The sequence below is a fragment of the Lithobates pipiens genome, unplaced genomic scaffold, assembly GCF_037356315.1.
Source record: "Lithobates pipiens isolate NorthernLeopardFrog02 unplaced genomic scaffold, aLitPip1_a1.2 Scaffold_8, whole genome shotgun sequence".
NCBI classification, from domain to species: Eukaryota; Metazoa; Chordata; class Amphibia; order Anura; family Ranidae; genus Lithobates; species Lithobates pipiens.
In genome coordinates, this window is record NW_027507903.1 from 606526833 (window position 1) to 606597254 (window position 70422).

General features: G+C 35.3%; 10 protein-coding genes across 10 annotated transcripts in view; all 10 read right to left on the bottom strand.

Annotated features, from left to right (window-relative positions):
- Positions 1-3872: 3872 nt before the first annotated feature.
- On the bottom strand, positions 3873-11535 carry LOC143962305 (homeobox protein siamois-like). The gene is made up of 3 exons (XM_077471607.1): positions 11199-11535; positions 10026-10246; positions 3873-4037 (listed from the first exon to the last, which is right to left on the bottom strand). Exons 1-3 carry the CDS (start codon positions 11533-11535, stop codon positions 3873-3875), a joined length of 723 nt encoding a protein of 240 aa, XP_077327733.1.
- A 466-nt stretch (positions 11536-12001) lies between these two features.
- On the bottom strand, positions 12002-17020 carry LOC143962306 (homeobox protein siamois-like). Its single transcript, XM_077471608.1, has 4 exons — positions 16684-17020; positions 15446-15666; positions 14471-14640; positions 12002-12005 (listed from the first exon to the last, which is right to left on the bottom strand). The coding sequence occupies exons 1-4, from the start codon at positions 17018-17020 to the stop codon at positions 12002-12004; spliced, it is 732 nt and encodes a 243-aa protein (XP_077327734.1).
- A 6262-nt stretch (positions 17021-23282) lies between these two features.
- On the bottom strand, positions 23283-25914 carry LOC143962307 (homeobox protein siamois-like). The gene is made up of 3 exons (XM_077471609.1): positions 25578-25914; positions 24283-24503; positions 23283-23477 (listed from the first exon to the last, which is right to left on the bottom strand). Exons 1-3 carry the CDS (start codon positions 25912-25914, stop codon positions 23283-23285), a joined length of 753 nt encoding a protein of 250 aa, XP_077327735.1.
- Positions 25915-29798: 3884 nt separating this feature from the next.
- LOC143962309 (homeobox protein siamois-like) lies at positions 29799-31346 on the bottom strand. Its single transcript, XM_077471611.1, has 2 exons — positions 31010-31346; positions 29799-29956 (listed from the first exon to the last, which is right to left on the bottom strand). The coding sequence occupies exons 1-2, from the start codon at positions 31344-31346 to the stop codon at positions 29799-29801; spliced, it is 495 nt and encodes a 164-aa protein (XP_077327737.1).
- Positions 31347-34244: 2898 nt separating this feature from the next.
- LOC143962310 (homeobox protein siamois-like) lies at positions 34245-36863 on the bottom strand. The gene is made up of 3 exons (XM_077471612.1): positions 36527-36863; positions 35245-35465; positions 34245-34439 (listed from the first exon to the last, which is right to left on the bottom strand). Exons 1-3 carry the CDS (start codon positions 36861-36863, stop codon positions 34245-34247), a joined length of 753 nt encoding a protein of 250 aa, XP_077327738.1.
- Positions 36864-39707: 2844 nt separating this feature from the next.
- LOC143962311 (homeobox protein siamois-like) lies at positions 39708-42323 on the bottom strand. Its single transcript, XM_077471613.1, has 3 exons — positions 41987-42323; positions 40708-40928; positions 39708-39902 (listed from the first exon to the last, which is right to left on the bottom strand). Exons 1-3 carry the CDS (start codon positions 42321-42323, stop codon positions 39708-39710), a joined length of 753 nt encoding a protein of 250 aa, XP_077327739.1.
- A 2899-nt stretch (positions 42324-45222) lies between these two features.
- LOC143962312 (homeobox protein siamois-like) lies at positions 45223-47861 on the bottom strand. The gene is made up of 3 exons (XM_077471614.1): positions 47525-47861; positions 46223-46443; positions 45223-45417 (listed from the first exon to the last, which is right to left on the bottom strand). The coding sequence occupies exons 1-3, from the start codon at positions 47859-47861 to the stop codon at positions 45223-45225; spliced, it is 753 nt and encodes a 250-aa protein (XP_077327740.1).
- A 3090-nt stretch (positions 47862-50951) lies between these two features.
- On the bottom strand, positions 50952-53503 carry LOC143962313 (homeobox protein siamois-like). Its single transcript, XM_077471615.1, has 3 exons — positions 53167-53503; positions 51952-52172; positions 50952-51146 (listed from the first exon to the last, which is right to left on the bottom strand). Exons 1-3 carry the CDS (start codon positions 53501-53503, stop codon positions 50952-50954), a joined length of 753 nt encoding a protein of 250 aa, XP_077327741.1.
- Positions 53504-62501: 8998 nt separating this feature from the next.
- Positions 62502-65108, bottom strand: LOC143962314 (homeobox protein siamois-like). Its single transcript, XM_077471616.1, has 3 exons — positions 64772-65108; positions 63481-63701; positions 62502-62675 (listed from the first exon to the last, which is right to left on the bottom strand). The coding sequence occupies exons 1-3, from the start codon at positions 65106-65108 to the stop codon at positions 62502-62504; spliced, it is 732 nt and encodes a 243-aa protein (XP_077327742.1).
- Positions 65109-65536: 428 nt separating this feature from the next.
- The window catches only part of LOC143962315 (homeobox protein siamois-like), a 5240-nt gene continuing 354 nt past the window's right edge, over positions 65537-70422 (bottom strand). Inside the window, exons 2-4 of the mRNA XM_077471617.1 lie at positions 69236-69456; positions 68261-68430; positions 65537-65540 (exon numbers count right to left, since the gene is read on the bottom strand). Of these exons, the coding sequence (XP_077327743.1) occupies positions 65537-65540; positions 68261-68430; positions 69236-69456 (395 nt within the window). The remainder of the gene's footprint in view (positions 65541-68260; positions 68431-69235; positions 69457-70422) is intronic.

Genomic DNA, 70422 nt, shown 5'->3' on the forward strand with positions numbered 1-70422 from the left:
GGCAGGCCCCTACTTTCAAACATCCAACTTACAAATGTCTCCTACTTGCAAACAGAAGGAGACAACAGGAAGTGAGATGAAAAAAGATGGACGGCAAAACAAATTATACAGGGGTGATAACCCTTCCCTATGTTTTCCAAAAAGCTTAAAAATAGATTTTTTGACTGGAGCTACACTTTAAAAATGTACCAGTTCAAAATTACAAACAGATTCTACTTAACACAACAAATCTACACAGTCCCTGTTTTGTTTGCACCGCCTGTATACTGCTGCTCTGAGTATATAGGGCCTAGGGGCCCCACGTCTTTCCTTTTTTTAATATGGGTACGGGGTTCCCCTTAATATCCGTACAAGACCCAAAGGGGCTGGTAATGGGCAGGGAGGGCTACCCATGCCATTTTTCTCAATGATTTTCATCCATATTGCCGGAACCAGATATTACATTAAAAAACGCAAGCAGCTTGAAATGACTTTTTTTTTTTGTAATTCTGTGCAGGGACTGTTCTAAACACGGGAAACACATGGCACTTCACAGGCATACTATAGACACCCCCGAGGCAAGATATTTAAATGAATATTTCTTTTTTTTTCACTTTAATCGTCATTAAAATCAGTGCTCCCGCCAAAACGGCCATTTTTAAAAACATTTTAGGCATTGATCCATGTCCCCTGGGGCAGGAACCAGGTCCCCAAACCCTTTTTAGGACAGTATCTTGCATATTAGCCATTAAAATTAGCACTTTTTATTTTGAACGTTCGAGTCCCATAGACTTCAATGGGGTGGTAAAGTTCGTACGAATTTTCGGTCCGTTCGAAAGTTCTGGTGCGAACCGAACTGGGGGGTGTTCGGCTCATGCCTAGTGGGGATGGTGTATTCAGGGTGATATGTTAGTTTTCCACCACACATAGCGTTTTACTTCTAGGCCAAAAAGATACATTTTGGTCACATCTGACCAGAGCACCTTCTTCTACATGTTTGTGTGTCTCCCACATGGCTTCTTGCAAACTGCAAACAGGACTTCTAATGGCTTTCATGCAACAATGACTTTCTTCTTGCCACAATTCCAAAAAAGCGAAATTTGTGGAGTGCAAGACTAAAAGTTGTCCTGGGGTCAGATTTTCCTATCTGAGCTCTGGATCTCTGCAGCTCCTCCAGTGTTACCATGGGCCTCTTGGCTGCTTCTCTGATTATTGCTCTCCTTGCCTGGCCTGTCAGTTTAGGTGGAAGGCCATGTCTTGGTAGGCTTGAAATTGTGCCATACTCTTTCCATTTTAAGATGATGGATTGAACAGTTCTCCGTGAGATGTTCAAAGTCTGGGTTCATTTTTTTGTAACCTAACCCTGCTTTAAACTTCTCCACAACGATATCCCTGACCTGTCCAGTGTGTTCCTTGGCCTTCACGATGCTGTTTGTTCACTAAGGGTCTCTAACAAACCTTTGAGGGCTTCACAAAACAGCTGTATTTATACTGAGATTAAATTACACACAGGTTCACTCTATTAACTAATTATGTGACTTCTGAAGGCAATTGGTTCTATTTGATTTTAGTTAGTGTATAAGAGTAAAGGGGCTGAATACAAATGCAGGTCACACTTTTTAGATAATTATTTGTAAATGAATTGAAAACCATTTATCGCGTTCCTTCCACTTCACAATAATGTGCCACTTTGTGTTGATCTATCACATAAAAAAGATTTAAAGGGATATGGATACTTTATCAAGGCACTATAAGTAACTATGCAAACATCTCTATAAAGATTTCTGACTCACACATCCCAAAAACATCAGTGAGCCGCCTCCATACATTTCATCATGGTTGTGACCAAAAAGCTAAATTTTGGTCTCATCACTCCAAATGGCTATGTGCCAGAAGGTTTGATGCTTGTCTCTGTGCTGTTTGGTTTATTTTAACTGGGATACTGGTGTATTTTAACTGGGATACTTTGTGAGATTTGCGTAGTAATGGCTTTCTTCTGGCAACTCGACCATGCAGCCCATCTTTCTTTAAGTGCCTCCTTATTGTGCATCTTGAAACAGCCACACCACAAGTTTTTAGAAAGTCCTGTATTTCGCCTGAAGTTATTTGCGGATTTTTCTTTGCACCCTGAACAATTTCCTGATTTTCAAATTTCCAAATCTTTGTTGGTCTACCTGACCATGGTTTGGTTTCAATAGAACCCCTCATTTTCCACTTCTTGATTAGAGTTTGAACACTGCTGATTGGCATTCTCAATTCCTTGGGTATCTTTTTATATCACTTTCCTGTTTTATACGGTTCAACTACCTTTTTCCGCAGATCCTTTGACAATTATTTTGCTTTCCCCATGACACAGAATCCAGAAACATCAGTGTAGCACTGAATGAAAGATGCAAGGGTCTGTCATGAGTTCAGAAATGCACTGACCTTTTGTACGTACACACACACTAATTACAAACAAACAGATTACAGGTCAGGATGGTTACGTTTAATAGCCAATCAAACCCCTTTGTGTCAACTTGTGTGTATGTTATCAGGCCAAAATCATCAGGGTATGTAAACTTTTGATCAGGGTCATTTGGGTAGTTTCTGTTGCCATTATGATTTTAAAAGAGTAAACATAGTTGATTGATAATAAATGGCTTCAGCCAAACACTATCTATGAGTGGAAGAATTGTTTCTGTGTTTTTAAAAGTCTCTGAAAAATGGCCAAGAAATCATGAATTCTGCCAGGGTATGTAAACTTATGAGCACAACTGTATTAATGAAATAGTAAATACAAAGAAATTATACATTGGTAAATTATATTTACTCAGTGAAACTTGCAGACTATCTGCAACTGTCATTTACACAGGAATTGCTGTCGTGTACCACAAAGCAATTTCTGCCTTTCATTGCGAGAGCCGGTAATTAGCAGTCATAGTAGTAGGTTAAGCAGCAGCAGGGAGAGAGGAGTAAGATGTATGAGATGCATCCAAAGAACTTTGTTTATATTTTGGGAAAAATCTCTTGCATTCAAAATCCTTGAGTAGTTGATCTCATTTAACTTCCTGTTGTGTCTCTAAGATAGGATGTGAAGGGAAATCTCCCAACAGGACAGAGACAAGAAAATAAAAATGATTGTTTCATCCCTTCCCTTCTGTATTCAAAATAAAATAAAAAAATGAAGTTTAATTTGATTTCTTACATTTGTTGGTATATATTATGATATTTTTGTTAGATTATATTATCACACGGACGTTTGCTAAGAAATATGTATTTATTAAGGGATTCATTAATTTTCACCTAGTAACACATTTCCTGTCCTAGGATGAAACATAAATAATACGATTATCTTTCCTTCCACCATTGGTGGAATAGGCCGGTTGTACCCAATGCGATTGATTAATTGACTTGGGTACAATCAGCTTGCCTGTACAGGGATTGTAATTTGGCTGGTCCCTGTTGAACCTTTAGTCTTGGAATCTGAAAATGTATTTTTAGAGTTAGTGAACTAGGAACTTGATTTTTTAGGGAGATACCTTTTTCTGAAAAAGACTTCAGAGTTGTATTCCCAAATCCATAATCAGTATAATAAAAGTTGCATTTTTGGGGGAGAAAGAGAATCTTGTTTTGACAAAAACCTTTGTGTTTTAGACCCAGAAAATTCAAAATGTAATTGTCAAACTAATTACTATTTTATAATATGTAAAATCAAACCACCTTTTTAGATAATTTAAAAAATCTGACAAAACTTTGTACTAAATAATAAGAAAATATTTTATTATAAATTTAAAGTAAATGTATATAACATATCATTACGTAAATAATCGTAGCTGTCTAACGATCAAATACTAGATCAAAATAACATAAAATAAGTCCTTGACGTGGATTTGAAGACACATTTACAGCATTCAAATGTTTCCTGGAATCTGGAAATGTCCATTAATTTGTAGATCTTTGTATCTATTCTGAAAAGTGTTGGAAAGATCTTCTGGAGTTGGGAAGTGTCTACCTTGTATGTACTGAGAGTTCTTATGTTTTGGGAGATGTCTTGCTCTTCGGTTCTGGAACCAAACCTGTAACATGTAAAAATGAATCACCATTACTCATTTTTATAGTATACTCTTTATACAGTTATCAACAGAAGAACCAAAAGGGACATGTAAAACTAGGGAATGTTTGGAATGTGTTAGCATCATTTTTCAGGACATGTTCAATTGGGGCTCATGCCAGTGATACACTTCCCATCCTAAGATGTCAATGCTTACTCACTGTACTCTTTCTATGGGGTAACAGCATTGTCACCCTAGGACAAGATCTGTGTTAGGACTACAGAAAACCTCTCCCTCCTCTCATCTGCATAGCTTAGTTGGGTGCTGCTCTCTAGTTCATGTTATAGTGATGTGGGCAGGACTGATAATGTCTGGAGCATCATTGTGGAGTTATCAGCTCACTACAGGAAGTTAAGTGATTAATGAATTTCTGGCAGTATCAAAAAACATGTAATTCAATGGTTTTTGAAAGGCAAATCATTGTGAAATGTGGAGGTAGTTATTAAATGTTTTTTTTAGTATGTCCACGCATACCCTAGCCAACAGACTCCTACTTTTTTGCAACTCTCCTTGATATGGCAGAGGAACCCTCTTTATGATGTTGTTTATGCTACTTGAAAGATTGAATAATAACCACAGGCATACAAAAATTCTTGCACAAAACCTTTTTAACAATTGTCAGGCCACAATTTCATATTTCACCAGAAGGTGGCAGTTGGGATGAAATCTGGTTAGTTAATTAATCTACACTAAAACACATTTAACAAAATATAATACAAAAAAAGTTACATGACGGTGCAGTAAAGTTTGAAATAACATAATATGTATATGCTCTTTCTTGATTCTGTGGGTGGTGGTGCATGGCCGTTCTTAGTTGGTGGATCGATTTGTCTGGTTAATTCCGATAAACAATAACAAATTAATATTAGTTAAGAAACAATTGAGATAAAAATATATTTTTTACCTGTATTCTAGGTTCTGAAATCCCAGTTATCTTGGCAATATGACATCTCTTTCTGAAATTTGGATAGGGGTTACGAGCAAACTCATTCATCAGGACAGCAGTCTGCTCATTTGTGTAGTTTGTCCTCTTTATGCACTGTTTATTTGTGTTGCTGTTTGGGAAATACTCAATCTGGACTCTTGGTTACTTGCATCCTGCATTCTCATCTTCCTCCAACTTTCCTAGAAACAAGCGCAATGACAGGATTTAAAATGTTGCAGTTAAAGACAATACAAAGATGATGTTTTGTGCACAATTCTATTAACTGAATTATAAAGAAAAAAAAAAGTGTGTGGCTTACAATTAAATATTTCAGATCATTTGAAATGAAAAAAAGAACTTTAAAAAGATTATCATTAAGGCTCCATGCACACTGGCTTAAAAACTATTGCTTCTGCAGGAGTTTTGTGTTCTGCCTGTAGAAGCAGCTCAATGTTATCCTATGTGTCCATGCACATTAGGATGATTACAAGGGTATTTTGAGATCAATGTTTAGAGGCAGGGAAAAAAACTTCTGATTTGCACTTCTGGTTATAGCTCACTGGCAAAAAAAAACGTAAAACTCTCCTAAACTCATCTAAAAAAATTCTCTTTTAAACTCCCAAGAGGACAGACTTTTTTTAAGCCCCGTGTGCATGGAGCCGAACAGGTGATTTAAGAGATGTGAAAACAACAATAAAAATATTAACAACTCAAGTTGATAAACAGCATAACTCAATAATGTTCTATTATAAATGTAAGTATAAAAAAGAGATAGCTAAATAGATAGATAGATAGATAGATAGATAGATAGATAGATAGATAGATAGATAGATAGATAGATAGATAGATAGATAGATCAGTTTTTTTAAACTCCAGGTGATTTGATCAGTTTCACAGCCTTAGTATTTACCACAGCCATTTCATCTGAGGAAAATCCTGGGGCGCCATGAGGACTGGAGTTGAGAAACACTCAGATATATAAATAGATAGATAGATAGATAGAGTAGATATATAGACTTACGTTTTAATGTATTCTGATTAATAATGTCTTTATGTACAAGTTCCTTAAGGATTATAGAGTTTTTGTCATGTGCTTCTTGTTGGATTCCGAAGAGTGTGTACATTTCCAGCATCTTTTGTTGTAGAGTGATGGAGCCTTGTAGATCTTTCTGGATTTGTGTAGCTAAGAAATCATCAGGAGATATGCATGGGGAGCTAGTGAAATTGTCCTGGAACCTCAGGGGAGTAGACATTGATGGATAGTCTTCTTCTAGAGAAAACACAGTGCAGAGAATTTGGTCCAGCTCAGTATCCATGTCTGCTCACCTTACTTAATTCTGTTGGAATGAGGGACTGAGGTCCTTAGACAACTTTTATCCCCAAAAAAATGGAATGGACCTGGACCAGTAATGAGGTAGAAATCAACACAGTGCTTTGAAGTTTCTATAAAAAGGAACTGTATCCTTTGATGTTCTTTGGGTGCCTCACCCTAAAGTTTCCTTGTTGCAGCTCAGAAACAGGAATAATTATGTAAATCTGTGTATTGGAAGTCAGGTTTGATGTTCCCCTACTGTATGAGTTGTCACCTCACCTTAATGTATGTTTAAAATCCCAATATGGATTAATATTATGTTAAAAATCAAAACATTATATATAATAGTCCATAATGTTTTGGTTTTTAGCAGAATTTATATTTTTGTTATCTTATATAAACAGAATGTCGTAAGAACAAGTTAAATATAGTGCTTGTAGCAATTGAATTATTTCAATTAAAATAATGTATTTTACAAATACAATGAAATGTTTATTTTTCTTAGCTAGTATATATGATAGATAGAAAATGAAATGAGAATTAAGTTAGTCAGTGAAAATGTATTTGAGTTAGTAGTGGTCTTCTTAAAATATTATCATAAAATGGTGTTAAATAGGTCTAATTTGCCTGGTGTTCACAGTACTCTCAGCAACTAAAATTATGCATGTGCTGTCATTTATGTTTATGTATAAAAATCTTTCAATAAAATATTATGGAAACAAAAAAAAATCTTGCTGCTTTAGAAACAGATAAATACCAATATGTAATTGTTGAACTAATTACTATTTTCTTATTTTGTTGGAGATAATATGCAATATATAAAAACATATTTTTGACACTTACATGCAACTGTTTCAAAAAGTAACAAAACTTTTAAGATAATTTATTATACAATAACGACGGCACATCACCCCATTTTAAATTTTAAGAAAATATTTTATTTTAAATTAAACTAAGGGCATACTACAATATGTTATTAGTTAAATCATCAGTTTGCATGTTCTCCCTGTGACTGTGTGGGTTTCCTCCAGGTTCTCTGGTTTCCTTCCAGACTCCAAAGACATGCTGGTAGGTTAATTGGCTCCTGTCTAAATAGGCCCTCATATGCATGTATAAATTTGAGATAGGGACCTTAGAATGTAAGCTCCTTGAGGGCAGGGACTAATGTGAATGTGCAACATATATGTAAAATGCTGCGTAAATGTACAGCGCTTTATAAGTTACTATAATTTAAAAAAAAGAAAAAAAATCATAGTTTTTTATCACATACTAAAATAAAATAACATCAGGTAAGTCCTTGACATGGAATTGAAGCTGCATTTACAAAAATGTATGCCCAGACTACATTTTTTTCTTTATTTCAGACAAAACTGAAAATAGTTTTTCTTTATTAGAGTTTTGGAAAGCTGGGACCCCTGTTATTTTTGCCGGTCCCTGCTTCATGTTTTCAATGAATTCCTGTCTTGTAAACATTGTTAGCAGAACAGGAAGTAAGAGTAAATCTCTCTCATTTATTCCCAGGTAGCAGACAAAAGCCAGGAAGGGCTTCTAATCCTTTGCCACTCTATCCAAAACCAGAAACAAAAGTTTTGTCTTGGCAAACACATTAAGGTCCCAATGTCACGTATTTTATGTTTCATGAAATTAAATATTGAACACAAAATGTTTCATGAAATCTGAATTACTTTAATCAATGGCCCTATACCTGACTATATGTATTGGGGAACAGAGTGGCATCTGCTTTTGATCTGCCCAGGAGGTATGAGTGTAAACAGTGCGCTTTGATCTGCCCATGAGGTATGATTGTAAACAGTGTGCTTTGACTTGCCCATGAGGTATGAGTGTAAACAGTGCACTTTGATCCTTTATAGACTCATGCCCACCTCTTCTCTATAGTCTAGGTATAAAAATATTGCATTTGATATGTCAATAGCTTGATATTCTTTTGTTGTGGTTACCTTCCTTTATATTTTGCATAGACCTGTTAGTTATGCAGAGACCTGTTAGTTATGCAGAGACCTTTTATTAACAACCTGATTTTGATCTAAGCAAAAGTACAAATAGGCCCTCATATGCATGTATGAATTTGAGATAGGGACCTTAGAATGTAAGCTCCTTGAGAGCAGGGACTAATGTGAATGTGCAACATATATGTAAAATGCTGCGTAAATTGACAGCGCTTCATAAGTTACTATAATTAAAAATAAAAAATCATAGTTTTTTATCACATACTAAAATAAAATAACATCAGGTAAGTCCTTGACATGGAATTAAAGCTGCATTTACAGCATCCAAATGTTTCCTGGGATCTGGAAATGTCCATTGATATGTAAATTCTAGCATTGCTGCTGAAAGATGTGAGGAAGATCTCTGGGAATCTCAAATGTCCTTTTCAATAAAATGTTATGAAAACAAAAAATCTTGCTGTTTTAGTCCCAGATACAATTTCCAATATGTAATTTTTGAACAAATTAACATTTTCTATTTATAAATGAGATCATATGCCATATAAAAACATATGTGTGACACTTGCATGCAACTGTTTCAAAAAGTAACAAAACTTTTAAGATCATTTATAAAATAATAAGGATTCAACAACAACCCATTTTAAAAGATTAGAAAATATTTTATTATAAATTAAACTAAGTGCAAACCACAATATATCAGTTAAATCATCACAGCTTTGTAACAATCACATATTAAAATAAAATAACATTAAATAAGTCCTTGACGTGGATTTGGCATCCACATGTTTCCTGGGATCTGGAACTGTCCATCGATTTGTAGATTCTGGTATGGATTCTGAACAATCTGGGGAAGATCTCTGGGAGTTGAGAACTGACAACCCTGGGCAATTTGGGATTTCATATCTTTTGAGAGATGTCTTGCTCTTCTGTTTTGGAACCAAACCTGCAACATGTAAAAATAAATTCTCATTAATCATCTATACACTGTAACATATAAAAAGTTTATGCTTATTGTATAAAAGGTTATCACAAGAGGAATCAAAAGTGACTTGAACAACTAGGGCTGTAATGGTGAACCTTGGCAGCCCAAATGTTTTGGAAGTACATTTCCTATTATGCTCAGATGTTTTGGAAGTATATTTCCTACACCTCTCCCTCTCCCTATCTCCATAACACAGATGGGATGTGTTCTGTCATTTACAGACAAACTGGGTAGGAAACAATAGTTAAGATTTTAGTGCAAATTTAGCAGATCACTACAGGAAGCTAAGTAATCACTGGATTTCTGACAGGGTCAACAAAAATATTTAAGATACCGAAAATGTTGAAAGGTATATTGTAGAAAATTTGTGAATATGTTTTATATTTTGCCTACACACACAGATCTCCTTCATACAGCTGTTATGTACAAGAATTGAATGATTGAAGCATCACAGATATATAAAAATTCTGACACAGAACGATATTCTCAGTTGTCATCCCACAAGTCCAGATTTCACCAAAAGGTGGCAGTTGGTATGAAATCTGGAATTACCATTCCCGCTTTATAAAATGCAGTACTCCAACGGAGGAGGAGAACCAAATGTGTTACAGCAGAGGGCAATTTATTTGATTCCCATTAAAATGTATAAAACAAAGAAATATACAGCAAAAAGTTAAGTGCCTAGACTGTAAAATTTAAAATAGTGTAATATACAACAACTTAATACTAACTAAACTATTTTGTTAAAAAGGAAATAGGTTTCTACCTGTATTCTGGGTTCAGAAACCCCAGATATCTTGGCAATATGGCACCTCTTTGTGAAGCTTGGATAGGGGTTACGATCAAACTCATTGATCAGGAAGGCAGTCTGCTCCTCGTTGAAGTTTGTCCTCTTTCTACATTGTGATTTGGAGTTGCTGTTCTGGAAATCCTCAATATTGACTCTGGGTTGCTTGCATCTTTCATACTGATCTTCTTCCAACTTCCCTAGAAATAAGCACAAGGAAATTCAAATATCATGAAAACTTGATTTAGGAGATAGAAAAACAATAATAAAAATGTTACAAAATAAAATTTCAAACTGATAAACACATTGACGTCTCAAAAAAGGACTAATATAAATATTTCTTTAGAGAAGTAAAATTGGATCAAGACAAAGAGACAGATAACGAGAGAGAAAGAGATAGATAGATAGATAGATAGATAGATAGATAGATAGATAGATAGATAGATAGATAGATAGATTACTGTTGACTATATGTCCATCAAGTTTTTTCATCCTTAATACTCTTTCCATTGGAATTCTTCTAGATGTGGACTCATGTACAATTTCTTTAGGCATATCACAATCACAGAATATAAAGTGTAACTAAAACTATTTACAAAAAAATATTTTCTAAAAGGTAACATTTGAAACAGAAAAGTCAGCAAACAGATACCTTGAACACTAGCAGATGCAGCAAAATAGTAAAAGAAACAAAAATATTACAGGTAAGTGATACACCAGATTTTTAGGTTTTGACAGTGAAGTTTTTTGGGCCTTTTGGTGGTAGGATCCTGGGAAAAGTCATTTTAAAGTTTAAGAGGCCAAATATAGGCATAAATCACTTATATTTCAGTTTGTATAATAGGGTGTTGTAAGTTTTGTACTTGCCTTGCATATGCTGATCTGATATAAAAAAAATACACACCGAAAATGAGAATATATATATATATATATATATATATATATATATATATATATATATTTTTTTTTTTTTTTTTTTTTTTTAAAGCAAATAATAATAAAAAGTGTTTCTTAATTTTAGACAAAAATGTAAATGTTTTTCTTCTGTAATTTTAGGAATGTAAAATAATATGTCATATGTATGCCCTATTTAGGCCAACAAATAAGAATAACATGGAAGCAAGAGGAATAAGAAAATTTGACAATGCTTACTTTTTAATACTTTCTGGTTTTGATTGTGACTAAGATTTTCTTGGCCATTCCTGCTTGATGTAATTTTAGATATTTGTTCAGAGAAGTCTGGGTTAATGCCTTTGCCGTTACCTTCTTCTTGTTGGTAACCCAGATAGGAATAGAGTTCTAGCAGAGTCTGCACTAAAACATTTGAGACCTTATGTGGCCCTGAAATGTTCATGATGGAGAGATGGTTTGGCAGTTCTCCATTGAGGCTAGATGGATAATTCAGATTCCTCAGGGGAGGAGACATTGTTGGGTAGTCTTCCTCAAGAGATAGGACAGTGCAGATTATGTGATCAAGTTCTGGGTCCATGTCTGATCACTCCAGGTTCTCTTGGGGGAAATAAACTACCAGACTACCCACACTAACTTATACCATCCATGATGTGTATTGGGGAACAGAGTGGCATCTTCTTTTGATCTGCCCATGAGGTATGAGTGTAAACAGTGCGCTTTGATCTGCCCATGAGGTATGAGTGTAAACAGTGCGCTTTGATCTGCCCATGAGGTATGAGTGTAAACAGTGCGCTTTGACTTGCCCATGAGGTATGAGTGTAAACAGTGCACTTTGATCCTTTATAGACTCATGCCCACCTCTACTCTATAGTCTAGGTATAAAAATATTGCATTTGATATGTAAATAGCTTGATATTCTTTTGTTGTGGATACCTTCCTTTATATTTTGCATAGACCTATTAGTTATGCAGAGACCTTTTATTAACAACCTGATTTTGATCTAAGCAAAAGTACAAACCACATAAAATGTACATTTGATTTTATCACCTGCAGAACAAATTAAATGTAATGTTATAACATTTTAAAAGGTATATATACAATTAACTATATTTTTTTTATATCACCTGCAGAAGGACACTATGATGATAGAACATTTTTAAAAAGCACATAATGTGCATATTTGTGTTAAATTAAAAGTGCAAGCATGCTCGGGACAAAATTAGATCTTCTATGTTTCTATCAGAACAAATGTGAATTTTAAATCGCCTTTCCGCAAATGTTTCTTGTTCCCTTTTTCTTTAAATTGAATGTATGGATATGTACAACTATTTTGAAAATTGATGTTATACAATTTTTTTATTTGGGTGTTTATAAATTGTTAGTTATTTTGTTTGATTTATTAGAAGACACTTGTAAAGGCTATACAGTTACTAGCAGATATGGAGATGATAACAAGTAACAACTGATAACAACTGAAATTGCCTAAAATTATAATGTATGTCAAACAGATATTTTTTGGGCCTTTTGGTGGTAGGATTCTGGAAAACAAAGTCGAGAGGCCAAACATAGAGATAAATCATCCGTATTTCAGTTCATTTAATAGGGTATTGTAACTTTGGTACTTGGAATGTATATGCAGATCTGATATAAAAATATAAAAATAAATAAATAAAATGAGAATATAGGAACTTGACTGGCCAGACCCAAACCCAATAGAACACCTTTGGAATCAATTAGAGCAGAGACTGCAAGATAGGTCTTTTCATTCAACATCAGTGCCTAAGCTAACAAATGCACTTATGGAAGAATGGTCAAACATTCCCTTAGACACACTCCTAAACCTTGTGGACAGTCTTCCCAGAAGAGTTGAAGCTGTTATAGCTGCAAAGGATGGGCCAACTCAAAATCGAACCCTACAGACGAAGACTGGGCGTGCCATTAAATGTAATGTGGGTGTAAAGGCAGGCATCCCAATACTTTTGGCAAAATAATATATAATTAATTTCTGTATATAAAATGAATGCAAATAAATGAAAAAAAGTTTAAAATGTATGCCGAGACTACATTTTTTTCTTTATTTCAGACAAAACTGAAAATAGTTTTTCTTTATTCGAGTTTTGGAAAGCTAGGACCCCTGTTATTTTTACCTGTCCCTGCTTCATGTTTTCAATGAATTCCTGTCTTGTAAACATTGTTAGCAGAACAGGAAGTAAGAGTAAATCTCTCTCATTGATTCCCAGGTAGCAGACAAAAGCCAGGAAGGGCTTCTAATCCTTTGCCACTCTATCCAAAACCAGAAACAAATGTTTTGTTTTGGCATACACTTTAATGTCCCAATGTCACGTATTTTATGTTTCGTGAAATTAAATATTGAACACAAAATGTTTCATGAAATCTGAATTACTGTAATCAATGTCCCTATACCTGACTATATGTATTGGGGAACAGAGTGGCATCTGCTTTTTATCTGCCCATGAGGTATAAGTGTAAACAGTGCGCTTTGATCTGCCCATGAGGTATGAGTGTAAACAGTGCGCTTTGATCTGCCCATGAGGTATGAGTGTAAACAGTGTGCTTTGACTTGCCCATGAGGTATGAGTGTAAACAGTGCACTTTGATCCTTTATAGACTCATGCCCACCTCTTCTCTATAGTCTAGGTATAAAAATATTGCATTTGATATGTCAATAGCTTGATATTCTTTTGTTGTGGTTACCTTCCTTTATATTTTGCATAGACCTGTTAGTTATGCAGAGACCTGATAGTTATGCAGAGACCTTTTATTAACAACCTGATTTTGATCTAAGCAAAAGTACAAATAGGCCCTCATATGCATGTATGAATTTGAGATAGGGACCTTAGAATGTAAGCTCCTTGAGGGCAGGGACTAATGTGAATGTGCAACATATATGTAAAATGCTGCGTAAATTGACAGCGCTTTATAAGTTACTATAATTTAAAAAAAAAAAATCATACTTTTTTATCACATACTAAAATAAAATAACTTCAGGTAAGTGCTTGACATGGAATTGAAGCTGCATTTACAGCATCCAAATGTTTCCTGGGATCTGGAAATGTCCATTGATATGTAAATTCTAGCATTGCTGCTGAAAGATGTGAGTAAGATCTATGGGAATCTCAAATGTCCCTTTCAATAAAATGTTATGAAAACAAAAAATCTTGCTGTTTTAGTCCCAGATAAAATTTCCAATATGTAATTTTTGAACAAATTAACATTTTCTATTTATAAATGAGATCATATGCCATATAAAAACATATGTGTGACACTTGCATGCAACTGTTTCAAAAAGTAACAAAACTTTTAAGATCATTTATAAAATAATAAGGATTCAACAACAACCCATTTTAAAAGATAAGAAAATATTTTATTATAAATTAAACGAAGTGCAAACCACAATATATCAGTTAAATCATCACAGCTTTGTAACAATCACATATTAAAATAAAATAACATTAAATAAGTCCTTGTAGTGGATTTGGTGCTGTATTTACAGCATCCACATGTTTCCTGGGATCTGGAACTGTCCATCGATTTGTAGATTCTGGTATGGATTCTGAACAATGTGGGGAAGATCTCTGGGAGTTGAGAACTGACTACCCTGGGCAATTTGGGATTTCATATCTTTTGAGAGATGTCTTGCTCTTCTGTTTTGGAACCAAACCTGCAACATGTAAAAATAAATTCTCATTAATCATCTATACACTGTAACATATAAAAAGTTTATGCTTATTGTATAAAAGGTTATCACAAGAGGAATCAAAAGTGACTTGAACAACTAGGGCTGTAATGGTGAACCTTGGCAGCCCAAATGTTTTGGAAGTACATTTCCTATTATGCTCAGATGTTTTGGAAGTATATTTCCTACACCTCTCCCTCTCCTTATCTCCATAACACAGATGGGATGTGTTCTGTCATTTACAGACAAACTGGGTAGGAAACAATAGTTAAGATTTTAGTGCAAATTTATCAGATCACTACAGGAAGCTAAGTAATCACTGGATTTCTGACAGGGTCAACAAAAATATTTAAGATACTGAAAATGTTGAAAGGTATATTGTAGAAAATTTGTGAATATGTTTTATATTTTGCCTACACACACAGATCTCCTTCATACAGCTGTTATGTACAAGAATTGAATGATTGAAGCATCACAGATATATAAAAATTCTGACACAGAACGATATTCTCAGTTGTCATCCCACAAGTCCAGATTTCACCAGAAGGTGGCAGTTGGTATGAAATCTGGAATTACCGTTCCCGCTCTATAAAATGCAGTACTCCAACGGAGGAGGAGAACCAAATGTGTTACAGCAGAGGGCAATTTATTTGATTCCCATTAAAATGTATAAAACAAAGAAATATACAGCAAAAAGTTAAGTGCCTAGACTGTAAAATTTAAAATAGTGTAATATACAACAACTTAATACTAACTAAACTATTTTGTTAAAAAGGAAATAGGTTTCTACCTGTATTCTGGGTTCAGAAACCCCAGATATCTTGGCAATATGGCACCTCTTTGTGAAGCTTGGATAGGGGTTACGATCAAACTCATTGATCAGGAAGGCAGTCTGCTCCTCGTTGAAGTTTGTCCTCTTTCTACATTGTGATTTGGAGTTGCTGTTCTGGAAATCCTCAATATTGACTCTGGGTTGCTTGCATCTTTCATACTGATCTTCTTCCCACTTCCCTAGAAATAAGCACAAGGAAATTCAAAGATCATGAAAACTTGATTTAGGAGATAGAAAAACAATAATAAAAATGTTACAAAATAAAATATCAAACTGATAAACACATTGACGTCTCAAAAAAGGACTAATATAAATATTTCTTTAGAGAAGTAAAATTGGATCAAGACAAAGAGACAGATAACGAGAGAGAAAGAGATAGATAGATAGATAGATAGATAGATAGATAGATAGATAGATAGTAGAATAGATAGATAGATAGATAGATAGATAGATAGATAGATAGATAGATAGATAGATAGATAGATAGATAGATAGATAGATAGATTACTGTTGACTATATGTCCATCAAGTTTTTTCATCCTTAATACTCTTGCCATTGGAATTCTTCTAGATGTGGACTCATGTACAATTTCTTTAGGCATATCACAATCACAGAATATAAAGTGTACCTAAAACTATTTACAAAAAAATATTTTCTAAAAGGTAACATTTGAAACAGAAAAGTCAGCAAACAGATACCTTGAACACTAGCAGATGCAGCAAAATAGTAAAAGAAACAAAAATATTACAGGTAAGTGATACACCAGATTTATAGGTTTTGACAGTGAAGTTTTTTGGGCCTTTTGGTGGTAGGATCCTGGGAAAAGTCATTTTAAAGTTTAAGAGGCCAAATATAGACATAAATCACTTATATTTCAGATTGTATAATAGGGTGTTGTAAGTTTTGTACTTGCCTTGCATATGCTGATCTGATATAAAAAAAATACACACCGAAAATGAGAATATATATATATATATATATATATATATATATATATATATATATATATATATATATATATATATTTAAAGCAAATAATAATAAAAAGTGTTTCTTAATTTTAGACAAAAATGTAAATGTTTTTCTTCTGTAATTTTAGGAATGTAAAATAATATGTCATATGTATGCCCTATTTAGGCCAACAAATAAGAATAACATGGAAGCAAGAGGAATAAGAAAATTTGACAATGCTTACTTTTTAATACTTTCTGGTTTTGATTGTGACTAAGATTTTCTTGGCCATTCCTGCTTGATGTAATTTTAGATATTTGTTCAGAGAAGTCTAGGTTAATGCCTTTGCCGTTACCTTCTTCTTGTTGGTAACCCAGATAGGAATAGAGTTCTAGCAGAGTCTGCACTAAAACATTTGAGACCTTATGTGGCCCTGAAATGTTCATGATGGAGAGATGGTTTGGCAGTTCTCCATTGAGGCTAGATGGATAATTCAGATTCCTCAGGGGAGGAGACATTGTTGGGTAGTCTTCCTCAAGAGATAGGACAGTGCAGATTATGTGATCAAGTTCTGGGTCCATGTCTGATCACTCCAGGTTCTCTTGGGGGAAATAAACTACCAGACTACCCACACTAACTTATACCATCCATGATGTGTATTGGGGAACAGAGTGGCATCTTCTTTTGATCTGCCCATGAGGTATGAGTGTAAACAGTGCGCTTTGATCTGCCCATGAGGTATGAGTGTAAACAGTGCGCTTTGATTTGCCCATGAGGTATGAGTGTAAACAGTGTGCTTTGACTTGCCCATGAGGTATGAGTGTAAACAGTGCACTTTGATCCTTTATAGACTCATGCCCACCTCTACTCTATAGTCTAGGTATAAAAATATTGCATTTGATATGTAAATAGCTTGATATTCTTTTGTTGTGGATGCCTTCCTTTATATTTTGCATAGACCTGTTAGTTATGCAGAGACCTTTTATTAACAACCTGATTTTGATCTAAGCAAAAGTACAAACCACATAAAATGTACATTTGATTTTATCACCTGCAGAACAAATTAAATGTAATGTTATAACATTTTAAAAGGTATATACAATTAACTATATTTTTTTATATCACCTGCAGAAGGACACTATGATGATAGAACATTTTTAAAAAGCACATAATGTGCATATTTGTGTTAAATTAACCACTTCCCGACCGCCACACGACGATGTACGTCGACAGCATGGCACGGGCAGGCATATGGGCGTACCTGTACGTCCCTGCCTTCCCGCGGGTCGGGGGCCCGATCGGACCCCCGCCCGGTGCCTGCGGCGGTCGGTATTCGTGCGGGAGCGATCCCGGACGAGGGGGCGGCCATTCGTTCATGGCCACCCCCTCGCGATCGCTCCCGACGAATAGGAATCGTTCGTGACATCACTTCCTCTCCTGTAATGTAAACACAGGAGAGGAAGTGATGTATTCTCTCCTCCGTGTCGGTATTTTTCGTTCCTAACCCCCCCAATAAAGGTTTAACCCCGTGATCACCCCCCGTCGCCAGTGTCACTAAGGCTGGGTTCACATTGCAGCGGTTTATGAAAACGAATGTGATTCGCACCGCACTGCAGTGCAAATCACATCCGATCTCTGTGCGATTCGAGTTCAGCCATTCGCCGCACCCACCGCACCCGCCGCAAATTCGCACGGGACCCTTTTTTTGGCCCGCAGCAGAATCGGATCGCATGGGTGTTCACACCATGCGATCCGAGTTTGCAGATCGCACTGCGATATGCGAACTGATCTGGGGGTGTCATTAACATTTCACTGACACTCCCAGCAGTTCGCATAGGGCAGTGTGAACTGCCGCCGGGAGGCATGCGATGCGGGAACCCGCCGCGGATTCGTGGCGTTCCCGCATCGCTCCAGTGTGAACCCAGCCTAATAAGCGATCATTTTTCTGATCGCCGTATTAGTGTCACAGGTGACGCTAGTTAGGCAGGTAGGTATTTAGGTTCGCCGCAGCTTTTTATAGCGCCAGGGACCCCCATATACTACCGCATAAAGCCCCCTGATTGCCCCCTAGTTAACCCTTTCACCAGTGATCACCATATAACTGTTACAGGTGACGCTGGTTGGTTAGTTATTTTTTTATAGTTTCAGGGCACCCGCCATTTATTACCTAATAAAGGTTTAACCCCCTGATCACCCGGCGGGTGTCATTTGTGACTGTAATAACTGTTAGGGCAGTTAGGGTTAGCCCCCTTTAGTTCTAAGGTACCCCCCTAACCCCCCCAATAAAGGTTTAACCCCTTGATCACCCCCCGTCGCCAGTGTCACTAAGGCTGGGTTCACATTGCAGCGGTTTATGAGAACGAATGTGATTCGCACCGCACTGCAGTGCAAATCACATCCGATCTCTGTGCGATTTGAGTTCAGCTATACAGATAGTATGGCTGAATTCGTGTCGCACCCGCCGCACCCGCCGCAAACTCGCACGGGACCCTTTTTTTGGTCCGCAGCAGAATCGGATCGCATGGGTGTTCACACCATGCGATCCAAGTTTGCAGATCGCACTGCGATATGCAAACTGATCTGGGGGTGTCATTAACATTTCACTGACACTCCCAGCAGTTCGCATAGGGCAGTGTGAACTGCCGCCGGGAGGCATGCGATGCGGGAACCCGCCGCGGATTCGTGGCGTTCCCGCATCGCTCCAGTGTGAACCCAGCCTAATAAGCGATCATTTTTCTGATCGCTGTATTAGTGTCACAGGTGACGCTAGTTAGGCAGGTAGGTATTTAGGTTCGCCGCAGCTTTTTATAGCGCCAGGGACCCCCATATACTACCGCATAAAGCCCCCTGATTGCCCCCTAGTTAACCCTTTCACCAGTGATCACCATATAACGGTTACAGGTGACGCTGGTTGGTTAGTTATTTTTTTATAGTTTCAGGGCACCCGCCATTTATTACCTAGTCTCACTAGTGTACCCCTAAATTTAGGGGTGTCTACTTTCCAAAATGGGGTCATTTGGGGGGGGGGTTTGTGCCATCTTGGCATTTTATGGCCTTCAAAACTGTAACGCCCTTAGAAAGCCTGAAGGCGGTGCTTGGTTTTCGGGGCCCCGTACGCGGCTAGGCTCCCAAAAAGTCCCACATATGTGGTATCCCCGTACTCAGGAGAAGCAGCAGAATTTATTTTGGGGTGTCATTTCACATATGCCCATGGCATGCGTGAGCAATATATCATTTAGTGACAACTTTGTGAAAAAAAAAAAAAAAAAAAGTTTGTAATTTTCCCACAACTTGTGGCAAAATATAAAATATTCCATGGACTCAACATGCCTCTCAGCAAATAGCTTGGGGTGTCTACTTTTTAAAATGGGGTCATTTGTGGGGGTTTTGTGCCATCTTGGCATTTTATGGCCTTCAAAACTGTAATAGGTAGTGAGAAGTGAACTCAAAAATTTACGCCCTTAGAAAGCCTGAAGGCGGTGCTTGGTTTTCGGGGCCCCGTACGCGGCTAGGCTCCCAAAAAGTCCCACATATGTGGTATCCTCGTACTCAGGAGAAGCAGCAGAATTTATTTTGGGGTGTCATTTCACATATGCCCATGGCATGCATGAGCAATATATCATTTAGTGACAACTTTGTGAAAAAAAAAAAAAAAAAAAAAAGTTTGTAATTTTCCCGCAACTTGTGGCAAAATATAAAATATTCCATGAACTCAACATGCCTCTCAGCAAATAGCTTGGGGTGTCTACTTTCTAAAATGGGGTCATCTGTGGGGGTTTTGTGCCATCTTGGCATTTTATGGCCTTCAAAACTGTAATAGGTAGTGAGAAGTGAACTCAAAAATTTACGCCCTTAGAAAGCCTGAAGGCGGTGCTTGGATTTCGGGGCCCCGTACGCGGCTAGGCTCCCAAAAAGTCCCACATATGTGGTATCCCCGTACTCAGAAGAAGCAGCAGAATTTATTTTGAGGTGTCATTTCACATATGCCCATAGCATGTGTGAGCAATATATCATTTAGTGACAACTTTGTGTAAAAAAAAAAAAAAAATTTTTTTTGTCATTATTCAATCGCTTGAGGCAAAAAAATAAAATATTCAATGGGCTCAACATGCCTCTTATCAATTTCCTTAGGGGGTCTACTTTCCAAAATGGGGTCATTTGGGGGGGTTTTGTACTGCCCTGCCATTTTAGCACCTCAAGAAATGAGATAGGCAGTCGTAAACTAAAAGCTGCGTAAATTCCAGAAAACGTACCTTAGTTTGTAGATGTGACAACTTTTGCGCAAACCAATAAATATACAATTATTGACTTTTTTTTTACCAAAGACATGTGGCTGAATACATTTTGGCCTAAATGTATGACTAAAATTGAGTTTATTGGATTTTTCTAATAACAAAAAGTAGAAAATATCATTTTTTTTCAAAATTTGCGGTCTTTTTACGTATATATCGCAAAAAATAAAAATCGCAGAGGCAATCAAATACCATCAAAAGAAAGCTCTATTTGTGGGAAGAAAAGGACGCAAATTTTGTTTGGGTACAACATTGCATGACCGCGCAATTACCAGTTAAAGCAGCGCAGTGCCAAAGTGTAAAAAGACCTCTGGTCATTTACCAGCAAAATGGTCCGGTCTGAAAGTGGTTAAAAGTGCAAGCATGCTCGGGACAATATTAGTTCTTCTATGTTTCTATCAGAACAAATGTGAATTTTAAATCGCCTTTCCACAAATGTTTCTTGTTCCCTTTTTCTTTAAATTGAATGTATGGATATGTACAACTATTTTGAAAATTGATGTTATACAATTTTTTTATTTGGGTGTTTATAAATTGTTAGTTATTTTGTTTGGTTTATTAGAAGACACTTGTAAAGGCTATACAGTTACTAGCAGATATGGAGATGATAACAAGTAACAACTGATAACAACTGAAATTGCCTAAAATTAGAATGTATGTCAAACAGATATTTTTTGGGCCTTTTGGTGGTAGGATTCTGGAAAACAAAGTCGAGAGGCCAAACATAGAGATAAATCATCCGTATTTCAGTTAATTTAATAGGGTATTGTAACTTTGGTACTTGGAATGTATATGCAGATCTGATATAAAAATATAAAAATAAATAAATAAAATGAGAATATAGGAACTTGACTGGCCAGACCCTAACCCAATAGAACACCTTTGGAATGAATTAGAGCGGAGACTGCAAGATAGGCCTTTTCATTCAACATCAGTGCCTGAGCTAACAAATGCACTTATGGAAGAATGGTCAAACATTCCCTTAGACACACTCCTAAACCTTGTGGACAGTCTTCCCAGAAGAGTTGAAGCTGTTATAGCTGCAAAGGATGGGCCAACTCAATGTCGAACCCTACAGACGAAGACTGGGCGTGCCATCAAATGTCATGTGGGTGTAAAGGCAGGCATCCCAATACTTTTGGCAAAATAATATATAATTAATTTCTGTATATAAAATGAATGCAAATAAATGAAAAAAAGTTTAAAATGTATGCCCAGACTACATTTTTTTCTTTATTTCAGACAAAACTGAAAATAGTTTTTCTTTATTCGAGTTTTGGAAAGCTAGGACCCCTGTTATTTTTACCTGTCCCTGCTTCATGTTTTCAATGAATTCCTGTCTTGTAAACATTGTTAGCAGAACAGGAAGTAAGAGTAAATCTCTCTCATTGATTCCCAGGTAGCAGACAAAAGCCAGGAAGGGCTTCTAATCCTTTGCCACTCTATACAAAACCAGAAACAAATGTTTTGTCTTGGCATACACAGAGTGGCATCTGCTTTTTATCTGCCCATGAGGTATGAGTGTAAACAGTGCGCTTTGATCTGCCCATGAGGTATGAGTGTAAACAGTGCGCTTTGATCTGCCCATGAGGTATGAGTGTAAACAGTGCGCTTTGATCTGCCCATGAGGTATGATTGTAAACAGTGTGCTTTGACTTGCCCATGAGGTATGAGTGTAAACAGTGCACTTTGATCCTTTATAGACTCATGCCCACCTCTTCTCTATAGTCTAGGTATAAAAATATTGCATTTGATATGTCAATAGCTTGATATTCTTTTGTTGTGGTTACCTTCCTTTATATTTTGCATAGGCCTGTTAGTTATGCAGAGACCTGTTAGTTATGCAGAGACCTTTTATTAACAACCTGATTTTGATCTAAGCAAAAGTACAAATAGGCCGTCATATGCATGTATGAATTTGAGATAGGGACCTTAGAATGTAAGCTCCTTGAGGGCAGGGACTAATGTGAATGTGCAACATATATGTAAAATGCTGCGTTAATTGACAGCGCTTTATAAGTTACTATAATTAAAAAATAATAATAAATCATAGTTTTTTATCACATACTAAAATAAAATAACATCAGGTAAGTCCTTGACATGGAATTGAAGCTGCATTTACAGCATCCAAATGTTTCCTGGGATCTGGAAATGTCCATTGATATGTAAATTCTAGTATTGCTGCTGAAAGATGTGAGGAAGATCTATGGGAATCTCAAATGTCCCTTTCAATAAAATGTTATGAAAACAAAAAATCTTGCTGTTTTAGTCCCAGATAAAATTTCCAATATGTAATTTTTGAACAAATTAACATTTTCTATTTATAAATGAGATCATATACCATATAAAAACATATGTGTGACACTTGCATGCAACTGTTTCAAAAAGTAACAAAACTTTTAAGATCATTTATAAAATAATAAGGATTCAACAACAACCCATTTTAAAAGATAAGAAAATATTTTATTATAAATTAAACTAAGTGCAAACCACAATATATCAGTTAAATCATCACAGCTTTGTAACAATTACATATTAAAATAAAATAACATTAAATAAGTCCTTGACGTGGATTTGGCATCCACATGTTTCCTGGGATCTGGAACTGTCCATCGATTTGTGGATTCTGGTATGGATTCTGAACAATGTGGGGAAGATCTCTGGGAGTTGAGAACTGACTACCCTGGGCAATTTGGGATTTCATATCTTTTGAGAGATGTCTTGCTCTTCTGTTTTGGAACCAAACCTGCAACATGTAAAAATAAATTCTCATTAATCATCTATACACTGTAACATATAAAAAGTTTATGCTTATTGTATAAAAGGTTATCACAAGAGGAATCAAAAGTGACTTGAACAACTAGGGCTGTAATGGTGAACCTTGGCAGCCCAAATAATTTGGAAGTACATTTCCTATTATGCTCAGATGTTTTGGAAGTATATTTCCTACACCTCTCCCTCTCCTTATCTCCATAACACAGATGGGATGTGTTCTGTCATTTACAGACAAACTGGGTAGGAAACAATAGTTAAGATTTTAGTGAAAATTTAGCAGATCACTACAGGAAGCTAAGTAATCACTGGATTTCTGACAGGGTCAACAAAAATATTTAAGATACCGAAAATGTTGAAAGGTATATTGTAGAAAATTTGTGAATATGTTTTATATTTTGCCTACACACACAGATCTCCTTCATACAGCTGTTATGTACAAGAATTGAATGATTGAAGCATCACAGATATATAAAAATTCTGACACAGAATGATATTCTCAGTTGTCATCCCACAAGTCCAGATTTCACCAGAAGGTGGCAGTTGATATGAAATCTGGAATTACCGTTCCCGCTCTATAAAATGCAGTACTCCAACGGAGGAGGAGAACCAAATGTGTTACAGCAGAGGGCAATTTATTTGATTCCCATTAAAATGTATAAAACAAAGAAATATACAGCAAAAAGTTAAGTGCCAAGACTGTAAAATTTAAAATAGTGTAATATACAACAACTTAATACTAACTAAACTATTTTGTTAAAAAGGAAATAGGTTTCTACCTGTATTCTGGGTTCAGAAACCCCAGATATCTTGGCAATATGGCACCTCTTTGTGAAGCTTGGATAGGGGTTACGATCAAACTCATTGATCAGGAAGGCAGTCTGCTCCTCGTTGAAGTTTGTCCTCTTTCTACATTGTGATTTGGAGTTGCTGTTCTGGAAATCCTCAATATTGACTCTGGGTTGCTTGCATCTTTCATACTGATCTTCTTCCAACTTCCCTAGAAATAAACACAAGGAAATTCAAACATCATGAAAACTTGATTTAGGAGATAGAAAAACAATAATAAAAATGTTACAAAATAAAATTTCAAACTGATAAACACATTGACGTCTCAAAAAAGGACTAATATAAATATTTCTTTAGAGAAGTAAAATTGGATCAAGACAAAGAGACAGATAACGAGAGAGAAAGAGATAGATAGATAGAAAGATAGATAGATAGATAGATAGATAGATAGATAGATAGATAGATAGATAGATAGATAGATAGATAGTAGGATAGATAGATAGATAGTAGGATAGATAGATAGATAGATAGATAGATAGATAGATAGATAGATAGATAGATAGATAGATAGATAGATAGATAGATAGATAGATAGATAGATAGATAGATAGATAGATTACTGTTGACTATATGTCCATCAAGTTTTTTCATCCTTAATACTCTTGCCATTGGAATTCTTCTAGATGTGGACTCATGTACAATTTCTTTAGGCATATCACAATCACAGAATATAAAGTGTAACTAAAACTATTTACAAAAAAATATTTTCTAAAAGGTAACATTTGAAACAGAAAAGTCAGCAAATAAATACCTTGAACACTAGCAGATGCAGCAAAATAGTAAAAGAAACAAAAATATTACAGGTAAGTGATACACCAGATTTTTAGGTTTTGACAGTGACGTTTTTTGGGCCTTTTGGTGGTAGGATCCTGGGAAAAGTCATTTTTAAAGTTTAAGAGGCCAAATATAGTCATAAATCACTTATATTTCAGTTTGTATAATAGCGTGTTGTAAGTTTTGTACTTGCCTTGCATATGCTGATCTGATATAAAAAAAAAACACACCGAAAATGAGAATATATATATATATATATATATATATATATATATATATATTTAAAGCAAATAATAATAAAAAGTGTTTCTTAATTTTAGACAAAAATGTAAATGTTTTTCTTCTGTAATTTTAGGAATGTAAAATAATATGTCATATGTATGCCCTATTTAGGCCAACAAATAAGAATAACATGGAAGTAAGAGGAATAAGAAAATGTGAAAATGCTTACTTTTTAATACTTTCTGGTTTTGATTGTGACTAAGATTTTCTTGGCCATTCCTGCTTGATGTAATTTTAGATATTTGTTCAGAGAAGTCTGGGTTAATGCCTTTGCCGTTACCTTCTTCTTGTTGGTAACCCAGATAGGAATAGAGTTCTAGCAGAGTCTGCACTAAAACATTTGAGACCTTATGTGGCCCTGAAATGTTCATGATGGAGAGATGGTTTGGCAGTTCTCCATTGAGGCTAGATGGATAATTCAGATTCCTCAGGGGAGGAGACATTGTTGGGTAGTCTTCCTCAAGAGATAGGACAGTGCAGATTATGTGATCAAGTTCTGGGTCCATGTCTGATCACTCCAGGTTCTCTTGGGGGAAATAAACTACCAGACTACCCACACTAACTTATACCATCCATGATGTGTATTGGGGAACAGAGTGGCATCTTCTTTTGATCTGCCCATGAGGTATGAGTGTAAACAGTGCGCTTTGATCTGCCCATGAGGTATGAGTGTAAACAGTGCGCTTTGATCTGCCCATAAGGTATGAGTGTAAACAGTGCGCTTTGACTTGCCCATGAGGTATGAGTGTAAACAGTGCACTTTGATCCTTTATAGACTCATGCCCACCTCTACTCTATAGTCTAGGTATAAAAATATTGCATTTGATATGTAAATAGCTTGATATTCTTTTGTTGTGGATACCTTCCTTTATATTTTGCATAGACCTGTTAGTTATGCAGAGACCTTTTATTAACAACCTGATTTTGATCTAAGCAAAAGTACAAACCACATAAAATGTACATTTGATTTTATCACCTGCAGAACAAATTAAATGTAATGTTATAACATTTTAAAAGGTATATACAATGAACTATATTTTTTTTATATCACCTGCAGAAGGACACTATGATGATAGAACATTTTTAAAAAGCACATAATGTGCATATTTGTGTTAAATTAAAAGTGCAAGCATGCTCGGGACAAAATTAGTTCTTCTATGTTTCTATCAGAACAAATGTGAATTTTAAATCGCCTTTCCACAAATGTTTCTTGTTCCCTTTTTCTTTAAATTGAATGTATGGATATGTACAACTATTTTGAAAATTGATGTTATACAATTTTTTTATTTGGGTGTTTATAAATTGTTAGTTATTTTGTTTGGTTTATTAGAAGACACTTGTAAAGGCTATACAGTTACTAGCAGATATGGAGATGATAACAAGTAACAACTGATAACAACTGAAATTGCCTAAAATTAGAATGTATGTCAAACAGATATTTTTTGGGCCTTTTGGTGGTAGGATTCTGGAAAACAAAGTCGAGAGGCCAAACATAGAGATAAATCATCCGTATTTCAGTTAATTTAATAGGGTATTGTAACTTTGGTACTTGGAATGTATATGCAGATCTGATATAAAAATATAAAAATAAATAAATAAAATGAGAATATAGGAACTTGACTGGCCAGACCCTAACCCAATAGAACACCTTTGGAATGAATTAGAGCGGAGACTGCAAGATAGGCCTTTTCATTCAACATCAGTGCCTGAGCTAACAAATGCACTTATGGAAGAATGGTCAAACATTCCCTTAGACACACTCCTAAACCTTGTGGACAGTCTTCCCAGAAGAGTTGAAGCTGTTATAGCTGCAAAGGGTGGGCCAACTCAATATCGAACCCTACAGACGAAGACTGGGCGTGCCATTAAATGTCATGTGGGTGTAAAGGCAGGCATCCCAATACTTTTGGCAAAATAATATATAATTAATTTCTGTATATAAAATGAATGCAAATAAATGAAAAAAAGTTTAAAATGTATGCCCAGACTACATTTTTTTCTTTATTTCAGACAAAACTGAAAATAGTTTTTCGTTATTCGAGTTTTGGAAAGCTAGGACCCCTGTTATTTTTACCTGTCCCTGCTTCATGTTTTCAATGAATTCCTGTCTTGTAAACATTGTTAGCAGAACAGGAAGTAAGAGTAAATCTCTCTCATTGATTCCCAGGTAGCAGACAAAAGCCAGGAAGGGCTTCTAATCCTTTGCCACTCTATCCAAAACCAGAAACAAATGTTTTGTCTTGGCATACACTTTAAGGTCCCAATGTCACGTATTTTATGTTTCGTGAAATTAAATATTGAACACAAAATGTTTCATGAAATCTGAATTACTGTAATCAATGTCCCTATACCTGACTATATGTATTGGGGAACAGAGTGGCATCTGCTTTTTATCTGCCCATGAGGTATGAGTGTAAACAGTGCGCTTTGATCTGCCCATGAGGTATGAGTGTAAACAGTGCACTTTGATCCTTTAAAGACTCATGCCCACCTCTTCTCTATAGTCTAGGTATAAAAATATTGCATTTGATATGTCAATAGCTTGATATTCTTTTGTTGTGGTTATCTTCCTTTATATTTTGCATAGACCTGTTAGTTATGCAGAGACCTGTTAGTTATGCAGAGACCTTTTATTAACAACCTGATTTTGATCTAAGCAAAAGTACAAATAGGCCCTCATATGCATGTATGAATTTGAGATAGGGACCTTAGAATGTAAGCTCCTTGAGGGCAGGGACTAATGTGAATGTGCAACATATATGTAAAATGCTGCGTGAATTAACAGCGCTTTATAAGTTACTATCATTTAAAAAAAAAAAAAAATCATAGTTTTTTATCACATACTAAAATAAAATAACATCAGGTAAGTCCTTGACATGGAATTGAAGCTGCATTTACAGCATCCAAATGTTTCCTGGGATCTGGAAATGTCCATTGATATGTAAATTCTAGTATTGCTGCTGAAAGATGTGAGGAAGATCTATGGGAATCTCAAATGTCCCTTTCAATAAAATGTTATGAAAACAAAAAATATTGCTGTTTTAGTCCCAGATAAAATTTCCAATATGTAATTTTTGAACAAATTAACATTTTCTATTTATAAATGAGATCATATGCCATATAAAAACATATGTGTGACACTTGCATGCAACTGTTTCAAAAAGTAACAAAACTTTTAAGATCATTTATAAAATAATAAGGATTCAACAACAACCCATTTTAAAAGATAAGAAAATATTTTATTATAAATTAAACTAAGTGCAAACCACAATATATCAGTTAAATCATCACAGCTTTGTAACAATCACATATTAAAATAAAATAACATTAAATAAGTCCTTGACGTGGACTTGGCATCCACATGTTTCCTGGGATCTGGAACTGTCCATCGATTTGTAGATTCTGGTATGGATTCTGAACAATGTGGGGAAGATCTCTGGGAGTTGAGAACTGACTACCCTGGGCAATTTGGGATTTCATATCTTTTGAGAGATGTCTTGCTCTTCTGTTTTGGAACCAAACCTGCAACATGTAAAAATAAATTCTCATTAATCATCTATACACTGTAACATATAAAAAGTTAATGCTTATTGTATAAAAGGTTATCACAAGAGGAATCAAAAGTGACTTGAACAACTAGGGCTGTAATGGTGAACCTTGGCAGCCCAAATGTTTTGGAAGTACATTTCCTATTATGCTCAGATGTTTTGAAAGTATATTTACTACACCTCTCCCTCTCCTTATCTCCATAACACAGATGGGATGTGTTCTGTCATTTACAGACAAACTGGGTAGGAAACAATAGTTAAGATTTTAGTGCAAATTTAGCAGATCACTACAGGAAGCTAAGTAATCACTGGATTTCTGACAGGGTCAACAAAAATATTTAAGATACCGAAAATGTTGAAAGGTATATTGTAGAAAATTTGTGAATATGTTTTATATTTTGCCTACACACACAGATCTCCTTCATACAGCTGTTATGTACAAGAATTGAATGATTGAAGCATCACAGATATATAAAAATTCTGACACAGAACGATATTCTCAGTTGTCATCCCACAAGTCCAGATTTCACCAGAAGGTGGCAGTTGGTATGAAATCTGGAATTACCGTTGCCGCTCTATAAAATGCAGTACTCCAACGGAGGAGGAGAACCAAATGTGTTACAGGAGAGGGCAATTTATTTGATTCCCATTAAAATGTATAAAACAAAGAAATATACAGCAAAAAGTTAAGTGCCTAGACTGTAAAATTTAAAATAGTGTAATATACAACAACTTAATACTAACTAAACTATTTTATTAAAAAGGAAATAGGTTTCTACCTGTATTCTGGGTTCAGAAACCCCAGATATCGTGGCAATATGGCACCTCTTTGTGAAGCTTGGTTAGGGGTTACGATCAAACTCATTGATCAGGAAGGCAGTCTGCTCCTCGTTGAAGTTTGTCCTCTTTCTACATTGTGATTTGGAGTTGCTGTTCTGGAAATCCTCAATATTGACTCTGGGTTGCTTGCATCTTTCATACTGATCTTCTTCCAACTTCCCTAGAAATAAGCACAAGGAAATTCAAACATCATGAAAACTTGATTTAGGAGATAGAAAAACAATAATAAAAATGTTACAAAATAAAATTTCAAACTGATAAACACATTGACGTCTCAAAAAAGGACTAATATAAATATTTCTTTAGAGAAGTAAAATTGGATCAAGACAAAGAGACAGATAACGAGAGAGAAAGAGATAGATAGATAGAAAGATAGATAGATAGATAGATAGATAGATAGATAGATAGATAGATAGATAGATAGATAGATAGATAGATAGATAGATAGATAGATAGATAGATAGATAGATAGATAGATAGATAGATAGATAGATAGATAGATAGATAGATAGATAGATAGATAGATAGATAGATAGATAGATAGATAGATAGATAGATAGATAGATAGATAGATTACTGTTGACTATATGACCATCAAGTTTTTTCATCCTTAATACTCTTGCCATTGGAATTCTTCTAGATGTGGACTCATGTACAATTTCTTTAGGCATATCACAATCACAGAATATAAAGTGTAACTAAAACTATTTACAAAAAAATATTTTCTAAAAGGTAATATTTGAAACAGAAAAGTCAGCAAACAGATACCTTGAACACTAGCAGATGCAGCAAAATAGTAAAAGAAACAAAAATATTACAGGTAAGCGATACACCAGATTTTTAGGTTTTGACAGTGAAGTTTTTTGGGCCTTTTGGTGGTAGGATCCTGGGAAAAGTCATTTTAAAGTTTAAGAGGCCAAATATAGACATAAATCACTTATATTTCAGTTTGTATAATAGGGTGTTGTAAGTTTTGTACTTGCCTTGTATATGCTGATCTGATATAAAAAAAATACACACCGAAAATGAGAATATATATATATTTAAAGCAAATAATAATAAAAAGTGTTTCTTAATTTTAGACAAAAATGTAAATGTTTTTCTTCTGTAATTTTAGGAATGTAAAATAATATGTCATATGTATGCCCTATTTAGGCCAACAAATAAGAATAACATGGAAATAAGAGGAATAAGAAAATTTGACAATGCTTACTTTTTAATACTTTCTGGTTTTGATTGTGACTAAGATTTTCTTGGCCATTCCTGCTTGATGTAATTTTAGATATTTGTTCAGAGAAGTCTGGGTTAATGCCTTTGCCGTTACCTTCTTCTTGTTGGTAACCCAGATAGGAATAGAGTTCTAGCAGAGTCTGCACTAAAACATTTGAGACCTTATGTGGCCCTGAAATGTTCATGATGGAGAGATGGTTTGGCAGTTCTCCATTAAGGCTAGATGGATAATTCAGATTCCTCAGGGGAGGAGACATTGTTGGGTAGTCTTCCTCAAGAGATAGGACAGTGCAGATTATGTGATCAAGTTCTGGGTCCATGTCTGATCACTCCAGGTTCTCTTGGGGGAAATAAACTACCAGACTACCCACACTAACTTATACCATCCATGATGTGTATTGGGGAAAAGAGTGGCATCTTCTTTTGATCTGCCCATGAGGTATGAGTGTAAACAGTGCGCTTTGATCTGCCCATGAGGTATGAGTGTAAACAGTGCGCTTTGATCTGCCCATGAGGTATGAGTGTAAACAGTGCGCTTTGACTTGCTCATGAGGTATGAGTGTAAACAGTGCGCTTTGACTTGCCCATGAGGTATGAGTGTAAACAGTGCACTTTGATCCTTTATAGACTCATGCCCACCTCTACTCTATAGTCTAGGTATAAAAATATTGCATTTGATATGTAAATAGCTTGATATTCTTTTGTTGTGGATACCTTCCTTTATATTTTGCATAGACCTGTTAGTTATGCAGAGACCTTTTATTAACAACCTGATTTTGATCTAAGCAAAAGTACAAACCACATGAAATGTACATTTGATTTTATCACCTGCAGAACAAATTAAATGTAATGTTATAACATTTTAAAAGGTATATACAATGAACTATATTTTTTTTATATCACCTGCAGAAGGACACTATGATGATAGAACATTTTTAAAAAGCACATAATGTGCATATTTGTGTTAAATTAAAAGTGCAAGCATGCTCGGGACAAAATTAGTTCTTCTATGTTTCTATCAGAACAAATGTGAATTTTAAATCGCCTTTCCACAAATGTTTCTTGTTCCCTTTTTCTTTAAATTGAATGTATGGATATGTACAACTATTTTGAAAATTGATGTTATACAATTTTTTTATTTGGGTGTTTATAAATTGTTAGTTATTTTGTTTGGTTTATTAGAAGACACTTGTAAAGGCTATACAGTTACTAGCAGATATGGAGATGATAACAAGTAACAACTGATAACAACTGAAATTGCCTAAAATTAGAATGTATGTCAAACAGATATTTTTTGGGCCTTTTGGTGGTAGGATTCTGGAAAACAAAGTCGAGAGGCCAAACATAGAGATAAATCATCCGTATTTCAGTTAATTTAATAGGGTATTGTAACTTTGGTACTTGGAATGTATATGCAGATCTGATATAAAAATATAAAAATAAATAAATAAAATGAGAATATAGGAACTTGACTGGCCAGACCCTAACCCAATAGAACACCTTTGGAATGAATTAGAGCGGAGACTGCAAGATAGGCCTTTTCATTCAACATCAGTGCCTGAGCTAACAAATGCACTTATGGAAGAATGGTCAAACATTCCCTTAGACACACTCCTAAACCTTGTGGACAGTCTTCCCAGAAGAGTTGAAGCTGTTATAGCTGCAAAGGATGGGCCAACTCAATATCGAACCCTACAGACGAAGACTGGGCGTGCCATCAAATGTCATGTGGGTGTAAAGGCAGGCATCCCAATACTTTTGGCAAAATAATATATAATTAATTTCTGTATATAAAATGAATGCAAATAAATGAAAAAAAGTTTAAAATGTATGCCCAGACTACATTTTTTTCTTTATTTCAGACAAAACTGAAAATAGTTTTTCTTTATTCGAGTTTTGGAAAGCTAGGACCCCTGTTATTTTTACCTGTCCCTGCTTCATGTTTTCAATGAATTCCTGTCTTGTAAACATTGTTAGCAGAACAGGAAGTAAGAGTAAATCTCTCTCATTGATTCCCAGGTAGCAGACAAAAGCCAGGAAGGGCTTCTAATCCTTTGCCACTCTATCCAAAACCAGAAACAAATGTTTTGTCTTGGCATACACTTTAAGGTCCCAATGTCACGTATTTTATGTTTCGTGAAATTAAATATTGAACACAAAATGTTTCATGAAATCTGAATTACTGTAATCAATGTCCCTATACCTGACTATATGTATTGGGGAACAGAGTGGCATCTGCTTTTTATCTGCCCATGAGGTATGAGTGTAAACAGTGCGCTTTGATCTGCCCATGAGGTATGAGTGTAAACAGTGCGCTTTGATCTGCCCATGAGGTATGAGTGTAAACAGTGCACTTTGATCCTTTATAGACTCATGCCCACCTCTTCTCTATAGTCTAGGTATAAAAATATTGCATTTCATATGTCAATAGCTTGATATTCTTTTGTTGTGGTTACCTTCCTTTATATTTTGCATAGGCCTGTTAGTTATGCAGAGACCTGTTAGTTATGCAGAGACCTTTTATTAACAACCTGATTTTGATCTAAGCAAAAGTACAAATAGGCCGTCATATGCATGTATGAATTTGAGATAGGGACCTTAGAATGTAAGCTCCTTGAGGGCAGGGACTAATGTGAATGTGCAACGTATATGTAAAATGCTGCGTTAATTGACAGCGCTTTATAAGTTACTATAATTAAAAAAATAATAATAAATCATAGTTTTTTATCACATACTAAAATAAAATAACATCAGGTAAGTCCTTGACATGGAATTGAAGCTGCATTTACAGCATCCAAATGTTTCCTGGGATCTGGAAATGTCCATTGATATGTAAATTCTAGTATTGCTGCTGAAAGATGTGAGGAAGATCTATGGGAATCTCAAATGTCCCTTTCAATAAAATGTTATGAAAACAAAAAATATTGCTGTTTTAGTCCCAGATAAAATTTCCAATATGTAATTTTTGAACAAATTAACATTTTCTATTTATAAATGAGATCATATACCATATAAAAACATATGTGTGACACTTGCATGCAACTGTTTCAAAAAGTAACAAAACTTTTAAGATCATTTATAAAATAATAAGGATTCAACAACAACCCATTTTAAAAGATAAGAAAATATTTTATTATAAATTAAACTAAGTGCAAACCACAATATATCAGTTAAATCATCACAGCTTTGTAACAATCACATATTAAAATAAAATAACATTAAATAAGTCCTTGACGTGGATTTGGCATCCACATGTTTCCTGGGATCTGGAACTGTCCATCGATTTGTGGATTCTGGTATGGATTCTGAACAATGTGGGGAAGATCTCTGGGAGTTGAGAACTGACTACCCTGGGCAATTTGGGATTTCATATCTTTTGAGAGATGTCTTGCTCTTCTGTTTTGGAACCAAACCTGCAACATGTAAAAATAAATTCTCATTAATCATCTATACACTGTAACATATAAAAAGTTTATGCTTATTGTATAAAAGGTTATCACAAGAGGAATCAAAAGTGACTTGAACAACTAGGGCTGTAATGGTGAACCTTGGCAGCCCAAATAATTTGGAAGTACATTTCCTATTATGCTCAGATGTTTTGGAAGTATATTTCCTACACCTCTCCCTCTCCTTATCTCCATAACACAGATGGGATGTGCTCTGTCATTTACAGACAAACTGGGTAGGAAACAATAGTTAAGATTTTAGTGCAAATTTAGCAGATCACTACAGGAAGCTAAGTAATCACTGGATTTCTGACAGGGTCAACAAAAATATTTAAGATACCGAAAATGTTGAAAGGTATATTGTAGAAAATTTGTGAATATGTTTTATATTTTGCCTACACACACAGATCTCCTTCATACAGCTGTTATGTACAAGAATTGAATGATTGAAGCATCACAGATATATAAAAATTCTGACACAGAACGATATTCTCAGTTGTCATCCCACAAGTCCAGATTTCACCAGAAGGTGGCAGTTGATATGAAATCTGGAATTACCGTTCCCGCTCTATAAAATGCAGTACTCCAACGGAGGAGGAGAACCAAATGTGTTACAGCAGAGGGCAATTTATTTGATTCCCATTAAAATGTATAAAACAAAGAAATATACAGCAGAAAGTTAAGTGCCAAGACTGTAAAATTTAAAATAGTGTAATATACAACAACTTAATACTAACTAAACTATTTTGTTAAAAAGGAAATAGGTTTCTACCTGTATTCTGGGTTCAGAAACCCCAGATATCTTGGCAATATGGCACCTCTTTGTGAAGCTTGGATAGGGGTTACGATCAAACTCATTGATCAGGAAGGCAGTCTGCTCCTCGTTGAAGTTTGTCCTCTTTCTACATTGTGATTTGGAGTTGCTGTTCTGGAAATCCTCAATATTGACTCTGGGTTGCTTGCATCTTTCATACTGATCTTCTTCCAACTTCCCTAGAAATAAACACAAGGAAATTCAAACATCATGAAAACTTGATTTAGGAGATAGAAAAACAATAATAAAAATGTTACAAAATAAAATTTCAAACTGATAAACACATTGACGTCTCAAAAAAGGACTAATATAAATATTTCTTTAGAGAAGTAAAATTGGATCAAGACAAAGAGACAGATAACGAGAGAGAAAGAGATAGATAGATAGAAAGATAGATAGATAGATAGATAGATAGATAGATAGATAGATAGATAGATAGATAGATAGATAGATAGATAGATGGATTGATAGATAGTAGGATAGATAGATAGATAGATAGATAGATAGATAGATAGATAGATAGATAGATAGATAGATAGATAGATAGATAGATAGATAGATAGATAGATTACTGTTGACTATATGTCCATCAAGTTTTTTCATCCTTAATACTCTTGCCATTGGAATTCTTCTAGATGTGGACTCATGTACAATTTCTTTAGGCATATCACAATCACAGAATATAAAGTGTAACTAAAACTATTTACAAAAAAATATTTTCTAAAAGGTAACATTTGAAACAGAAAAGTCAGCAAATAGATACCTTGAACACTAGCAGATGCAGCAAAATAGTAAAAGAAACAAAAATATTACAGGTAAGTGATACACCAGATTTTTAGGTTTTGACAGTGAAGTTTTTTGGGCCTTTTGGTGGTAGGATCCTGGGAAAAGTCATTTTAAAGTTTAAGAGGCCAAATATAGACATAAATCACTTATATTTCAGTTTGTATAATAGGGTGTTGTAAGTTTTGTACTTGCCTTGCATATGCTGATCTGATATAAAAAAAAAACACACCGAAAATGAGAATATATATATATATATATATATATATATATATATATATATATATTTAAAGCAAATAATAATAAAAAGTGTTTCTTAATTTTAGACAAAAATGTAAATGTTTTTCTTCTGTAATTTTAGGAATGTAAAATAATATGTCATATGTATGCCCTATTTAGGCCAACAAATAAGAATAACATGGAAGTAAGAGGAATAAGAAAATTTGAAAATGCTTACTTTTTAATACTTTCTGGTTTTGATTGTGACTAAGATTTTCTTGGCCATTCCTGCTTGATGTAATTTTAGATATTTGTTCAGAGAAGTCTGGGTTAATGCCTTTGCCGTTACCTTCTTCTTGTTGGTAACCCAGATAGGAATAGAGTTCTAGCAGAGTCTGCACTAAAACATTTGAGACCTTATGTGGCCCTGAAATGTTCATGATGGAGAGATGGTTTGGCAGTTCTCCATTGAGGCTAGATGGATAATTCAGATTCCTCAGGGGAGGAGACATTGTTGGGTAGTCTTCCTCAAGAGATAGGACAGTGCAGATTATGTGATCAAGTTCTGGGTCCATGTCTGATCACTCCAGGTTCTCTTGGGGGAAATAAACTACCAGACTACCCACACTAACTTATACCATCCATGATGTGTATTGGGGAACAGAGTGGCATCTTCTTTTGATCTGCCCATGAGGTATGAGTGTAAACAGTGCGCTTTGATCTGCCCATGAGGTATGAGTGTAAACAGTGCGCTTTGATCTGCCCATAAGGTATGAGTGTAAACAGTGCGCTTTGACTTGCCCATGAGGTATGAGTGTAAACAGTGCACTTTGATCCTTTATAGACTCATGCCCACCTCTACTCTATAGTGTAGGTATAAAAATATTGCATTTGATATGTAAATAGCTTGATATTCTTTTGTTGTGGATACCTTCCTTTATATTTTGCATAGACCTGTTAGTTATGCAGAGACCTTTTATTAACAACCTGATTTTGATCTAAGCAAAAGTACAAACCACATGAAATGTACATTTGATTTTATCACCTGCAGAACAAATTAAATGTAATGTTATAACATTTTAAAGGGTATATACAATTAACTATATTTTTTTTATATCACCTGCAGAAGGACACTATGATGATAGAACATTTTTAAAAAGCACATAATGTGCATATTTGTGTTAAATTAAAAGTGCAAGCATGCTCGGGACAAAATTAGTTCTTCTATGTTTCTATCAGAACAAATGTGAATTTTAAATCGCCTTTCCACAAATGTTTCTTGTTCCCTTTTTCTTTAAATTGAATGTATGGATATGTACAACTATTTTGAAAATTGATGTTATACAATTTTTTTATTTGGGTGTTTATAAATTGTTAGTTATTTTGTTTGGTTTATTAGAAGACACTTGTAAAGGCTATACAGTTACTAGCAGATATGGAGATGATAACAAGTAACAACTGATAACAACTGAAATTGCCTAAAATTAGAATGTATGTCAAACAGATATTTTTTGGGCCTTTTGGTGGTAGGATTCTGGAAAACAAAGTCGAGAGGCCAAACATAGAGATAAATCATCCGTATTTCAGTTAATTTAATAGGGTATTGTAACTTTGGTACTTGGAATGTATATGCAGATCTGATATAAAAATATAAAAATAAATAAATAAAATGAGAATATAGGAACTTGACTGGCCAGACCCTAACCCAATAGAACACCTTTGGAATGAATTAGAGCGGAGACTGCAAGATAGGCCTTTTCATTCAACATCAGTGCCTGAGCTAACAAATGCACTTATGGAAGAATGGTCAAACATTCCCTTAGACACACTCCTAAACCTTGTGGACAGTCTTCCCAGAAGAGTTGAAGCTGTTATAGCTGCAAAGGGTGGGCCAACTCAATATCGAACCCTACAGACGAAGACTGGGCGTGCCATTAAATGTCATGTGGGTGTAAAGGCAGGCATCCCAATACTTTTGGCAAAATAATATATAATTAATTTCTGTATATAAAATGAATGCAAATAAATGAAAAAAAGTTTAAAATGTATGCCCAGACTACATTTTTTTCTTTATTTCAGACAAAACTGAAAATAGTTTTTCGTTATTCGAGTTTTGGAAAGCTAGGACCCCTGTTATTTTTACCTGTCCCTGCTTCATGTTTTTAATGAATTCCTGTCTTGTAAACATTGTTAGCAGAACAGGAAGTAAGAGTAAATCTCTCTCATTGATTCCCAGGTAGCAGACAAAAGCCAGGAAGGGCTTCTAATCCTTTGCCACTCTATCCAAAACCAGAAACAAATGTTTTGTCTTGGCATACACTTTAAGGTCCCAATGTCACGTATTTTATGTTTCGTGAAATTAAATATTGAACACAAAATGTTTCATGAAATCTGAATTACTGTAATCAATGTCCCTATACCTGACTATATGTATTGGGGAACAGAGTGGCATCTGCTTTTTATCTGCCCATGAGGTATGAGTGTAAACAGTGCGCTTTGATCTGCCCATGAGGTATGAGTGTAAACAGTGTGCTTTGATCTGCCCATGAGGTATGAGTGTAAACAGTGCACTTTGATCCTTTATTGACTCATGCCCACCTCTTCTCTATAGTCTAGGTATAAAAATATTGCATTTGATATGTCAATAGCTTGATATTCTTTTGTTGTGGTTACCTTCCTTTATATTTTGCATAGACCTGTTAGTTATGCAGAGACGACCTTTTATTAACAACCTGATTTTGATCTAAGCAAAAGTACAAATAGGCCCTCATATGCATGTATGAATTTGAGATAGGGACCTTAGAATGTAAGCTCCTTGAGGGCAGGGACTAATGTGAATGTGCAACATATATGTAAAATGCTGCGTTAATTGACAGCGCTTTATAAGTTACTATAATTAAAAAAATAATAATAAATCATAGTTTTTTATCACATACTAAAATAAAATAACATCAGGTAAGTCCTTGACATGGAATTGAAGCTGCATTTACAGCATCCAAATGTTTCCTGGGATCTGGAAATGTCCATTGATATGTAAATTCTAGTATTGCTGCTGAAAGATGTGAGGAAGATCTATGGGAATCTCAAATGTCCCTTTCAATAAAATGTTATGAAAACAAAAAATCTTGCTGTTTTAGTCCCAGATAAAATTTCCAATATGTAATTTTTGAACAAATTAACATTTTCTATTTATAAATGAGATCATATACCATATAAAAACATATGTGTTACACTTGCATGCAACTGTTTCAAAAAGTAACAAAACTTTTAAGATCATTTATAAAATAATAAGGATTCAACAACAACCCATTTTAAAAGATAAGAAAATATTTTATTATAAATTAAACTAAGTGCAAACCACAATATATCAGTTAAATCATCACAGCTTTGTAACAATCACATATTAAAATAAAATAACATTAAATAAGTCCTTGACGTGGATTTGGCATCCACATGTTTCCTGGGATCTGGAACTGTCCATCGATTTGTGGATTCTGGTATGGATTCTGAACAATGTGGGGAAGATCTCTGGGAGTTGAGAACTGACTACCCTGGGCAATTTGGGATTTCATATCTTTTGAGAGATGTCTTGCTCTTCTGTTTTGGAACCAAACCTGCAACATGTAAAAATAAATTCTCATTAATCATCTATACACTGTAACATATAAAAAGTTTATGCTTATTGTATAAAAGGTTATCACAAGAGGAATCAAAAGTGACTTGAACAACTAGGGCTGTAATGGTGAACCTTGGCAGCCCAAATAATTTGGAAGTACATTTCCTATTATGCTCAGATGTTTTGGAAGTATATTTCCTACACCTCTCCCTCTCCTTATCTCCATAACACAGATGGGATGTGTTCTGTCATTTACAGACAAACTGGGTAGGAAACAATAGTTAAGATTTTAGTGCAAATTTAGCAGATCACTACAGGAAGCTAAGTAATCACTGGATTTCTGACAGGGTCAACAAAAATATTTAAGATACCGAAAATGTTGAAAGGTATATTGTAGAAAATTTGTGAATATGTTTTATATTTTGCCTACACACACAGATCTCCTTCATACAGCTGTTATGTACAAGAATTGAATGATTGAAGCATCACAGATATATAAAAATTCTGACACAGAACGATATTCTCAGTTGTCATCCCACAAGTCCAGATTTCACCAGAAGGTGGCAGTTGGTATGAAATCTGGAATTACCGTTCCCGCTCTATAAAATGCAGTACTCCAACGGAGGAGGAGAACCAAATGTGTTACAGCAGAGGGCAATTTATTTGATTCCCATTAAAATGTATAAAACAAAGAAATATACAGCAGAAAGTTAAGTGCCAAGACTGTAAAATTTAAAATAGTGTAATATACAACAACTTAATACTAACTAAACTATTTTGTTAAAAAGGAAATAGGTTTCTACCTGTATTCTGGGTTCAGAAACCCCAGATATCTTGGCAATATGGCACCTCTTTGTGAAGCTTGGATAGGGGTTACGATCAAACTCATTGATCAGGAAGGCAGTCTGCTCCTCGTTGAAGTTTGTCCTCTTTCTACATTGGGATTTGGAGTTGCTGTTCTGGAAATCCTCAATATTGACTCTGGGTTGCTTGCATCTTTCATACTGATCTTCTTCCAACTTCCCTAGAAATAAACACAAGGAAATTCAAACATCATGAAAACTTGATTTAGGAGATAGAAAAACAATAATAAAAATGTTACAAAATAAAATTTCAAACTGATAAACACATTGACGTCTCAAAAAAGGACTAATATAAATATTTCTTTAGAGAAGTAAAATTGGATCAAGACAAAGAGACAGATAACGAGAGAGAAAGAGATAGATAGATAGATAGATAGATAGATAGATAGATAGATAGATAGTAGGATAGATAGATAGATAGATAGATAGATAGATAGATAGATAGATAGATAGATAGATAGATAGATAGATAGATAGATAGATAGATAGATAGATAGATAGATAGATAGATAGATAGATTACTGTTGACTATATGTCCATCAAGTTTTTTCATCCTTAATACTCTTGCAATTGGAATTCTTCTAGATGTGGACTCATGTACAATTTCTTTAGGCATATCACAATCACAGAATATAAAGTGTAACTAAAACTATTTACAAAAAAATATTTTCTAAAAGGTAACATTTGAAACAGAAAAGTCAGCAAATAGATACCTTGAACACTAGCAGATGCAGCAAAATAGTAAAAGAAACAAGAATATTACAGGTAAGTGATACACCAGATTTTTAGGTTTTGACAGTGACGTTTTTTGGGCCTTTTGGTGGTAGGATCCTGGGAAAAGTCATTTTAAAGTTTAAGAGGCCAAATATAGACATAAATCACTTATATTTCAGTTTGCATAATAGGGTGTTGTAAGTTTTGTACTTGCCTTGCATATGCTGATCTGATATAAAAAAAAACACACTGAAAATGAGAATATATATATATATATATATATATATATATATATATATATATATATATATATATATATATATATTTATATATATTTAAAGCAAATAATAATAAAAAGTGTTTCTTAATTTTAGACAAAAATGTAAATGTTTTTCTTCTGTAATTTTAGGAATGTAAAATAATATGTCATATGTATGCCCTATTTAGGCCAACAAATAAGAATAACATGGAAGTAAGAGGAATAAGAAAATTTGAAAATGCTTACTTTTTAATACTTTCTGGTTTTGATTGTGACTAAGATTTTCTTGGCCATTCCTGCTTGATGTAATTTTAGATATTTGTTCAGAGAAGTCTGGGTTAATGCCTTTGCCGTTACCTTCTTCTTGTTGGTAACCCAGATAGGAATAGAGTTCTAGCAGAGTCTGCACTAAAACATTTGAGACCTTATGTGGCCCTGAAATGTTCATGATGGAGAGATGGTTTGGCAGTTCTCCATTGAGGCTAGATGGATAATTCAGATTCCTCAGGGGAGGAGACATTGTTGGGTAGTCTTCCTCAAGAGATAGGACAGTGCAGATTATGTGATCAAGTTCTGGGTCCATGTCTGATCACTCCAGGTTCTCTTGGGGGAAATAAACTACCAGACTACCCACACTAACTTATACCATCCATGATGTGTATTGGGGAACAGAGTGGCATCTTCTTTTGATCTGCCCATGAGGTATGAGTGTAAACAGTGCGCTTTGATCTGCCCATGAGGTATGAGTGTAAACAGTGCGCTTTGATCTGCCCATAAGGTATGAGTGTAAACAGTGCGCTTTGACTTGCCCATGAGGTATGAGTGTAAACAGTGCACTTTGATCCTTTATAGACTCATGCCCACCTCTACTCTATAGTCTAGGTATAAAAATATTGCATTTGATATGTAAATAGCTTGATATTCTTTTGTTGTGGATACCTTCCTTTATATTTTGCATAGACCTGTTAGTTATGCAGAGACCTTTTATTAACAACCTGATTTTGATCTAAGCAAAAGTACAAACCACATGAAATGTACATTTGATTTTATCACCTGCAGAACAAATTAAATGTAATGTTATAACATTTTAAAAGGTATATACAATGAACTATATTTTTTTTATATCACCTGCAGAAGGACACTATGATGATAGAACATTTTTAAAAAGCACATAATGTGCATATTTGTGTTAAATTAAAAGTGCAAGCATGCTCGGGACAAAATTAGTTCTTCTATGTTTCTATCAGAACAAATGTGAATTTTAAATCGCCTTTCCACAAATGTTTCTTGTTCCCTTTTTCTTTAAATTGAATGTATGGATATGTACAACTATTTTGAAAATTGATGTTATACAATTTTTTTATTTGGGTGTTTATAAATTGTTAGTTATTTTGTTTGGTTTATTAGAAGACACTTGTAAAGGCTATACAGTTACTAGCAGATATGGAGATGATAACAAGTAACAACTGATAACAACTGAAATTGCCTAAAATTAGAATGTATGTCAAACAGATATTTTTTGGGCCTTTTGGTGGTAGGATTCTGGAAAACAAAGTCGAGAGGCCAAACATAGAGATAAATCATCCGTATTTCAGTTAATTTAATAGGGTATTGTAACTTTGGTACTTGGAATGTATATGCAGATCTGATATAAAAATATAAAAATAAATAAATAAAATGAGAATATAGGAACTTGACTGGCCAGACCCTAACCCAATAGAACACCTTTGGAATGAATTAGAGCGGAGACTGCAAGATAGGCCTTTTCATTCAACATCAGTGCCTGAGCTAACAAATGCACTTATGGAAGAATGGTCAAACATTCCCTTAGACACACTCCTAAACCTTGTGGACAGTCTTCCCAGAAGAGTTGAAGCTGTTATAGCTGCAAAGGGTGGGCCAACTCAATATCGAACCCTACAGACGAAGACTGGGCGTGCCATTAAATGTCATGTGGGTGTAAAGGCAGGCATCCCAATACTTTTGGCAAAATAATATATAATTAATTTCTGTATATAAAATGAATGCAAATAAATGAAAAAAAGTTTAAAATGTATGCCCAGACTACATTTTTTTCTTTATTTCAGACAAAACTGAAAATAGTTTTTCATTATTCGAGTTTTGGAAAGCTAGGGCCCCTGTTATTTTTACCTGTCCCTGCTTCATGTTTTCAATGAATTCCTGTCTTGTAAACATTGTTAGCAGAACAGGAAGTAAGAGTAAATCTCTCTCATTGATTCCCAGGTAGCAGACAAAAGCCAGGAAGGGCTTCTAATCCTTTGCCACTCTATCCAAAACCAGAAACAAATGTTTTGTCTTGGCATACACTTTAAGGTCCCAATGTCACGTATTTTATGTTTCGTGAAATTAAATATTGAACACAAAATGTTTCATGAAATCTGAATTACTGTAATCAATGTCCCTATACCTGACTATATGTATTGGGGAACAGAGTGGCATCTGCTTTTTATCTGCCCATGAGGTATGAGTGTAAACAGTGCGCTTTGATCTGCCCATGAGGTATGAGTGTAAACAGTGCGCTTTGATCTGCCCATGAGGTATGATTGTAAACAGTGTGCTTTGACTTGCCCATGAGGTATGAGTGTAAACAGTGCACTTTGATCCTTTATAGACTCATACCCACCTCTTCTCTATAGTCTAGGTATAAAAATATTGCATTTGATATGTCAATAGCTTGATATTCTTTTGTTGTGGTTACCTTCCTTTATATTTTGCATAGACCTGTTAGTTATGCAGAGACCTGTTAGTTATGCAGAGACCTTTTATTAACAACCTGATTTTGATCTAAGCAAAAGTACAAATAGGCCCTCATATGCATGTATGAATTTGAGATAGGGACCTTAGAATGTAAGCTCCTTGAGGGCAGGGACTAATGTGAATGTGCAACATATATATAAAATGCTGCGTGAATTAACAGCGCTTTATAAGTTACTATAATTTAAAAAAAAAATAATAAATCATAGTTTTTTATCACATACTAAAATAAAATAACATCAGGTAAGTCCTTGACATGGAATTGAAGCTGCATTTACAGCATCCAAATGTTTCCTGGGATCTGGAAATGTCCATTGATATGTAAATTCTAGTATTGCTGCTGAAAGATGTGAGGAAGATCTCTGGGAATCTCAAATGTCCCTTTCAATAAAATGTTATGAAAACAAAAAATCTTGCTGTTTTAGTCCCAGATAAAATTTCCAATATGTAATTTTTGAACAAATAAACATTTTCTATTTATAAATGAGATCATATGCCATATAAAAACATATGTGTGACACTTGCATGCAACTGTTTCAAAAAGTAACAAAACTTTTAAGATCATTTATAAAATAATAAGGATTCAACAACAACCCATTTTAAAAGATAAGAACATATTTTATTATAAATTAAACTAAGTGCAAACCACAATATATCAGTTAAATCATCACAGCTTTGTAACAATCACATATTAAAATAAAATAACATTAAATAAGTCCTTGACGTGGACTTGGCATCCACATGTTTCCTGGGATCTGGAACTGTCCATCGATTTGTAGATTCTGGTATGGATTCTGAACAATGTGGGGAAGATCTCTGGGAGTTGAGAACTGACTACCCTGGGCAATTTGGGATTTCATATCTTTTGAGAGATGTCTTGCTCTTCTGTTTTGGAACCAAACCTGCAACATGTAAAAATAAATTCTCATTAATCATCTATACACTGTAACATATAAAAAGTTAATGCTTATTGTATAAAAGGTTATCACAAGAGGATTCAAAAGTGACTTGAACAACTAGGGCTGTAATGGTGAACCTTGGCAGCCCAAATGTTTTGGAAGTACATTTACTATTATGCTCAGATGTTTTGGAAGTATATTTCCTACACCTCTCCCTCTCCTTATCTCCATAACACAGATGGGATGTGTTCTGTCATTTACAGACAAACTGGGTAGGAAACAATAGTTAAGATTTTAGTGCAAATTTAGCAGATCACTACAGGAAGCTAAGTAATCACTGGATTTCTGACAGGGTCAACAAAAATATTTAAGATACCGAAAATGTTGAAAGGTATATTGTAGAAAATTTGTGAATATGTTTTATATTTTGCCTACACCCACAGATCTCCTTCATACAGCTGTTATGTACAAGAATTGAATGATTGAAGCATCACAGATATATAAAAATTCTGACACAGAACGATATTCTCAGTTGTCATCCCACAAGTCCAGATTTCACCAGAAGGTGGCAGTTGGTATGAAATCTGGAATTACCGTTCCCGCTCTATAAAATGCAGTACTCCAACGGAGGAGGAGAACCAAATGTGTTACAGCAGAGGGCAATTTATTTGATTCCCATTAAAATGTATAAAACAAAGAAATATACAGCAAAAAGTTAAGTGCCTAGACTGTAAAATTTAAAATAGTGTAATATACAACAACTTAATACTAACTAAACTATTTTGTTAAAAAGGAAATAGGTTTCTACCTGTATTCTGGGTTCAGAAACCCCAGATATCTTGGCAATATGGCACCTCTTTGTGAAGCTTGGATAGGGGTTACGATCAAACTCATTGATCAGGAAGGCAGTCTGCTCCTCGTTGAAGTTTGTCCTCTTTCTACATTGTGATTTGGAGTTGCTGTTCTGGAAATCCTCAATATTGACTCTGGGTTGCTTGCATCTTTCATACTGATCTTCTTCCAACTTCCCTAGAAATAAGCACAAGGAAATTCAAACATCATGAAAACTTGATTTAGGAGATAGAAAAACAATAATAAAAATGTTACAAAATAAAATTTCAAACTGATAAACACATTGACGTCTCAAAAAAGGACTAATATAAATATTTCTTTAGAGAAGTAAAATTGGATCAAGACAAAGAGACAGATAACGAGAGAGAAAGAGATAGATAGATAGAAAGATAGATAGATAGATAGATAGATAGATAGATAGATAGATAGATAGATAGATAGATAGATAGATAGATAGATAGTAGGATAGATAGATAGATAGATAGATAGATAGATAGATAGATAGATAGATAGATAGATAGATAGATAGATAGATAGATAGATAGATAGATAGATAGATAGATAGATAGATAGATAGATAGATAGATAGATAGATAGATAGATAGATAGATAGATAGATTACTGTTGACTATATGACCATCAAGTTTTTTCATCCTTAATACTCTTGCCATTGGAATTCTTCTAGATGTGGACTCATGTACAATTTCTTTAGGCATATCACAATCACAGAATATAAAGTGTAACTAAAACTATTTACAAAAAAATATTTTCTAAAAGGTAATATTTGAAACAGAAAAGTCAGCAAACAGATACCTTGAACACTAGCAGATGCAGCAAAATAGTAAAAGAAACAAAAATATTACAGGTAAGCGATACACCAGATTTTTAGGTTTTGACAGTGAAGTTTTTTGGGCCTTTTGGTGGTAGGATCCTGGGAAAAGTCATTTTAAAGTTTAAGAGGCCAAATATAGACATAAATCACTTATATTTCAGTTTGTATAATAGGGTGTTGTAAGTTTTGTACTTGCCTTGTATATGCTGATCTGATATAAAAAAAATACACACCGAAAATGAGAATATATATATATTTAAAGCAAATAATAATAAAAAGTGTTTCTTAATTTTAGACAAAAATGTAAATGTTTTTCTTCTGTAATTTTAGGAATGTAAAATAATATGTCATATGTATGCCCTATTTAGGCCAACAAATAAGAATAACATGGAAATAAGAGGAATAAGAAAATTTGACAATGCTTACTTTTTAATACTTTCTGGTTTTGATTGTGACTAAGATTTTCTTGGCCATTCCTGCTTGATGTAATTTTAGATATTTGTTCAGAGAAGTCTGGGTTAATGCCTTTGCCGTTACCTTCTTCTTGTTGGTAACCCAGATAGGAATAGAGTTCTAGCAGAGTCTGCACTAAAACATTTGAGACCTTATGTGGCCCTGAAATGTTCATGATGGAGAGATGGTTTGGCAGTTCTCCATTGAGGCTAGATGGATAATTCAGATTCCTCAGGGGAGGAGACATTGTTGGGTAGTCTTCCTCAAGAGATAGGACAGTGCAGATTATGTGATCAAGTTCTGGGTCCATGTCTGATCACTCCAGGTTCTCTTGGGGGAAATAAACTACCAGACTACCCACACTAACTTATACCATCCATGATGTGTATTGGGGAACAGAGTGGCATCTTCTTTTGATCTGCCCATGAGGTATGAGTGTAAACAGTGCGCTTTGATCTGCCCATGAGGTATGAGTGTAAACAGTGCGCTTTGATCTGCCCATGAGGTATGAGTGTAAACAGTGCGCTTTGACTTGCCCATGAGGTATGATTGTAAACAGTGCGCTTTGACTTGCCCATGAGGTATGAGTGTAAACAGTGCACTTTGATCCTTTATAGACTCATGCCCACCTCTACTCTATAGTGTAGGTATAAAAATATTGCATTTGATATGTAAATAGCTTGATATTCTTTTGTTGTGGATACCTTCCTTTATATTTTGCATAGACCTGTTAGTTATGCAGAGACCTTTTATTAACAACCTGATTTTGATCTAAGCAAAAGTACAAACTACATAAAAATGTACATTTGATTTTATCACCTGCAGAACAAATTAAATGTAATGTTATAACATTTTAAAAGGTATATACAATTAACTATATTTTTTTTATATCACCTGCAGAAGGACACTATGATGATAGAACATTTTTAAAAAGCACATAATGTGCATATTTGTGTTAAATTAAAAGTGCAAGCTTGCTCGGGACAAAATTAGTTCTTCTATGTTTCTATCAGAACAAATGTGAATTTTAAATCGCTTTTCCACAAATGTTTCTTGTTCCCTTTTTCTTTAAATTGAATGTATGGATATGTACAACTATTTTGAAAATTGATGTTATACAATTTTTTTATTTGGGTGTTTATAAATTGTTAGTTATTTTGTTTGGTTTATTAGAAGACACTTGTAAAGGCTATACAGTTACTAGCAGATATGGAGATGATAACAAGTAACAACTGATAACAATTGAAATTGCCTAAAATTATAATGTATGTCAAACAGATATTTTTTGGGCCTTTTGGTGGTAGGATTCTGGAAAACAAAGTCGAGAGGCCAAACATAGAGATAAATCATCCGTATTTCAGTTAATTTAATAGGGTATTGTAACTTTGGTACTTGGAATGTATATGCAGATCTGATATCAAAATATAAAAATAAATAAATAAAATGAGAATATAGGAACTTGACTGGCCAGACCCTAACCCAATAGAACACCTTTGGAATCAATTAGAGCGGAGACTGCAAGATAGGCCTTTTCATTCAACATCAGTGCCTGAGCTAACAAATGCACTTATGGAAGAATGGTCAAACATTCCCTTAGACACACTCCTAAACCTTGTGGACAGTCTTCCCAGAAGAGTTGAAGCTGTTATAGCTGCAAAGGATGGGCCAACTCAATATCGAACCCTACAGACGAAGACTGGGCGAGCCATTAAATGTCATGTGGGTGTAAAGGCAGGCATCCCAATACTTTTGGCAAAATAATATATAATTCATTTCTGTATATAAAATGAATGCAAATAAATGAAAAAAAGTTTAAAATGTATGCCCAGACTACATTTTTTTCTTTATTTCAGACAAAACTGAAAATAGTTTTTCTTTATTCGAGTTTTGGAAAGCTAGGACCTCTGTTATTTTTACCTGTCCCTGCTTCATGTTTTCAATGAATTCCTGTCTTGTAAACATTGTTAGCAGAACAGGAAGTAAGAGTAAATCTCTCTCATTGATTCCCAGGTAGCAGACAAAAGCCAGGAAGGGCTTCTAATCCTTTGCCACTCTATCCAAAACCAGAAACAAATGTTTTGTCTTGGCATACACTTTAAGGTCCCAATGTCACGTATTTTATGTTTCGTGAAATTAAATATTGAACACAAAATGTTTCATGAAATTTGAATTACTGTAATCAATGTCCCTATACCTGACTATATGTATTGGGGAACAGAGTGGCATCTGCTTTTTATCTGCCCATGAGGTATGAGTGTAAACAGTGCGCTTTGATCTGCCCATGAGGTATGATTGTAAACAGTGTGCTTTGACTTGCCCATGAGGTATGAGTTTAAACAGTGTGCTTTGACTTGCCCATGAGGTATGATTGTAAACAGTGTGCTTTGACTTGCCCATGAGGTATGATTGTAAACAGTGTGCTTTGACTTGCCCATGAGGTATGATTGTAAACAGTGTGCTTTGACTTGCCCATGAGGTATGATTGTAAACAGTGTGCTTTGACTTGCCCATGAGGTATGAGTGTAAACAGTGCACTTTGATCCTTTATAGACTCATACCCACCTCTTCTCTATAGTCTAGGTATAAAAATATTGCATTTGATATGTCAATAGCTTGATATTCTTTTGTTGTGGTTACCTTCCTTTATATTTTGCATAGACCTGTTAGTTATGCAGAGACCTGTTAGTTATGCAGAGACCTTTTATTAACAACCTGATTTTGATCTAAGCAAAAGTACAAATAGGCCCTCATATGCATGTATGAATTTGAGATAGGGACCTTAGAATGTAAGCTCCTTGAGGGCAGGGACTAATGTGAATGTGCAACATATATGTAAAATGCTGCGTGAATTAACAGCGCTTTATAAGTTACTATAATTTTAAAAAAAAATAATAAATCATAGTTTTTTATCACATACTAAAATAAAATAACATCAGGTAAGTCCTTGACATGGAATTGAAGCTGCATTTACAGCATCCAAATGTTTCCTGGGATCTGGAAATGTCCATTGATATGTAAATTCTAGTATTGCTGCTGAAAGATGTGAGGAAGATCTCTGGGAATCTCAAATGTCCCTTTCAATAAAATGTTATGAAAACAAAAAATCTTGCTGTTTTAGTCCCAGATAAAATTTCCAATATGTAATTTTTGAACAAATAAACATTTTCTATTTATAAATGAGATCATATGCCATATAAAAACATATGTGTGACACTTGCATGCAACTGTTTCAAAAAGTAACAAAACTTTTAAGATCATTTATAAAATAATAAGGATTCAACAACAACCCATTTTAAAAGATAAGAACATATTTTATTATAAATTAAACTAAGTGCAAACCACAATATATCAGTTAAATCATCACAGCTTTGTAACAATCACATATTAAAATAAAATAACATTAAATAAGTCCTTGACGTGGACTTGGCATCCACATGTTTCCTGGGATCTGGAACTGTCCATCGATTTTTAGATTCTGGTATGGATTCTGAACAATGTGGGGAAGATCTCTGGGAGTTGAGAACTGACTACCCTGGGCAATTTGGGATTTCATATCTTTTGAGAGATGTCTTGCTCTTCTGTTTTGGAACCAAACCTGCAACATGTAAAAATAAATTCTCATTAATCATCTATACACTGTAACATATAAAAAGTTAATGCTTATTGTATAAAAGGTTATCACAAGAGGAATCAAAAGTGACTTGAACAACTAGGGCTGTAATGGTGAACCTTGGCAGCCCAAATGTTTTGGAAGTACATTTCCTATTATGCTCAGATGTTTTGGAAGTATATTTCCTACACCTCTCCCTCTCCTTATCTCCATAACACAGATGGGATGTGTTCTGTCATTTACAGACAAACTGGGTAGGAAACAATAGTTAAGATTTTAGTGCAAATTTAGCAGATCACTACAGGAAGCTAAGTAATCACTGGATTTCTGACAGGGTCAACAAAAATATTTAAGATACCGAAAATGTTGAAATGTATATTGTAGAAAATTTGTGAATATGTTTTATATTTTGCCTACACCCACAGATCTCCTTCATACAGCTGTTATGTACAAGAATTGAATGATTGAAGCATCACAGATATATAAAAATTCTGACACAGAACGATATTCTCAGTTGTCATCCCACAAGTCCAGATTTCACCAGAAGGTGGCAGTTGGTATGAAATCTGGAATTACCGTTCCCGCTCTATAAAATGCAGTACTCCAACGGAGGAGGAGAACCAAATGTGTTACAGCAGAGGGCAATTTATTTGATTCCCATTAAAATGTATAAAACAAAGAAATATACAGCAAAAAGTTAAGTGCCTAGACTGTAAAATTTAAAATAGTGTAATATACAACAACTTAATACTAACTAAACTATTTTGTTAAAAAGGAAATAGGTTTCTACCTGTATTCTGGGTTCAGAAACCCCAGATATCTTGGCAATATGGCACCTCTTTGTGAAGCTTGGATAGGGGTTACGATCAAACTCATTGATCAGGAAGGCAGTCTGCTCCTCGTTGAAGTTTGTCCTCTTTCTACATTGTGATTTGGAGTTGCTGTTCTGGAAATCCTCAATATTGACTCTGGGTTGCTTGCATCTTTCATACTGATCTTCTTCCAACTTCCCTAGAAATAAGCACAAGGAAATTCAAACATCATGAAAACTTGATTTAGGAGATAGAAAAACAATAATAAAAATGTTACAAAATAAAATTTCAAACTGATAAACACATTGACGTCTCAAAAAAGGACTAATATAAATATTTCTTTAGAGAAGTAAAATTGGATCAAGACAAAGAGACAGATAACGAGAGAGAAAGAGATAGATAGATAGAAAGATAGAAAGATAGATAGATAGATAGATAGATAGATAGATAGATAGATAGATAGATAGATAGATAGATAGATAGATAGATTACTGTTGACTATATGTCCATCAAGTTTTTTCATCCTTAATACTCTTGCCATTGGAATTCTTCTAGATGTGGACTCATGTACAATTTCTTTAGGCATATCACAATCACAGAATATAAAGTGTAACTAAAACTATTTACAAAAAAATATTTTCTAAAAGGTAATATTTGAAACAGAAAAGTCAGCAAACAGATACCTTGAACACTAGCAGATGCAGCAAAATAGTAAAAGAAACAAAAATATTACAGGTAAGTGATACACCAGATTTTTAGGTTTTGACAGTGAAGTTTTTTGGGCCTTTTGGTGGTAGGATCCTGGGAAAAGTCATTTTAAAGTTTAAGAGGCCATATATAGACATAAATCACTTATATTTCAGTTTGTATAATAGGGTGTTGTAAGTTTTGTACTTGCCTTGCATATGCTGATCTGATATAAAAAAAATACACACCGAAAATGAGAACATATATATATATATATATGTATATATATATATATATATATATATATATATATATATATATATATATATATATATATTAAAGAAAATAATAATAAAACGTGTTTCTTAATTTTAGACAAAAATGTAAATGTTTTTCTTCTGTAATTTTAGGAATGTAAAATAATATGTCATATGTATGCCCTATTTAGGCCAACAAATAAGAATAACATGGAAATAAGAGGAATAAGAAAATTTGACAATGCTTACTTTTTAATACTTTCTGGTTTTGATTGTGACTAAGATTTTCTTGGCCATTCCTGCTTGATGTAATTTTAGATATTTGTTCAGAGAAGTCTGGGTTAATGCCTTTGCCGTTACCTTCTTCTTGTTGGTAACCCAGATAGGAATAGAGTTCTAGCAGAGTCTGCACTAAAACATTTGAGACCTTATGTGGCCCTGAAATGTTCATGATGGAGAGATGGTTTGGCAGTTCTCCATTGAGGCTCGATGGATAATTCAGATTCCTCAGGGGAGGAGACATTGTTGGGTAGTCTTCCTCAAGAGATAGGACAGTGTAGATTATGTGATCAAGTTCTGGGTCCATGTCTGATCACTCCAGGTTCTCTTGGGGGAAATAAACTACCAGACTACCCACACTAACTTATACCATCCATGATGTGTATTGGGGAACAGAGTGGCATCTTCTTTTGATCTGCCCATGAGGTATGAGTGTAAACAGTGCGCTTTGATCTGCCCATGAGGTATGAGTGTAAACAGTGCGCTTTGATCTGCCCATGAGGTATGAGTGTAAACAGTGTGCTTTGACTTGCCCATGAGGTATGAGTGTAAACAGTGCACTTTGATCCTTTATAGACTCATGCCCACCTCTACTCTATAGTCTAGGTATAAAAATATTGCATTTGATATGTAAATAGCTTGATATTCTTTTGTTGTGGATACCTTCCTTTATATTTTGCAAAGACCTGTTAGTTATGCAGAGACCTTTTATTAACAACCTGATTTTGATCTAAGCAAAAGTACAAACCACATAAAAATGTACATTTGATTTTATCACCTGCAGAACAAATTAAATGTAATGTTATAACATTTTAAAAGGTATATACAATTAACTATATTTTTTTTATATCACCTGCAGAAGGACACTATGATGATAGAACATTTTTAAAAAGCACATAATGTGCATATTTGTGTTAAATTAAAAGTGCAAGCATGCTCGGGACAAAATTAGTTCTTCTATGTTTCTATCAGAACAAATGTGAATTTTAAATCGCCTTTCCACAAATGTTTCTTGTTCCCTTTTTCTTTAAATTGAATGTATGGATATGTACAACTATTTTGAAAATTGATGTTATACAATTTTTTTATTTGGGTGTTTATAAATTGTTAGTTATTTTGTTTGGTTTATTAGAAGACACTTGTAAAGGCTATACAGTTACTAGCAGATATGGAGATGATAACAAGTAACAACTGAAATTACCTAAAATTATAATGTATGTCAAACAGATATTTTTTGGGCCTTTTGGTGGTAGGATTCTGGAAAACAAAGTCGAGAGGCCAAACATAGAGATAAATCATCCGTATTTCAGTTAATTTAATAGGGTATTGTAACTTTGGTACTTGGAATGTATATGCAGATCTGATATCAAAATATAAAAATAAATAAATAAAATGAGAATATAGGAACTTGACTGGCCAGACCCTAACCCAATAGAACACCTTTGGAATGAATTAGAGCGGAGACTGCAAGATAGGCCTTTTCATTCAACATCAGTGCCTGAGCTAACAAATGCACTTATGGAAGAATGGTCAAACATTCCCTTAGACCAGTGTTTCTCAAATCCAGTCCTCAGGCCCCCCCAACAGGTCATGTTTTCAGGTTTTCCATTATTTTTCACAGGTGATTTGATCAGTTTCACTGCCTTAGCAATTACCACAGCCGTTTCATCTGAGGGAAATCCTGAAAACATGACCTGTTGGGGGGGCCTGAGGACTGGATTTGAGAAACACTGCCTTAGACACACTCCTAAACCTTGTGGACAGTCTTCCCAGAAGAGTTGAAGCTGTTATAGCTGCAAAGGATGGGCCAACTCAATATCGAACCCTACAGACGAAGACTGGGATGCCATTAAATGTCATGTGGGTGTAAAGGCAGGCATCCCAATACTTTTGGCAATATAATATATAATTAATTTCTGTATATAAAATGAATGAAAATAAATGAAAAAAAGTTTAAAATGTATGCCCAGACTACATTTTTTTCTTTATTTCAGACAAAACTGAAAATAGTTTTTCTTTATTAGAGTTTTGGAAAGCTGGGACCCCTGTTATTTTTACCTGTCCCTGCTTCATGTTTTCAATGAATTCCTGTCTTGTAAACCTTGTTAGCAGAACAGGAAGTAAGAGTAAATCTCTCTCATTGATTCCCAGGTAGCAGACAAAAGCCAGGAAGGGCTTCTAATCCTTTGCCACTCTGTCCAAAACCAGAAACAAAAGTTTTGTCTTGACATACGTATTTTATGTTTCGTGAAATTAAATATTGAACACAAAATGTTTCATGAAATCTGAATTACTGTAATCAATGGCCCTATACCTGACTATATGTATTGGGGAACAGAGTGGCATCTGCTTTTGATCTGCCCATGAGGTATGAGTGTAAACAGTGCGCTTTGATCTGCCCATGAGGTATGAGTGTAAACAGTGTACTTTGATCCTTTATAGATTCATGCCCACCTCTACTCTATAGTCTAGGTATAAAAATATTGCATTTGATATGTCAATAGCTTGATATTCCTTTGTTGTGGTTACCTTCCTTTATATTTTGCATAGATCTGTTAGTTATGCAGAGACCTGTTAGTTATGCAGAGACCTTTTATTAACAACCTGATTTTGATCTAAGCAAAAGTACAAACCACATAAAATTTACATTTGATTTTATCACCTGCAGAACAAAATAAATGTAATGTTATAACATTTTAAAAGGTATATACAATTAACTATATTTTTTTTATATCACCTGCAGAAGGAAACTATGCTGATAGAACATTTGCCTGGTGTTCACAGTACTCTCAGCAACTAAAATTGTGCATGTGCTGTCATTATTGTTTATGTATAAAAATCTTTCAATAAAATATTATGGAAACAAAAAAAAATCTTGCTGATTTAGAAACAGATAAAATACCAATATGTAATTGTTGAACTAATTACTATTTTCTTATTTTGTTGGAGATAATATGCAATATATAAAAACATATTTTTGACACTTACATGCAACTGTTTCAAAAAGTAACAAAACTTTTAAGATAATTTATAATATAATAACGACGGCACAGCACCCCATTTAAAATTTTAAGAAAATATTTTATTTTAAATTAAACTAAAGGCATACTACAATATATCATTAGTTAAATCATCAGTTTGCATGTTCTTCCTGTGACTGTGTGGGTTTCCTCCAGGTTCTCTGGTTTCCTTCCAGACTCCAAAGACATGCTGGTAGGTTAATTGGCTCCTGTCTAAATAGGCCCTCATATGCATGTATGAATTTGAGATAGGGACCTTAAAATGTAAGCTCCTTGAGGACAGGGACTAATGTGAATCTGCAACATATATGTAAAATGCTGCGTAAATTGACAGCGCTTTATAAGTTACTATAATTAAAAAAAAAAAAAAAATCATAGTTTTTTATCACATACTAAAATAAATTAACATCAGGTAAGTCCTTCGCATGGAATTGAAGCTGCATTTACAGCATCCAAATGTTTCCTGGGATCTGGAAATGTCCATTGATATGTAAATTCTAGTATTGCTGCTGAAAGATGTGAGGAAGATCTCTGGGAATCTCAAATGTCCCTTTCAATAAAATGTTATGAAAACAAAAAATCTTGCTGTTTTAGTCCCAGATAGTGATGGCCGAATGGTTCACCCGGCGGTCGTTTCGCGGTGAATTTCGACTGTTCGCGATTCGCCTGATCGGCGAACTATTGCCGCCGTTCGCCCAGCGGACTTCCGTGGTCACTGTGTAAAAGATCTTTGACCTATGATGACACATCCATCATGGGGTACAGGACAGCCAATTGAGACATTACAGCATATGGACACTTGGACATTCCCCCTAACTTATAAATACACCCGATCCGGCGGCCATTTTACATTCTTTCTTCTGTCACTATAGGGAGAGGTTGCTGTGTGGAGCAGTGAGAGATTGCAGTGACTCAAATCGCTAGCTATTTGGTACACAAAAGTTCTTTTCAGGACGGGTACAGGTGTTAGGTGTAGTTCAGGATATAGGTTTGAGGCAGTGCACTGCTAGTGATTGTTGCAGCAGCCTGAGTGTCTTTTGTCAGCTTAGAGAAAGGGACAGGACAGCGTGTGCTGCAGGGAGAGTCAGTTTAATCATTAGCTGTTACTATCAGGTCCACAAAAGTGCTATTCCAGTAACCAGTTATTGTTCCAGCAGCCTCTGTTTTGTCAGTTTATATAGGGACAGGCAGGATGCTGTGTGTGAGGCAGTGAGGGTCAGTTTAATCAGTAGCTGTTACTATATTAGGTCCACAAAGGTTCTTTTCAGGACTGGTATCAGTGGTATGGTAATAGGCTTGCACACATATAATATTCTTTCTTCCAAATATAGAAAGAATTTTATACTTGACTGCTGCCCTTCTGCTGCAGTCTGCTAATCAGTCACAACCTACTTGTTCCACAAAGGTCCTTATAAGGACTGGTAAGGTCTAGGGTGCTACAGTACATAGGGTTGAGTGAGGTACAGTCTGCTATTCTATAAGGACTGGTATAGGTCCACAATACATAGGGTTGAGGTGCACTACTGCTGACCGCTGCCCTATACTGCAGCAGTCCTTTATCAGTATAGGGACTGACGTACAGTCTGCTAATCAGTCACACACAACCTACTTGTTCCACAAAGGTCCTTATAAGGACTGGTAACCTGGTGTAGGGTGCTACAGTACATAAGGTTGAGTGAGGTACAGTCTGCTATTCTATAAGGACTGGTATAGGTCCACAATACATAGGCTTGAGGTGCACTACTGCTGACCGTAGCCCTATACTGCAGCAGTCCTTTATCAGTATAGGGGCTGACGTACAGTCTGCTAATCAGTCACACACAACCTACTTGTTCCACAAAGGTCCTTATACGGAATGGTAAGGTATAGGGTACTACAGTACATAGGGTTGAGTGAGGTACAGTCTGCTATTCTGTAAGGACTGGTATAGGTCCACAATACATAGGGTTGAGGTGCACTACTGCTGACCGCTGCCCTATACTGCAGCAGTCCTTTATCAGTATAGGGACTGACGTACAGTCTGCTAATCAGTCACACACAACCTACTTGTTCCACAAAGGTCCTTATAAGGACTGGTAACCTGGTGTAGGGTGCTACAGTACATAGGGTTGAGTGAGGTACAGTCTGCTATTCTATAAGGACTGGTATAGGTCCACAATACATAGGGTTGAGGTGCACTACTGCTGACCGCTGCCCTATACTGCAGCAGTCCTTCATCAGTATAGGGACTGACGTACAGTCTGCTAATCATTCACAACCTACTAGTTCCACAAAGGTCCTTATAAGGACTGGTAACCTGGTGTAGGGTGCTACAGTACATAAGGTTGAGTGAGGTACAGTCTGCTATTCCTTAAGGACTGGTATAGGTCCACAATATATAGGGTTGAGGTGCACTACTGCTGACTGCTGCCCTATACTGCTGCAGTCCTTTATCAGTATATGGACTGAGGTACAGTCTGCTAATCATTCACAACCTACTAGTTCCACAAAGGTCCTTATAAGGACTGGTAAGGTATAGGGTACTACAGTACATAGGGTTGAGTGAGGTACAGTCTGCTATTCCTTAAGGACTGGTATAGGTCCACAATATATAGGGTTGAGGTGCACTACTGCTGACCGCTGCCCTATACTGCCGCAGTCCTTTATCAGTATAGGGACTGACGTACAGTCTGCTAATCAGTCACACACAACCTACTTGTTCCACAAAGGTCCTTATAAGGACTGGTAACCTGGTGTAGGGTGCTACAGTACATAGGGTTGAGTGAGGTACAGTCTGCTATTCTATAAGGACTGGTATAGGTCCACAATACATAGGGTTGAGGTGCACTACTGCTGACCGCTGCCCTATACTGCAGCAGTCCTTCATCAGTATAGGGACTGACGTACAGTCTGCTAATCATTCACAACCTACTAGTTCCACAAAGGTCCTTATAAGGACTGGTAAGGTATAGGGTACTACAGTACATAGGGTTGAGTGAGGTACAGTCTGCTATTCCTTAAGGACTGGTATAGGTCCACAATATGTAGGGTTGAGGTGCACTACTGCTGACTGCTGCCCTATACTGCTGCAGTCCTTTATCAGTATATGGACTGACGTACAGTCTGCTAATCATTCACAACCTACTAGTTCCACAAAGGTCCTTATAAGGACTGGTAAGGTATAGGGTACTACAGTACATAGGGTTGAGTGAGGTACAGTCTGCTATTCCTTAAGGACTGGTATAGGTCCACAATATATAGGGTTGAGGTGCACTACTGCTGACTGCTGCCTTATATTGCAGCAGTCCTTTATCAGTATAGGGACTGAGGTACAGTCTGCTAATCATTCACAACCCACTTGTTCCACAAAGGTCCTTATAAGGACTGGTAAGGTATAGCGTACTACAGTATATAGGGTTGAGTGAGTTACAGTCTGCTAATCACAACCTACTAGTTGCACAAAGGTCCTTCTAAGGACTGGTAAGGTATAGCGTACTAGAGTATATAGGGTTGAGTGAGGTACAGTCTGCTAATCCTTAAGGACTGGTATAGGTCCACAATATATAGGGTTGAGGTGCACTACTGCTGACTACTGCCCTATTTTGCAGCAGTCCTTTATGAGTATAGGGACTGAGGTACAGTCTGCTAATCACAACCTACTAGTTCCACAAAGGTCCTTATAAGGACTGGTAAGGTATAATGTACTACAGTATATAGGGTTGAGTGAGGTACAGTCTGCTAATCACAACCTAAAAAGCACACCGTACTATATGCCCGTACCCTCCTGTTTGAAGAGGTTGAGCGGAGTCATATTTTTGGGGCCCAGCAGCAAGTTGCTGGTATCAGTGCTGCTGTTAGTGCTCTCTATCTCGGTGCTGGTGTCAGTGCACTCTATCACGGTGCAGGTGTCAGTGCTGTATATCACGGTGCTGGTGCTGGTGATCATCTCCTGCACCCTCTTCTTTGCCTACCCTGACCTTCCCTCTCCTCCATTGCCTTCATGCGCTCCACAGTCCTGAATTGTCACAATTTCACATATAAAAAAAGAATGCTTGTAGTTGTCGATCCCAGATTCGCCTCATACATGTGTTATGTCATTGGCCATGTGGTGGGACTATGTGCGCACAGCTAGTAATTATTTTGTGGCTGCAAATATTACCTATAGGTTTGTAAAGTTCACCATCCCTGTGCTATGCTGACTCCCTCCTGGGGCTGCTTATTATGAGGGGCTCCCACCATCTCTGTGCTGTGCTGACTTCCTCCTGGGGCTGTACCTCTGCTGTGCATATTATGAGGGGCTCCCACCATCCCTGTGCTGTGCTGACTTCCTCCTGGGGCTGTACCTCTGCTGGCATATTATGAGGGGCTCCCACCATCCCTGTGCTATGCTCATTAGGAAGGGCTCTCACCATCCCTGTGCTGTGCTGACTTCCTCCTGGGGCTGCTTATTATGAGGGGCTCCCACCATCCCTGTGCTGTGCTGACTTCCTCCTGGGGCTGCTTATTATGTGGGGCTCCCACCATCACTGTGCTGTGCTGTTTTCCTCCTGGGGCTGTACCTCTGCTATGCATATTATGAGGGGCTCCCACCATCCCTGTGCTATGCTTATTATGAGGGGCTCCCATCATCCCTGTGCTGTGCTGACTTCCTCCTGGGGCTGCTTATTATGAGGGGCTCCCACCATCCCTGTGCTGTGCTGACTTCCTCCTGGGGCTGCTTATTATGAGGGGTTCCCACCATCCTGTGCTATGCTGACATCCTCCTGGGGCTGCTTATTATGAGGGGCTCCCACCATCCCTGTGCTATGCTGACATCCTCCTGGGGCTGCTTATTATGAGGGGCTCCCACCATCCCTGTGCTGTGCTGACTTCCTCCTGGGGCTGTACCTCTGCTGTGCATATTATGAGGGGCTCCCACCATCCCAGTGCTATGCTCATTATTAGGGGCTCCCACCATCCCTGTGCTATGCTCATTATGAGGGGCTCCCATCATCCCTGTGCTATGCTGACTTCCTCCTGGGGCTGCTTACGGTGCAGGTGTCAGTGCTGTATATCATGGTGCTGATGTCAGTACTCTCTATCACGGTGCTGCTGTCAGTGCTGTATATCACGGTGCTGGTGTTAGTGCTTTATGTCACGCTGCTGATGTCAGTGTTCTCTATCACGGTGCTGTTGTCAGATCACTCTATCACGGTGCAGGTGTCATTGCTGTATGTCACGCTGCTGATGTCAGTACTCTCTATCACGGTGCTGCTGTCAGTGCTGTATATCACGGTGCTGGTGTGAGTGCTTTATGTCACGCTGCTGATGTCAGTGCTCTCTATCAGGGTGCTGGTGTCAGATGACTCTATCACGGTGCAGGTGTCATTGCTGTATGTCACGCTGCTGATGTCAGTGCTCTCTATCACGGTGCTGCTGTCAGTGCTGTATATCACAGTGCTGGTGTTAGTGCTTTATGTCACGCTGCTGATGTCAGTGCTCTCTATCACGGTGCTGTTGTCAGATCACTCTATCACAGTGCAGGTGTCATTGCTGTATGTCACGCTGCTGATGTCAGTGCTCTCTATCACGGTGCTGGTGTCAGATGACTCTATCACGGTGCAGGTGTCATTGCTGTATGTCACGCTGCTGGTGATCATCTCCTGCACCCTCTTCTTTGCCTACCCTGACCTTCCCTCTCCTCCATTGCCTTCATGCGCTCCACAGTCCTGAATTGTCACAACAATTTCCCATATAAAAAAAGAATGCTTGTAGTTGTCGATCCCAGATTCACCTCATACATGTGTTATGTCATTGGCCATGTGGTGGGACTATGTTTGCACAGCTATTAATTATTTTGTGGCTGCAAATTTGACCTGTAGGTTTGCAAAGTTAGCCTCACATTGAAGTCAATGGGGCCCGCAGCGAACGTTCCGGTTCGCGAACTATCGGCCGCGTTCGCGGTCCGCGTTCGCGAAACGTCCCGTCGGAAGTTCGTCCATCACTAGTCCCAAATAAAATTTCCAATATGTAATTTTTTAACAAATGAACATTTTCTATTCATAAATGAGATAATATGCAATATAAAAACATATGTGTGACACTTACATGCAACTGTTTCAAAAAGTAACAAAACTTTTAAGATCATTTATAAAATAATAAGGATTCAACAACAACCCATTTTAAAAGATAAGAAAATATTTATTATAAATTAAACTAAGTGCAAACCACAATATATCATTAGTTAAATCATCACAGCTTTGTAACAATCACATATTAAAATAAAATAACATTAAATAATTCCTTGACGTGGATTTGGTGCTGTATTTACAGCATCCACATGTTTCCTGGGATCTGGAACTGTCCATCGATTTGTAGATTCTGGTATGGATTCTGAAAAATGTGGGGAAGATCTCTGGGAGTTGAGAACTGACTACCCTGGGCAATTTGGGATTTCATATATTTTGAGAGATGTCTTGCTCTTCTGTTTTGGAACCAAACCTGCAACATGTAAAAATAAATTCTCATTAATCATCTATACACTGTAACATATAAAAAGTTAATGCTTATTGTATAAAAGGTTATCACAAGAGGAATCAAAAGTGACTTGAACAACTAGGGCTGTAATGGTGAACCTTGGCAGCCCAAATGTTTTGGAAGTACATTTCCTATTATGCTCAGATGTTTTGGAAGTACATTTCCTACACCTCTCCCTCTCCTTATCTCCATAACACAGATGGGATGTGTTCTGTCATTTACAGACAAACTGGGTAGGAAACAATGGTTAAGATTTTAGTGCAAATTTAGCAGATCACTACAGGAAGCTAAGTAATCACTGGATTTCTGACAGGGCCAACAAAAATATTTAAGATACCGAAAATGTTGAAAGGTATATTGTAGAAAATTTGTGAATATGTTTTATATTTTGCCTACACACACAGATCTCCTTCATACAGCTGTTATGTACAAGAATTAAATGATTGAAGCATCACAGATATATAAAAATTCTGACACAGAACGATATTCTCAGTTGTCATCCCACAAGTCCAGATTTCACCAGAAGGTGGCAGTTGGTATGAAATCTGGAATTACCGTTCCCGCTCTATAAAATGAAGTACTCCAATGGAGGAGGAGAACCAAATGTGTTACAGCAGAGGACAATTTATTTGATTCCCATTAAAATGTATAAAACAAAGAAATATACAGCAAAAAGTTAAGTGACTAGACTGTAAAATTTAAAATAGTGTAATATACAACAACTTAATACTAACTAAACTATTTTGTTAAAAAGGAAATAGGTTTCTACCTGTATTCTGGGTTCAGAAACCCCAGATATCTTGGCAATATGGCACCTCTTTGTGAAGCTTGGATAGGGGTTACGATCAAACTCATTGATCAGGAAGGCAGTCTGCTCCTCATTGAAGTTTGTCCTCTTTCTACATTGTGATTTGGAGTTGCTGTTCTGGAAATCCTCAATATTGACTCTGGGTTGCTTGCATCTTTCATACTGATCTTCTTCCAACTTCCCTAGAAATAAGCACAAGGAAATTCAAACATCATGAAAACTTGATTTAGGAGATAGAAAAACAATAATAAAAATGTTACAAAATAAAATTTCAAACTGATAAACACATTGACGTCTCAAAAATGTACTATTATAAATATTTCTTTAGAGAAGTAAAATTGGATCAAGACAAAGAGACAGATAACGAGAGAGAAAGAGATAGATAGATAGATAGATAGATAGAAAGATACCTAGATAGATAGCTAGATAGATAGATAGATAGATAAATAGATAGATAGATAAATAGATAAATAGATAGATAGATAGATAGATTGATAGATAGATTACCGTTGACCATATGTCCATCAAGTTTTTTCATGCTTAATACTCTTGCCATTGGAATTCTTCTAGATGTGGACTCATGTACAATTTCTTTAGCCATATCACAATCACAGAATATAAAGTGTAACTAAAACTATTCACAAAAAAATATTTTCTAAAAGGTAACATTTGAAACAGAAAAGTCAGCAAACAGATACCTTTAACACTAGCAGATGCAGCAAATTAGTAAAAGAAACAAAAATATTACAGGTAAGTGAATACACCAGATTTTTCGATTTTGACAGTGAAGTCTTTTGGGCCTTTTGGTGGTAGGATCCTGGGAAAAGTCATTTTAAAGTTTAAGAGGCCGAATATAGACATAAATCACTTATATTTCAGTTTGTATAATAGGGTGTTATAAGTTTTGTACTTGCCTTGCATATGCTGATCTGACATAAAAAAAATACACACCTAAAATGAGAAAAAAAATAAAATAATATATATATATATATATATATATATATATATATATATATATATATATATATATATATATATATATATATATATATATATATATATATATATATATATATATATATTATAAACAAATAATAATAAAAAGTGTTTCTTAATTTTAGACAAAAATGTAAATGTTTTTCTTCTGTAATTTTAGGAATGTAACATAATATGTCATATGTATGCCCTATTTAGGCCAACAAATAAGAATAACATGGAAATAAAAGGAATAAGAAAATTTGACAATGCTTACTTTTTAATACTTTCTGGTTTTGATTGAGACTAAGATTTTCTTGGCCGTTCCTGCTTGATGTAATTTTAGATATTTGTTCAGAGACGTCTGGGCTAATGCTTTTGCCGTTACCTTCTCCTTGTTGGTAACCCAGATAGGAATAGAGTTCTAGCAGAGTCTGCACTAAAACATTTGAGATCTTATGTGGCCCTGAAATGTTCATGATGGAAAGATGGTTTGGCAGTTCTCCATTGAGGCTAGATGGATAATTCAGATTTCTCAGGGCAGGAGACATTGTTGGGTAGTCTTCCTCAAGAGATAGGACAGTGCAGATTATGTGATCAAGTTCTGGGCCCATGTCTGATCACTCCAGCTTCTCTTGGGGGAAATAAACTACCATACTACCCACACTAACTTATACCATCCATGATGTGTATTGGGGAACAGAGTGGCATCTGCTTTTGATCTGCCCATGAGGTATGAGTGTAAACAGTGCGCTTTAATCTGCCCATGAGGTATGAGTGTAAACAGTGTGCTTTGACTTGCCCACGAGGTATGAGTGTAAACAGTGCACTTTGATCCTTTATAGACTCATGCCCACCTCTACTCTATAGTCTAGGTATAAAAATATTGCATTTGATATGTAAATAGCTTGATATTCTTTTGTAGTGGATACCTTCCTTAATATTTTGCATAGACCTGTTAGTTATGCAGAGACCTTTTATTAACAACCTGATTTTGATCTAAGCAAAAGTACAAACCACATAAAATGTACATTTGATTTTATCACCTGCAGAACAAATTAAATGTAATGTTATAACATTTTAAAAGGTATATACAATTAACTATTTTTTTTATATCACCTGCAGAAGGACACTATGATGATAGAACATTTTTAAAAAGCACATAATGTGCATATTTGTGTTAAATTAAAAGTGCAAGCATGCTCGGGACAAAATTAGTTCTTCTATGTTTCTATCAGAACAAATGTGAATTTTAAATCGCCTTTCCACAAATGTTTCTTGTTCCCTTTTTCTTTAAATTGAATGTATGGATATGTACAACTATTTTGAAAATTGATGTTATACAATTTTTTTATTTGGGTGTTTATAAATTGTTAGTTATTTTGTTTGGTTTATTAGAAGACACTTGTAAAGGCTATACAGTTACTAGCAGATATGGAGATGATAACAAGAAACAACTGATAACAACTGAAATTGCCTAAAATGATATTCCCAGAAGAGTTGAAGCTGTTATAGCTGCAAAGGATGGGCCAACTCAATATTGAACCCTACAAACGAAGACTGGGATGCCATTAAATGTCATGTGGGTGTAAAGGCAGGAGTTCCAATACTTTTGGCAATATAATATATAATTAATTTCTGTATAATATGAATTATATTGAATATATATATATATATATATATATATATATATATATATATATATATAAATGAAAAAAAGTTTAAAATGTATGCCCAGACTACATTTTTTTCTTTATTTCAGACAAAACTGAAAATAGTTTTTCTTTATTAGAGTTTTGGAAAGCTGGGACCCCTGTTATTTTTACCTGTCCCTGCTTCATGTTTTCAATGAATTCCTGTCTTGTAAACATTGTTAGCAGAACAGGAAGTAAGAGTAAATCTCTCTCATTGATTCCCAGGTAGCAGACAAAAGCCAGGAAGGGCTTCTAATCCTTTGCCACTCTATCCAAAACCAGAAACAAAAGTTTTGTCTTGGCATATTCTTTAAGGTCCCAATGTCACGTATTATATGTTTCGTGAAATTAAATATTGAACACAAAATGTTTCATGAAATCTGAATTACTGTAATCAATGGCCCTATACCTGACTATATGTATTGGGGAACAGAGTGGCATCTGCTTTTGATCTGCCCATGAGGTATGAGTGTAAACAGTGCGCTTTGATCTGCCCATGAGGTATAATTGTAAACAGTGTGCTTTGACTTGCCCATGAGGTATGAGTGTAAACAGTGCACTTTGATCCTTTATAGACTCATGCCCACCTCTACTCTATAGTCTAGGTATAAAAATATTGCATTTGATATGTCAATAGCTTGATATTATTTTGTTGTGGTTACCTTCCTTTATATTTTGCATAGAACTGTTAGTTATGCAGAGACCTGTTAGTTATGCAGGGACCTTTTATTAACAACCTGATTTTGATCTAAGCAAAAGTACAAACCACATAAAATTTACATTTGATTTTATCACCTGCAGAACAAAATAAATGTAATGTTATAACATTTTAAAAGGTATATACAATTAACTATATTTTTTTTATATCACCTACAGAACGAAACTATGCTGATAGAACATTTGCCTGGTGTTCACAGTACTCTCAGCAACTAAAATTATGCATGTGCTGTCATTTTTGTTTATGTATAAAAACCTTTCAATAAAATATTATGGAAACAAAAAAAAATCTTGCTGATTTAGAAACAGATAAAATACCAATATGTAATTGTTGAACTAATTACTATTTTCTTATTTTGTTGGAGATAATATGCAATATATAAAAACATATTTTTGACACTTACATGCAACTGTTTCAAAAAGTAACAAAACTTTTAAGATAATTTATAATATAATAACGACGGCACAGCACCCCATTTTAAATTTTAAGAAAATTTTTTTTTTTAAATTAAACTAAGGGCATACTACAATATATCATTAGTTAAATCATCAGTTTGCATGTTGTCCCTGTGACTGTGTGGGTTTCCTCCAGGTTCTCTGGTTTCCTTCCACACTCCAAAGACATGCTGGTAGGTTAATTGGCTCCTGTCTGAATAGGCCCTCATATGCATGTATGAATTTGAGATAGGGACCTTAGAATGTAAGCTCCTTGAGGGCAGGGATTAATGTGAATGTGCAACATATATGTAAAATGCTGCGTAAATTGACAGCGCTTTATAACTTACTATAATTTAAAAAAAATTATAAATCATCGTTTTTTTATCACATACTAAAATAAAATAACATCAGGTAAGTCCTTGACATGAAATTGAAGCTGCATTTACAGCATCCAAATGTTTCCTGGGATCTGGAAATGTTCATTGATATGTAATTTCTAGTATTGTGGCTGAAAGATGTGAGGAAGATCTATGGGAATCTCAAATGTCCCTTTCAATAAAATGTTATGAAAACAAAACATCTTGCTGTTTTAATCCCAGATAAAATTTCCAATATGTAATTTTTGAACAAATTAACATTTTCTAATTATAACTGAGATAATCTGCAGTATAAAAACATATGTGTGACACTTACATGCAACTGTTTCAAAAAGTAACAAAACGTTTAAGATCATTTATAAAATAATAAGGATTCAACAACAACCCATTTTAAAAGATAAGAAAATATTTTATTATAAATTAAACTAAGTGCAAACCACAATATATCATTAGTTAAATCATCAGAGCTTTGTAACAATCACATATTAAAATAAAATAACATTAAATAAGTCCTTGACGTGGATTTGGTGCTGTATTTACAGCATCCACATGTTTCCTGGGATCTGGAAATGTCCATCGATTTGTAGATTCTGGTATGGATTCTGAACAATGTAGGGAAGATCTCTGGGAGTTGAGAACTGACTACCCTGGGCAATTTGGGATTTCATATCTTTTGAGAGATGTCTTGCTCTTCTGTTTTGGAACCAAACCTGCAACATGTAAAAATAAATTCTCATTAATCATCTATACACTGTAACATATAAAACGTTAATGCTTATTGTATAAAAGGTTATCACAAGAGGAATCAAAAGTGACTTGAACAACTAGGGCTGTAATGGTGAACCTTGGCAGCCCAAATGTTTTGGAAGTACATTTCCTATTATGCTCAGATGTTTTGGAAGTACATTTCCTACACCTCTCCCTCTCCTTATCTCCATAACACAGATGGGATGTGTTCTGTCATTTACAGACAAACTGGGTAGGAAACAATGGGTAAGATTTTAGTGCAAATTTAGCAGATCACTACAGGAAGCTAAGTAATCATTGGATTTCTGACAGGGCCAACAAAAATATTTAAGATACCGAAAATGTTGAAAGGTATATTGTAGAAAATTTGTGAATATGTTTTATATTTTGCCTACACACACAGATCTCCTTCATACAGCTGTTATGTACAATAATTGAATGATTGAAGCATCACAGACATATAAAAATTCTGACACAGAACGATATTCTCAGTTGTCATCCCAGAAGTCCAGATTTCACCAGATTTCACCAGTTTGTATGAAATCTGGAATTACCGTTGCCCCTCTATAAAATGCAGTACTCCAATGGAGGAGGAGAAACAAATGTGTTACAGCAGAGGGCAATTTATTTGATTCCCATTAAAATGTATAAAACAAAGAAATATACAGCAACAAGTTAAGTGACTAGACTGTAAAATTTAAAATAGTGTAATATACAACAACTTAATACTAACTAAACTATTTTGTTAAAAAGGAAATAGGTTTATACCTGTATTCTGGGTTCAGAAACCCCAGATATCTTGGCAATATGGCACCTCTTTGTGAAGCTTGGATAAGGGTTACGATCAAACTCATTGATCAGGAAGGCAGTCTGCTCCTCGTTGAAGTTTGTCCTCTTTCTACATTGTGATTTGGAGTTGCTGTTCTGGAAATCCTCAATATTGACTCTGGGTTGCTTGCATCTTTCATACTGATCTTCTTCCAACTTCCCTAGAAATAAGCACAAGGAAATTCAAACATCATGAAAACTTGATTTAGGAGATAGAAAAACAATATTAAAAATATTACAAAATAAAATTTCAAACTGATAAACACATTGACGTCTCAAAAATGTACTATTATAAATATTTCTTTAGAGAAGTAAAATTGGATCAAGACAAAGAGACGGATAACGAGAGAGAAAGAGATAGATAGATAGAAAGATAGCTAGATAGCTAGATAGATAGATAGATAGATAGATAGATAGATAGATAGATAGATAGATAGATAGATAGATAGATAGATTACTGTTGACCATATGTCTATCAAGTTCTTTCATCCTTAATACTCTTGCCATTGGAATTATTCTAGATGTGGACTCATATACAATTTCTTTAGCCATATCACAATCACAGAATATAAAGTGTAACTAAAACTATTCACAAAAAAATATTTTCTAAAAGGTAACATTTGAAACAGAAAAGTCAGCAAACAGATACCTTGAACACTAGCAGATGCAGCAAAATAGTAAAAGAAACAAACATATTACAGCTAAGTGATACACCAGATTTTTAGATTTTGACAGTGAAGTTTTTTGGGCCTTTTGGTGGTAGGATCCTGGGAAAAGTCATTTTAAAGTTTAAGAGGCCAAATATAGACATAAATCACTTATATTTCAGTTTGTATAATAGGGTGTTGTAAGTTTTGTACTTGCCTTGCATTTGGTGATCTGATATAAAAAAAATACACACCTAAAATGAGAATATATATATATATGTATATATATATATATATATATATATATATATATATATATATATATAATTAAAGCAAATAATAATAAAAAGTGTTTCTTAATTTTAGACAAAAATGTAAATGTTTCTCTTCAGTAATTTTAGGAATGTAAAATAATATGTCATATTTATGCCCTATTTAGGCCAACAAATAAGAATAACATGGAAATAAGAGGAATAAGAA

Excerpts from the sequence above, each read along its gene's own strand:
- LOC143962310 (XM_077471612.1), bottom strand. The coding sequence starts at position 36,863 with ATGGACCCAGAACTTGATCACATAATCTGCACTGTCCTATCTCTTGAG. Across the intron at positions 35,466-36,526 it reads AAACCAGAAAGTATTAAAAA|GGAAGTTGGAAGAAGATCAG; the intron begins GTAAGCATTTTC and ends GTTTATTTCTAG. Across the intron at positions 34,440-35,244 it reads TTTCTGAACCCAGAATACAG|GTTTGGTTCCAAAACAGAAG; the intron begins GTAGAAACCTAT and ends TACATGTTGCAG.
- LOC143962313 (XM_077471615.1), bottom strand. The coding sequence starts at position 53,503 with ATGGACCCAGAACTTGATCACATAATCTACACTGTCCTATCTCTTGAG. Across the intron at positions 52,173-53,166 it reads AAACCAGAAAGTATTAAAAA|GGAAGTTGGAAGAAGATCAG; the intron begins GTAAGCATTGTC and ends GCTTATTTCTAG. Across the intron at positions 51,147-51,951 it reads TTTCTGAACCCAGAATACAG|GTTTGGTTCCAAAACAGAAG; the intron begins GTAGAAACCTAT and ends TACATGTTGCAG.
- LOC143962307 (XM_077471609.1), bottom strand. The coding sequence starts at position 25,914 with ATGGACCCAGAACTTGATCACATAATCTGCACTGTCCTATCTCTTGAG. Across the intron at positions 24,504-25,577 it reads AAACCAGAAAGTATTAAAAA|GGAAGTTGGAAGAAGATCAG; the intron begins GTAAGCATTTTC and ends GTTTATTTCTAG. Across the intron at positions 23,478-24,282 it reads TTTCTGAACCCAGAATACAG|GTTTGGTTCCAAAACAGAAG; the intron begins GTAGAAACCTAT and ends TACATGTTGCAG.
- LOC143962309 (XM_077471611.1), bottom strand. The coding sequence starts at position 31,346 with ATGGACCCAGAACTTGATCACATAATCTGCACTGTCCTATCTCTTGAG. Across the intron at positions 29,957-31,009 it reads AAACCAGAAAGTATTAAAAA|GGAAGTTGGAAGAAGATCAG; the intron begins GTAAGCATTGTC and ends GCTTATTTCTAG.
- LOC143962305 (XM_077471607.1), bottom strand. The coding sequence starts at position 11,535 with ATGGACCCAGAACTTGATCACATAATCTGCACTGTCCTATCTCTTGAG. Across the intron at positions 10,247-11,198 it reads AAACCAGAAAGTATTAAAAA|GGAAGTTGGAAGAAGATCAG; the intron begins GTAAGCATTGTC and ends GCTTATTTCTAG. Across the intron at positions 4,038-10,025 it reads TTTCTGAACCCAGAATACAG|GTTTGGTTCCAGAACCGAAG; the intron begins GTAGAAACCTAT and ends TACATGTTACAG.
- LOC143962312 (XM_077471614.1), bottom strand. The coding sequence starts at position 47,861 with ATGGACCCAGAACTTGATCACATAATCTGCACTGTCCTATCTCTTGAG. Across the intron at positions 46,444-47,524 it reads AAACCAGAAAGTATTAAAAA|GGAAGTTGGAAGAAGATCAG; the intron begins GTAAGCATTGTC and ends GCTTATTTCTAG. Across the intron at positions 45,418-46,222 it reads TTTCTGAACCCAGAATACAG|GTTTGGTTCCAAAACAGAAG; the intron begins GTAGAAACCTAT and ends TACATGTTGCAG.
- LOC143962311 (XM_077471613.1), bottom strand. The coding sequence starts at position 42,323 with ATGGACCCAGAACTTGATCACATAATCTGCACTGTCCTATCTCTTGAG. Across the intron at positions 40,929-41,986 it reads AAACCAGAAAGTATTAAAAA|GGAAGTTGGAAGAAGATCAG; the intron begins GTAAGCATTTTC and ends GTTTATTTCTAG. Across the intron at positions 39,903-40,707 it reads TTTCTGAACCCAGAATACAG|GTTTGGTTCCAAAACAGAAG; the intron begins GTAGAAACCTAT and ends TACATGTTGCAG.
- LOC143962314 (XM_077471616.1), bottom strand. The coding sequence starts at position 65,108 with ATGGGCCCAGAACTTGATCACATAATCTGCACTGTCCTATCTCTTGAG. Across the intron at positions 63,702-64,771 it reads AAACCAGAAAGTATTAAAAA|GGAAGTTGGAAGAAGATCAG; the intron begins GTAAGCATTGTC and ends GCTTATTTCTAG. Across the intron at positions 62,676-63,480 it reads TTTCTGAACCCAGAATACAG|GTTTGGTTCCAAAACAGAAG; the intron begins GTAGAAACCTAT and ends TACATGTTGCAG.
- LOC143962306 (XM_077471608.1), bottom strand. The coding sequence starts at position 17,020 with ATGGACCCAGAACTTGATCACATAATCTGCACTGTCCTATCTCTTGAG. Across the intron at positions 15,667-16,683 it reads AAACCAGAAAGTATTAAAAA|GGAAGTGGGAAGAAGATCAG; the intron begins GTAAGCATTGTC and ends GCTTATTTCTAG. Across the intron at positions 14,641-15,445 it reads TTTCTGAACCCAGAATACAG|GTTTGGTTCCAAAACAGAAG; the intron begins GTAGAAACCTAT and ends TACATGTTGCAG.